This window comes from Sminthopsis crassicaudata, chromosome 3 (assembly GCF_048593235.1).
Source record: "Sminthopsis crassicaudata isolate SCR6 chromosome 3, ASM4859323v1, whole genome shotgun sequence".
Taxonomy (NCBI): domain Eukaryota; kingdom Metazoa; phylum Chordata; class Mammalia; order Dasyuromorphia; family Dasyuridae; genus Sminthopsis; species Sminthopsis crassicaudata.
In genome coordinates, this window is record NC_133619.1 from 69,374,931 (window position 1) to 69,447,019 (window position 72,089).

The 72,089-nt window shown below is 35.8% G+C and overlaps 1 protein-coding gene and 1 pseudogene across 1 annotated transcript in view; both read right to left on the minus strand.

The window, feature by feature from the left end:
- Nucleotides 1-8,985, minus strand: part of SPAG16 (sperm associated antigen 16) — a 1,297,727-nt gene extending 1,288,742 nt beyond the window's left edge. Inside the window, exon 1 of the mRNA XM_074298771.1 lies at nt 8,859-8,985. Coding sequence (XP_074154872.1) covers nt 8,859-8,973 — 115 coding nt within the window. The 5' untranslated portion in view covers nt 8,974-8,985. The remainder of the gene's footprint in view (nt 1-8,858) is intronic.
- A 13,709-nt stretch (nt 8,986-22,694) lies between these two features.
- LOC141561878 (phosphoribosyl pyrophosphate synthase-associated protein 1-like) lies at nt 22,695-48,935 on the minus strand (annotated as a pseudogene).
- Between the last annotated feature and the right edge of the window lie 23,154 nt (nt 48,936-72,089).

Consider the following 72,089-nt stretch of genomic DNA (forward strand, 5'->3'; position numbering starts at 1 on the left):
CAAATCTCTCCCAGGTTTAGGCCAGGATCCCCAAAAGTTTATGCTGTAGGTGCCACAGAAACTGTCCGAGGAGACCCCAGTCCCTGTCCTGAGTTCAAGCAGAAGGAACATGCCTTTCCACCATGACAATGAACACCAAGGGGTTGAACTGGCCCCTCCAGCATCCTGCTTTCTGGTAGGTCTGGCCCTGTTTTCCCCTTTTATCCACTAGGACAGCCCGAACACCTCGGGGGCCGGTAAGCCGGGGAGGCAGCGCTGCTACTTTGCACTCCCTCTGGACCCTTCCACCCCTCCCCCATAAAGAGTGGGGATAGTTGGGGAAGGCTCAGGATCTTTGTTTAGCCATTTTGGTGATATTTTTCTGGTGAGATTGAAGAACCAACTCTATTTTTTTTTTTTTTTTTTTTTTTTTTTTTAAGCAGCACAGTTAAGAGTTAAAACTGCATTCTTATCTTGATCCACAGCTCTGACAAGCAGGGACATGCCCATCCCTAGACCCTGCCTCACAAAAAGATCAGTGGTTTATTAAAACTAATAGATATCAAGGCCTCCTGCCCAGCCGGACTCTCTGAGTCCCCACCCTTAATCCTTGCCCACCTGACCCAACCCCAAGTAAAATTAGCTTTCCTGGAAATTGGAGTGAAAGGCCTAAATTTTTTGCTCCTAGCATTTTCTCTTATACTTTTCTTTAGCATTTGATATTGTTAGATGGGCCATCAGCATTCTTACAGGCAGCCCACAGAAGGGACCTGATGCATTTCCTGCTAAAGGCCCCATTCTCTAATGTCGCCATCTCAACCCTGGATGACACCCCACTTTAAATCTATTCCTGAGATGTTTTCTCTAGACTTCAAACTTTGGATTCTCAATTGCCCTTCAGCTGGGAGAACAAGGGGCAATTGACTGGGGATGACTGACTGGGACAAACAGCCCTGCTGCCATCTCAAAACCCCACACCTCACCTCTTGGCATGAACCCCCCCAAAATCTCTATGACCCTTGCCAGCTTGAAGCAATTAAGAAGAGAACGTCTCCCCTTTATCCCAAATGCATTTGGAGGTGACTGCTTAAGGAAGGAATAAAGAAGAGACCCCAAAACTCTGAACATCCTTGAAGGAGAAAATCTTCAACTCTGTCTCAGTGAGAGATCCTGCCCTGAAGGACAAACAATTTCATCTTTGTTGTCTGGGTAGGGACAGCTCAGTCCTGAAACTCATTGAATTCAACTCAAACTCTAGCCCTAGCTGAAACCCAGTGAGGAGCCCACTTGAGACTCCACCCACGGGCCTCCTTTAGCTAAATTTCTCATTATAAAAAGAGCCAAACTAAAATCCTCTCTTTGCAGAGGTTCCAAACATGTCAGCTTTACCATGCTTGGCATCCCAAGGAGCTCTGTCCACTGGAATACTCTTTCCAGTACCATTACCCTCACCTTTCCCCTAACCAGACTTTAACTTTATTCCAATCCCCATAATAAACCTCTTTATCAATCTAGGTTTTCAGATCTGTAAATTCCTTTATAGAGAACCTCTGCACTGCCAGAAGGGGGTTCCCCAAAATTCCCTACCCTTGCATCGAATCCCAAGGGGATGCAGGGAGCAAATCTCTCCTCCCTGAATCCCGAACCTGCCACTAGACTTTATCATTTAGCTCCCTGACCACCAGAAACCCTAATTTCATTTTTGGTTCCCCAAATCTAAACCTTATCACAACTGCTTTTCAGTCTCCTTGTATTGTTATCATCCTTTCAGATTAAGGGATCTGTTCTGCTGGTCAGATATCCAGCAGGTATTAGCAGGTGGCTCCCATAGCACTTAAGTAATTCTGCAAGTTGCTCTATTAACTAAATTCTATATAGCCTGTACAAAATATATTCTTCCCCTGTCCACTACTAGCATGTCCCTTGTCTACTTGTTCCCCAATTTGTTGCCCAGAATTACTGCTTGGGACAAACCATTTATTCATGGCTACCTCTTCCACGGTAGAGGTAATTTCCAGCCCTACTCAATTCAGCCCTTCCTCTTTCTCAGACTAACCCAGCCCATCTACTTTCCATTTAAGCCCTTCCATAGTACCTCATTCTATTATAAACAAACTCCTCCATATAATGGATGTATTAATAATTTGTTTTACTTCTTTAACATTAACTAAAATCTGGCTTTCCCCTGAGGATACCATATCCTCTCACTTTCCACTTCTCTTACTGTTATCAGGACATTAACTGGCATACCTTTTCCTCCCCATGACAGTTTCTAAAACATGCTGCTTCTTCAACCATGACAACAATTTCTCCTGCTTCAGGCTCTAGCATATTGCATTACAACTTCTCTTCTTTTAAAGTCCCTAAACCTGGCCAGGCCTTTATGGAAGAGTGGGGTCATGGACAGGGTCTACCAGGTGGGTAATCTGTCTTCTGTGATATCAGTGTATGAAGAGTAGTACAGGAGCATAGCAATAATACTAATAGAAACAAAGACTCCCTGAGACATAGGTTAAAACATCCCCTGGGAGGAGAAGCTAACAAAGGATGTGATCAATTCCTGAGAAGCATTTAAACTAGATTAGGTGTAGGTGTGAAAACTCAACAAAAAGAAGATACAAACTAGTCAAAAGGCAGAAATTGAAGAATTCAGGATTCTTTATTCCTAGGCTATACCATCTCTTAACCACCACATTTTGAGCTCCATTGTTTATAGTTGTTATCTACTGAACCCCAGGGCACATTCAGCCCTCAACAAATTCAACACCTGGCTCAGTCTGTAGTACTGAATTGAGAGGTAACACTTAGCTACTCCATAGCATCCCATCATCATTCTCAACAATTGAGTCCATGTTGATAACCATTCTAAAAGCCCAACCAGATAGTATTTCCCAGGACTCTGCTGACATCCACATCATTTCAGGCAGACTAGTTTGCCTTCAAGGTACTTATGATCTGTGGACTCATAACATTCAATTGGACTCATAACATTCAATTGTATCACTTTAGATTCAAAACTTTGAAATTCCTCTTATCTGACCAATCTCCTATGAAGAATACTAAACTTCTCTCCTTGTTATCCTTCTAGTTTATCCTCTAGGTTACACCCTATAACCACAGGTATCTCATAGGGGTTTCCCTTGGTCCAACTTTTCTTCTGTTCTCTCCCCAACCCCTCTTCACCTTGCAGCATTGTTAAACTTTATACTCCTCCCATATCTGACCCAGGGCCACTAGCCTCCTTACTTGTTCCTTGAATGTGAACAACTTCATACTCAGAGCATTTTTATTGACTGTTCCCCATGCTGGAATGCTCTCCTTCCTCATCTCTCTCTCCTGGCTTCTTGCAATTCCCAGCTAAAACTCAACTCTCTGTTAAGTAAGCCTTTCCCAACCCATCTTGATTCTAATGATTATTAAAGCTTGTTTGTACAAAATGGTTTGCATGCTGCCTACCAAACTCCCTGAGAACAAAGGCTGTCTCTTGTGTTACTCTTTATCACCAGAACTTAGCACATGGTAGGCCTATGTTTATTGACTTATCTACTCCCTAATGCTTATCATGACCTACTGTAAAGGGCTAGAACTGAGCAATGCACTTGGATAATGAAGCTAATTGCCAATTGGACAGTTTCCTATTAACTTGTTTGAAGGTTGACCCTTCCCAGTTGTTCTGTGCTGACTTGATTGGTGATTGATTGATTGATTGATTGACAAAGAGTGGGGAGTGACATGTGTGGGAGGAGTAGGAGGAAGAAGAGGAAGTGAGATGAAGAAGCTGTCTCAGTCTCTCCTGGCGTTTGAGGGAGCAAGGTGTGTGTGAGGCAACTAGGGTTAACCCCCTGAACTTGACTGTAAAAGATCTAGAATAAAGAACTTTAGTGATCCTGACTCCAGCTGATTTCTAGGAAGACAGAATTCCAGCAACCTACTCCATACTTCTAGCCTCAATTATCAAGCTAGTTCTAACTCACTCAAATTGCTTCCCTGACACACCTGACTTCTTGGTACTCCATACTGTATACACTCAATTATATTACTATTTTTGGCTTCTTCTTTCCTAACTTTCACACAGTCTACATACCCTTCTACTTGGCAAAACCAAATAATCAAATATTGGCCTGGAAAGCTATTACTGCATATGCAGAAAGTAAAGAGTATCAATGGTATCATATTAGAACTACAAAAAAAAAAAAAAAAAAAAAAAAAAAAAAAAAAAAAAAAAAAAAACAACCACAAAATGTGAGGGAGCTGATTTAATTGGCAGATATATGTTGCCTTATTAAGTTATGAAGTCGTGGAAATTGCATATACTACAAATTTTATAACTTATGGCCCTTTCTTACAGTTTACTTCATCTACTCCCCACGAAATTCCAGATGGCAGGCAACCCTATTGCCTCATTCTTCAAAAATGATCTATCCTGCTTTACTCTTAAGACATGATGAGTTCTCTCAATTCTCCTCCACACTTCTTTATCTTATCTTTTTATCATATAGTTTCTCCTATTGTATCTGAGGAAGAGATGAAGAAACAATTTTTCTTCCAAAGTTATTAAGCCCTCTATCTGTCTATCTGATCCCTTCTTACCATCACACCCCTCTCTCTCAAGTTCTAACAATCTCAAATTCCCTAGGACTTTTCTCTATTATTCAGATTTTTTTTTTCTTTAACCTCCAATCTCTTGTTTCTCTGATTATCAAAAGTCTCAAAATTAGGCACTGAAAGCCCATTTTGTCCAACTTACATTTGAAAAAGACTCCTCTATGCAAAGATAATAAATTTGTTAATACTAGTTTAAATTTAAAACACACTTATAAAAAAAGTATAACAGTATTAGTTGCAAGGCACCATAATAGGTACTAAGGATACAAATACAAAATACCTGGTTCTAGCTTTTAAGCAGCTTAAATTCTACTAGAATCCACATATTATGAATACAAACTAAATGTAAACTCACTTCAACTGTACTAACAGCTAGGAGATCAGAAAAGCTTTATGTAGAAAATAAGCTCTAAGTTTTTAAGAAAATTAGGGGTTCTTTAGAAGTGAAAAGAAAATTTACTCAAGCCAGGAAATCACTTTGACCATCCTGGCTATAATGGAAAGCTGATGAAGAATTGTAAAAAGACAAAAAAAGACAGATCAGTTAAATTGTAGAAAGACCTATACATGCTAGGGACCTGGAGATTATCTATTTTTTTTTTTCCCTAAATGCAACAACAAGCCCATTCAAAAAATTTTTTAATAAGAAGGGGTTATATCTGTAAGGGCCCTTTAAATGGGCGGACACAGTGCATCCGGAGATTGAGGCCCAGAAGTAATTTCTGTGGATATTAGGACTGCCCTTGGGCGGGATCCTGGCCATATTGAGATAGCTTCGTAATGGGTGACTCTCTCGCTGATTGGCTGTGTGTGTGACCTCACAGGCCCTATGTAAGCCCACTGCAGGCAGCAACTGCCCTCTTTAACCTCCTGCTGTTCACCCTGGCTCCCCAGCCTGGGTGGCCAAGCCGAGATGGATAGCCAAAAGAGGTAAGGGTTTTGGTAGTGAACACGTGGGTCTTCTGACCAGGTGTTCACCAGGGAACCAACAAGTCAGGGCATCAGTCAGGGCATTATGTGAGTAGGTATAATAAAGGCTTTTAAGATTACATGTGGTTGTTCTTGAGTGCGCTACCGGTTACTAAGCTATAGATTCAAGAGATTGTGGCCAGAGACCTTAGAAGGCCTCAGAGGAGGCGAGCCGGGTAGAGCTCACACTGCAAAGGACAGTGGTCAAAGGTGCTCTGGTGGGTCTAGGACAGACTAGTAATTGTAACTGCCAGGAGAGCACGTTACATATATCTGTTTTAAAATGTTGACGTGATTGCCATACAGATAGTAGTTTGGAGAAGGGAGAAAATGTAAGTACAGAGGCCACTTGGGACTGCAGGCAAGAGATGATGATGATGACATGAACTAGTATGAAGGCTGTGTCAGGGGAAAAAAAAAAAAAGGAGAGAATCCATTCAGGGTAATTTAAAGATTATGAGTCTGGGTGACTGGAATATAGTGATATCCTCAAGTGAAATGGGTAAACATGAAGGAGGAATGCATCCAGGGAAAATGAATTTTATTTTGAATATGTTGTGTTTGAGATGCCTATAGACTACGCATGCAGAATACTCAGCAAGCATTAATAACATAAGCCTGCAATTCAGGTGAGAGCATATAGCTTAATATTTGGATTTGGGAGTCATCTGAGTAGAAAAAAAAATGAATGCCATATTTGGTGGATAAAAAGAAGATAGTCACAAAGTTTGTGTGAAAGATAGGATTTGAACTCAGATCTTCCTGATTTCTCATGCAATGTTCCATATGCTATGCCATCTTTTCTTTTATGTAATACTTGACAATTTAAGTGCATTTAGGGAGAGTGATTAATAGACTTAATTGTTTTAATTAATGAACTGGACCAAAATTGGTTTAAATTAAATTACTTACTATAGTACTATCAATGGATCATTGAATAATAGGATTCAGAAATAGAAGGGATCACATCCAGCCCCTTCATTAGATAGATGAGATGACAGTCCAGAAAAATGAAATTATAAGGCTTTGAGAGTAAAACAAACGATTTATGGAGTAAATGCAGAATGTCAGTAAGTATAAATTAGTATAAATTTTAAGTATATGAGGAAAAATACAAGTTTATGAGAAAAATAATTCTATTGCTCTCTAATAAAAAACATCATTCTTTTGTGTTTTCAACTAAATTCTAAGTTCATTTAGGAGAATTTGTGTGTATAACTAATTTTCAAAGAACACAAAGTGAATCAATAGTGATTCAATCAACAAAAAGAAGTTTTAAAGTTGGAAGGATTATAGTTGGGGGGAAAATAAGCTGTGGAGTCTACATCTTTGGAGATTTATATGAAACTAGAAAAACTTTCTGTCTTGATTGGTAATCCATTTCTCTGCCTGAAAGCAAAGGATTTCTAATCTTAGCCTTTCCTTAGTTATCAATTCTAAAAAAAATCAACTCGTGCTCCACATCCTTGTCCAAAATAGTACAGAAAATATACAGTACTTCAGTTTTGTTATCTGCTTGTTGATTACCCACTATATAGGCTGTGCCCTGAAAATCTTTAATTCCCTTTTGGTTTCTTTCTTCTACTACAACACTAAACTTCTGTGCTATGGATAAGAATGCTCTCAAGTATGCAAACTAATTTTAGCATTAGCTTAAATCAGTGTTATCTGAAATTAATTCAGATGAAATACAATGACATGAGGCACTCCACAATCAAACAAGAACTACTATAACATGAATAATCAATCTAGTGGACTGCATTGAGTTTTAATTGTAATGGTAATTGAACCTGCATCTTGGGCTTCTGGGAAACCTACAGATATTCTTTCAAGAGAAAGAGTTTGCAAAGAGTTGGATAATCTGTTTAAGTAAATCGGGCTGGAAGTTGATAAAGAGAATTCATTCATTTTTGGGCAGGAAGGAAGAATGGAAGGAAGAGAGGGAAAGGAAAAAGGAGAAAGAAAGAGGAAGGGAAAGAAGGAGAAAAAGAGGAGGGAGAGAAGGGAAGAAAGGAGGAAGACAGGAAGAAAGGAAAGCAAGAAAGGAGGAGGAAAAAAGGAGGGAAGAAGAAAAGGAGGGAGAAAAGAGGGAGAGAGACAGAGGAGGAAGGGAGGAGAAGGAAAGAGGGAAAGAGGAACCTTCCTTCTTCCCTTTTGCCACATACTCCATTGCGGATACCCAGAGACAAAGCATACTAGACATTTAAGATTACAGCACTGCACTTCCCATCACTGGCAAAAGGAGGAGAAAAGTGACTCATTTGTTGGTGACAGGAGGGGCTCAGGAAGAAGATAGGAGAGTAAGAAGATCCGGGAGATGACTGGACAAGTCAGCTCCCAACTTAAAGCTATCGTCTCTGTTCCTAAAGGCCCTCTCTTACCCCGCAAATCTCATTCGTTGCCAGGCTCAGGCCCGCATCCCCTTCTCTTCATTTTCTGCTAACACCTTGGGGCAAGCCTTCATCATCTCATATCGACCATTCCCAATAGCAACAACCAGGGTCTCCCTTACTCTCTACATTCCTGTCCACCCTCTACTCTGTTGCAAAAGTATCTTCCTAAGGCTAACTTCTCTTCATGTCAGATAATCAATATATTACCAATACATTCTAGAACCAAATAGAAAATTCTCTGGCATCCCAAAGCATTTCTAACTTGCCCTCCCCTCCCACTCTTCCTGAGGTCTGCACCCCGGGGTTCTGATCTGGGGGCACTGCCCTTGATGTTTCTCCATCTCCAGGAATTTTCTCCGGCTTCGCCCAATGCCAGGAGCATTCTCCCTCATCCCGCCTCCAGACTTCCCAGCCAGAGTCTCACTTTTGACAGGAAGCCTTTCCTGACGCCTTTGAATTCTCTCAGGGGATTAGCTCCATTTCACCTGTCTCTTCCTAGCCCAAGGCGCTTTACTCGTGGTCTTCCCTAAGGGGCTAAGAGGTTCCTGACAGCAGGATTGTCCCTGCCTTGCTTTGGATACCCAACTGCACACAGTAGGCGCTTAATAGATGTTTTCTGGGTGAGTTTGCCCTTTGTCCCAGATAAGAGGACATTGCAGATTACAGCTCGCCAGGCACTCGCCCGCCCGAGAGAGCAGGAAAGGGAAGGAAAGGGACGTGCGGGTTAGTAAATCAAGGCGGGACCAGAAGGAAGGTGGGAGATGGGCGCCGCGCCCTCCCCCCGCCCCATTACACAGGAGGCGCAGAGATGTGACGCCACAGGTAGCTAGGTGGGGGGGGCTGGGGGAATTGAGTTCTGGGGTTGGGGGTAGGCCCCCGGCCCGGCCCCTCCCTCCTACGCGCCAAGGATACGCTCCAAATAATAGGCGCCCTCCGCGGCCACAGCCTCCGCGGTCTCCCCGGCTGCCATCAAGCCTGCCACGGCCGTCCCCTCCAGGGGCCTCGGACCCGACAGCGTTCGCTTCATGGTCGTCAGCTTGGCTCCGACTCTGTTGCCCGCCTCCGTCCCGGTGCGCACGGTCACTACGAGCCCGTACCCCGCACCCTCACCCCACTCCCACCGCCGTTCCCCAGGGCAACCCCCCGAGCCGCTAGGCCCCCCGCCCCCCTCCCACCCCCGCCCAAACCCTTCCCCCGACTCGGCTCTGCTCTCGCGAGAGGCGGGGGTGCCGCGCGGGCCGGAGGGCGGCTTTGGGCCCGGGCGAGAGCAGCAGAGTTCTGCATTTGCCTCGGTGGGGAAGAGGGTGCCTGAGAATTTGGAGAGGAGTGCCCCTCCACCCCGCCCAGCTCGCCCCACGCCTCTCCCCTCGCTCCCCACGTGGCCCAGGACGGGCGCCTCCCACTGGCTTCCTGCGTTGCCCGGACAACCGTCTCCTCGTTACCTAGTAACGGGAGGAGCGTGGGGGCGGGACTTAGGGACTCCCGCCCCCGAAATGGCGTGATGAATGGACAGGGAGCTCCAGGCAAAGTACGGACTCCGCGTCCTTCCCCACTCGGTTTCGGCACCCTCTGTTTTTCCGCCAGTCTTTCGTACCCCTGCCTCGGCATTCCTTCCTTCTCCCGCACTCTCACCTTGCCCCTTCACACACACCTGCCTTTTTTCTTGCCTCTTTCATGGTGCTCTGCAACTTTTTTTTTTTTTTTTTTTTTTTTTTTTTTTTTTTTTTTTAATTTTCACATGGGAATTTGTTTTTCTGAGCTATGCGTGTGTGGAAGACTTCGTTTTCAGTGTGTGTGTAGGGGGGGTCCCAAAGCCTGTTGTTATAGGACACTTTCCTTATTTGTCATACAGCTGGTGACCAGGCCCCGGGCTTGAACTCACTTCTAATGCCCCGGCCCGCATTCCTTCCACGCCACCTTCCTTACACAACTGAAAAGTCCTGCATCCTTCAAAGGCTGACAAGGTTAATCCCACTTAACCAGGATTCCTGAAATGCTTTCTCCGTGTCAAGCACAGATTTTATGAAGACAGCAATAAAGCATTCTCTGCCTTTGAGAACGTTACAGAGAATTAGAAGAAACATCAGCTACTTATACAAGTGCAAAGTCACGGTGTGGGGGAGCGGTGCAGTACCAGTAGCTGGGGAATCAGGAGAGAAGATTGCACTTGAAATGAATTTTAAAGGAAAATAGGGATCCTAAGAGGGAAACGGGAAGGCATGCATTTCAAGCATGAAGCGGAATCCATGCAAAGGCACCCGACCCGGGCAGATAAATTTTCAGGGTATTCAATTACACTTCAGAAATCTACAAACGCTACAAATGAGGGCTTTTTTGTTGTTGTTGTTGATTGTTTACACTTTAAAAAAAGAATAAAGTATTCCTGATGCAGATTAAGCTTAAGTGTGTTGTACATTTTTGGAAAGCCAGTTGTTAAATATTTACCTGAAATCCAGGATAGTATAACCTAGGGGTTCTCAAACGAGGCCCTCGGTCAGATGCAGCTGCTGAGGACGTTTATGGGGCCCACCACGTTATGGCAAATGGGCTGAGGGGCGGAGACAGAGTGTGAGGTTTTGCTTTTACTCTAGTCCGGCCTCCCACAGTCTGAGGGACAGGGAACCGGCCCCCTATTTAAAAAGTTTGAGGATGACTGGATAAACCATAGCTAGCAGACCTAATTGGCTGCAGTGTGGGAAACATGAATAAATAATGCAATGAACAACTGTCTGAAAAAGTAGGCTGGCATCATTATTTGAAGGGGTCTGAATGCTAGAGGAGTATGTACTTTACCCAAAGAGTAATAGGAAACCACTGGAGCTTCTTGAGGAGAGGAGTGACAGGATCAGCCTTGTAGTGTAGTAATATCAGTTATGTCAATGGAGACTCGGCAAGAGGAAAGCCTGGAGATGGAGAGATCAGATGTTAGTCATATCTAACTTTTCCTAATCCCATTTGGGGTTTTCTTGGCAAAGATACTGGATAGTTTGCCGTTTCCTTCTCCAGTTCATTTTACAGATGAGGAAACTGAGGCAAATAGTTTTAGGTGACTTACTTAAGATCACATAATTAGTAAGAGTCTGAGGACAGATTTGACCTGGGGAAGTTGTTTTCCTGACTCCAGAACTGTCAATTTATGTGCCTTTGAGGGCAATCACATCTGCTTAGGCTGTGCATAATTTGCAGGATTCCAGGTCATCCTGACCTGGCTCTGAACCCCCATTAAAATTAGCCCACAAGCCAGCTGAGGCTGAGCAATTTTGAGAACAGATATACTGGTATGGAGAGGAATGGATTTGTAGAAATGATATGATAAACAGGCTGGATTGGAGGAGGGACCGCTTTCTGAGATATTAGAACTCTAAATTCACATAGTCCCTTCATACCCTGACCAATTTATCTACTTTTTGTTTTCCTTTTGTTTCACTAGCAACTTTATGGTTAGAGAGCTTAAAAGAGTAGGTTAGTACAAATAAAGATGTCTTAGCTGAAAACCACCATTATTTCTCTTTTCTCGTTTTCATGATCTCTACTAGAGCCCTTGCAGCTGGCCTGTCATTGGCACAAATTTATACATCGTACCACTTATCTGCCATTAGAGAGTGGTTCAAAGGCTACTGCAATAATCCGAGAGAGAGGTATTGAAAGTGTAAAAAATAGTTTCAACAATGAAGTATTAAAAAGGATATGATTGTATAAGATGTCAAAGCAAAATCAACAAGATTTGACAACTGAAATGTCTGAAATCAGAAGGAATAGCCAAAATTCTGAAATTAGGTAATTAGAAAAATGGTCTTCTCTCCCCAGAAATATGTTTATAACTCAAGAAATAATTTTTGTGATGATTATATGGTTTTGTAAATGTTTGCATCTGGATATAAGCTTGTCTGTGTGAAGAATTTTTTTCTCCAAAAAAAGAGCCAAAGGAACCTGTTTAAACTATCCCTTATTCTGAATTTTGTTAAAGGAGTCTGTTTAATTTTATTAAATAGGGACTGAAAAGCTAGTTAAGAAATGACATCTGAGAAAGGAGTTTATACTTATGAACTAGAGCTAAAAATTTAAAACGGAAAGACTACTGGTCAAAGATGATGTGCACCAATCAAGGACCAATGAAAATGCTTTGTCTGAGGTTTTGCAGATCTAATCAACTGGGGGGAAAAAGAGAGAAAAATAATAAAGCAAATAGCTACATTGTATCATAGAAAATAGTCATAGGAATTTCCATTTACAAAAGGCAAAAATCAGTGAGACAACTAGCACATTCTCATGTATATCATGTATGTATGTATATATATGAATATGGACATAGGTCTAGTTATATGGAGATATAATTACACATACATAGAAATACACATGAGGGCCAAAAGATAAAGGTAAGGGGAAATTCTTTAAAGAACCTGATAGGACCTATCTAATTAAGTCAACAAATATTTAAAGATATGTGTGGAAATCCAGGAATCTAGATGGAAATATGTAGCTGAAAACAAAAGAAATATTGTCATTAGAAACCACCTAAAGGGAAAGAGAAAATAAAGAGGCTGGGAAAGAAATCAAAATCCTAGAATAAAGGTATGATATAATAGTGATGGGGTACTTCAATTATCCTGGCATAGCACTTTCTCTACCCAAAGCAGAATGGTTAGTGATTTTCTGACTTGTTTTAATGTTGGTTTTATTCTTTAAAAGATGTAGAAAAAAAGAATAGGAGTTCTTTTTAAAAATTTAATTCATCAATATAGAAAGGCTTATTGCTGAACTGAAAATAAGGGGGGAATTTTTGCAGGAAAGAAGCCATTTTAGCCTCTGAATTGGAGATTGAAAAGAAAAAGCTAGTGATATTGATGAGGGAACCCCAAAATTCTGAAAAATCCTTAAAGGAGAAAACCTCCTTCAACTCTGCCTCAGGGAGGGGACTCCACTCTAAACACAAACAGTTTCATCTTTGTTATCTGGATCAGTCCTGAAACCCATTGAATTCAATTCAAATTCTAACCCTGGCTGAAACCTATCCCAGAACCAACCTGTGAATCCACCTACAAGCCCCCTTCAGCTTGTAGCCAAAGCCCCCTCTTATAAAAGAGCCAAGCTGGAGTCCTCTCTGCAGAGGTCCCAAACATGGTAGCCTTACACCTGACATGTCAAAGGATTTCTACTCACTGAAACCCTGGTTCCAGTGCCTTTTATCTTTACCTTCAACTTACTAACTAGACTTTACTTCCAAACCCTATAATAAACCTCTTTTATCAATTTAGGTTTTCAGGTGTGTAAATTCCTTTACAGGAGACTCTTGCGCTGCTATTAGACTTCATTTAATTCTGTATCCTTGCACCGAATCCAAAGAGGTTGCAGGTGAGCTCTATTTGACTCTTTATACCCTGAACCTGCCACTAGACCTCAGTTAAACCTAATTTCATTTAAGTACCCCAATTTTAAACCTCATCAATATCCTGATAAGCATTACAGATCTGAGGACAACAGACTTTTTTAAAGGTAAATAACGATCAAATGAGATGATAACATATGTCAAGTGTTTTGCAAACTTTAAATTTCTGTAGAAATACTAACCATCATTACCATTCTTTCCAGACATCCCCAAAACTTCACCATTTGCTGAAACTGATGGTTCTACATATGGATGAAGTGGTGCTGGCTGAAACTTTAGAAATCATTCAACTTAGCCCTCCATTTTGAAGATAAGTAAATTAAGGCATAATACTAGAACCTGACTCCCAGTACATTGGATTGTTATGTAGATATACATAAATATACATGTATATGTATATATGCTTTACATATGTGTCTATACATATATATGCATGTACATTTGTAGGTATGCTTGGATAGATAAATATACTACACAGAGTTAAGCATCTAAGCTTTTTAAAATTTTTGAACATGGTGTATGTTTATGATAAATGTATATGGACACATATATGTAATATATGTTTCTCTGTATACATACTATTTAAAGAAAGGAAATATGCAGTATACTTTGTTTTTAAAAAGTGTTTTATTGATGCTTTTTGGCATGGTCATTTTCCCAAAAGGCTTCCCACTCTCCTACTACCCACCCCAACAGAATCCTCCTTTATATCAATAGAGTTATGCAAAATCAAGTATGTACATTTTAGGAAGAGTTACAATTGGGTGGTTAAAGTAATATTTATAAAGTTTGAAATTTAACTAGAAAACAACTATCTAGAAAACAAAGCAATCTCAAATAAAGTAAGTTATTTATTCCGCTCCTTATTACTCAAGAACAACAACAGCTGAAGATTTTAAATCATTATTTTGTTGTTCTCAAGCTAATTTTTTGTTATTTTAACTAAAATACATTATTAAAGCATTATTTAAAGAAAGGAAGGAAATGACCATGTAAGATCACATAGTGCTGCTTTCGAGTTAAAATGGATCCCCAGTCAGGATTCCCTATTTGTTCTTAAATGTCTTACACATTTTCAAATCAAAAAAAAAGAAAGTCTTTTGAATTTGTATGAATGAAGAGAGAAATGCTAGCTTCCTTTGACCATAATCTTGAAAAGGCCTGATAAAACTGCATGGAAAATCAGTAAAGATGACAAAAATTAACAGGCTAGAAAGGATAGATGTTATTTCCAACCAGTTTAAATGAATTGTTTTTATATTAATATTTGTTTTTCTTTTTTAATGCAAAATAGAGAATCCAACATTGAATTTACTGTTGGCATTTATAGTTCCAAAAAAGGAAATGATCTCCCAGTGGAAAAATACAATAAATCAGCAATCAGTTACTTGTGTGAAATTTCAAATGTCCAGAGAATCATGAGATGGTATAACTGAAAGGCATCTTTAAGTGAATCCAGTCCAGCTATTTCATATATGAGCAAACTATAGCATAGGAAGATAAATGACTTGCCTGAAGTAACATAATTTAGTAATGTGGAATGAACCATTTATGTTCATGTAGAATAAATCATTGATGTTCATGTGGAACATTATATGCATAGTAGATCTAGGACTGGATTTGGAGTCAAGAAAGTCTGAGCTCAAATCTTGCCTCTGACACAACCTCCTTGGGCCTCAGTTTCTCAAAATGTTAACTGAAGAAGCTAAAGCAAATGACCTTTGTGGTACATGCCAGCTATAGACCATATGCAAGTTTTTGCAAACTATTATTCTGTGAAAATGGCAACTTCTTACATTTGTCAAACTATCAAAAGAGTATTGCTTTAGTTAACAAAAGTAGTAGAAATATTGAAAGGTTTTATAGGGAATGAAAATTATTTGCTTGGATTATAATGAAGGGATTCCTAAGCATGTAAAATCTCAAGAAGCAACTTGTGTTTATTGCCTTGAATAATGGATCAGCCATTTAAAGGAGTGATCTGTTTGATACATGGTATACCAAATGCTTTCTTAGTTGCCTTTTCCATTGCCTCTTTAAAAATAAGGATGATAACAATAATAATTATAAGTTGTCAAAAAACTTACATTCATAAAATATGGATACTTGGTATCCATATTAAGCTGTATTCAAAGATCTGTGCATTTACGGGAAAATCAGACCAGGCCTGTCCAGGAGCAACAAAGATATTCTCTCTTTATTTATGTATGATAACTTGTAATCTTGAGCTTAAGTTGAATTTAATTCAATATGTTATATTCATCCCACATAGAATAATACTGAGTTCAGAACCTTGGATACAGTAGGGACTTACATATTAAGTATATGATATATGCATTACTTTAAGATGCATTACTAGATGAATAAATTAGTTTGCAAATAAACAAGAGATTTGCCTCAATTTTACTACTTAATTTCACTGATAAAGTTTCCCAGTAGATTGTAAGATGCGTGAGGGCACAGAAGTTTTATTTTTGTCTATTTCTCTCTAGTGCCCAGGATCATCCATGGCACTTATTAGATATTCAATAATGCTTGTCAAATTGAATTGAATTTCAGTAGTTTTACCATGTGGAAAAGGATAATTTCTGAAAATAAAAAGAATGCAGGAAACCTAGTTATTTTATTTTAAAATGATAGTCCATACTTTAGGTATCAAGTTAGTATTTTGACATTTGGCATTTTGTCTTTTACTTACAGTAATTCAATTAATCAGTTTAATAAGATCTATTGAACACTTACTCAGTTGTGGAAAGAGCCTGGAAAAGGAAACATTGCCAGAAAGGTTAACTTTTAAAAAATCATAGTGTTACTGAAATTTAAATGAACTTCTAGGTGTTCTCATGAATAAAAGGATAACAATGTGTGCATATGTGGATCTATATCTATATCTACATATACATACATACATATATCTATCTATCTACCTATCTATATAGTACTCACACTCAATAATTTAAAAATGATCAATTTTGACCTTTCCTTTCCATCTTCAGGAAATGGTGTCTTTGCCAAAATAAGGACATAATTAGTTTAGGATAATGAAGCAAAACTAAATGCCCTATTAAATTTCTATTTCTTCTGTGTTATCACTATTGGAAGGAAGCACTAAAAGTTATCTCTGATATGCTTATGAATTTTATATTTTATAAAAGATTTAAAATCTAATTAGCTTATTAAACAAATGTAATCATAGCTCTTAGTAAATTTCCTGCCCTAAAGTTTCCCTAAACTTAGTATTTCCAAGCTCCATCTCCAGTGCTCTTTCCTAAGCATATCTCAAAACATGTTCCCAAAACATGCCAGGAATCCAAAAATTGTGGTATTACTAAGGAGAATGAAGCATGGTAAATTAAGTCACTATCAGATTAAGCTTTCTCCATGAGTATGTAAAACTGGTCATGTGGGAAACCTAGAATGAGGTCTGGCCATAGGCCAAAGGTCTGGGGTTGGAAGTGACTTCAGAGGCCATCTCATCAGTGAGTGCTTACTGTGTGTTAAGTACAAGAACTAGCATAGCCCAGCTAACAGGCATCTCACAGAGACAAGGCATCAGGAAGAGAGACCATTTCCAGAAAAGCATCATCTGGCCAAGATGGTGGAAAGAAGACCCAATGGCCCCAGCCAGTGACATTCCTAGAAGATAGCAATATCTTCCATGTGTGTGTCCTGGTCTCATCAGTAACAAATGCCCTATCAAACGTGTTCCATTCAAACACATTCCCTACATGTATACAACTTATTCCTTAAAAGTGCTTGCATTTGTGGTAGAATATATTCCTGCTTTAAGGAATTTTTTTTTTTCTTACAATAGTATTATATGCCTTTTTTATAACTAATTGTGGGGGAGCTAGGTGGCGAGCAATAGGTCTGGAGTCAGGAGGACCTGAGTTCAAATGTGGCCTCAAACACTTGACACTTAGTAGCTGTGTAACCCTGGGCAAGTCACTTAATCCTGATTGATTCAATCCCTCCCCCAATTAAAAAAAAAACAAACAACCAATTGTGCTTTCTGTTCATTCACAGTAAACACATTTGTGTGAGTTTTAGCATATGTGAATTCAAAAGAGAATTGTTACCAAAGGACAGGTATCTTCTGGCATTCCACACCCCATTATTTGGGAGGCCTGAGGTGCTCTCAAATATTACATGTAAAATGAAAGGGTTGGTCTAAGTCTTTTTTATTGATCATTTCTCACACTAAAATTTGATGACTTTTTGGATTCTTCTACCAAATACTTGCTTTACTAGGGGAAAGGGAGGATATCTTACAGATCTTATCATTTTTCTTTTATGTCATTTTAATTGGATTCTAATAATGTACCTTCTCTGCTTTTAGCATTTTTCTAGTTTCTATTTTACTTAGCAAGAACCCCAGGCCATCTTCCTCCTAAGAAAATAAGAATATTGGAAATTTGAAAACAAAAACTTAAAAGATATTAGGTCCATTGATAAGAATACCTAAATATATATCAAATGTTCTTCAATCCATGGGCAATAAAGGTACTTAACATAAATTTCTACTTATTCTTAAGGAGTAAAAAAGTAGTATTAATATGAAGAACACTTCATCAATATCACATAAAAAGATGTTTTATATTCCTGATGATGAGAAAATTTACTATTTGTCTCCCAACCTTCTTCTCTTTCAAGTTGAAGTAATATGAAGAATCAAATGATAAAGTACATGAAATCTTGGACTTTAATTCATATCCTTCCTTGGACACTTACTTGCTGAATAATCATAAATGAAAGTTGCTTAGATTCTTAGATTTCCCCAGCATATTTCTAATATTGTGTTTTACCTGCGATGTGATCCACAAGGAAATCACAGGTTATTGTAACCTTAATGTAAGTTTTCCTTTGAAAAAAATTGGAGTACTATCAAGAGTGCTAGATATGGAATTAGGGGATTTGTGTTCAAATCCCAGATAAATGTGTGATCTTTATTTCGCAAGTCATTAAACATATGAAACTGTGTTTCATCATTTGTAAAAAGAGGTACTGGGAATAGATGGTCTCATATCTCTTCTAGCTCTTAGCTTGTGATACCATGACGCTTTGACATATTAGCACATCTTACATGCCCATTCTATTTCAATTCAGTGGAATAATTATGATGTTTTTTTTTCTTCTGAATAAATTTTCCATGATGGAATATTGGCTATCAACTACAATAGACTTGACTCTTTAAAAAGTATAAAACAGCTGACAATGGATAATTTTTCATTAACTAAGGCCTGTCACTTTAAGGTCAAGAAGAAATAGCTAATGATAGTGTGGGTTTAAAAGTGTTGATGGGCATGTGCAAAAAATGTGGCAACCCTTTTTGTAGTGGCAAGAAACTGGAAAATGAGTGGATGCCTATCAGTTGGAGAATGGCTGAATTAATTATGGTATATGAATGTTATGGAATATTATTGTTCTATAATCATATAAGGCTCATCAGTGTTTTGATATTGTTGTCGTCTTTTGAATTTGTGTCTTAGTCCTCCCTTTTACATAATGATCTATGTATGATCAGATTCTTTTTTTTTTTTTTTTTTTTTTGCTGATTTTTGGGGGGACCTTTTCTTTTTCTTTTAAATTTGAATTCTGCTTACAGGGTGGAAGGGGTACTATCTCAAGTTTCAGTGACTGTTAAGCCTTGGCTATTTACCTGGTGCTGCATGGATATTGCCCTGAGATTCTGGTATCTGATCCTAGGTAAGGCTTTCCAGGTCTGGAAGCTTACCTGGTGCTAAGCTAGAGTCCTAATGTTGAGGTCTGTCTTGTACTTTGACCAGGTGGGGTATTTCTGCATTTCCCTGGGGCTACACTGAACATGGCTGCCTGTTTGCTTAGGCACTGGTAGAATTGGGGTCTACCTTTTTGTCTAGGGCTGCGTTGCCCTATGGGGAGGTCTGGCCAGTGTAGGAGGCCTATTTTCCTGGGGCTTTACTGAAGCTTCTGGTGGTTCCCCTGGCTATGTTGAGACATGTGGTTTGTCAAAGTGGGACCTGCTACTGGATCACTGGTACATTTCCTGTCCTGGACTGTGCTTATTAGATTAGGACAGACCTTTCTTGCTGATTTTTTCAAGTTTTTCAACTGACCTAGAAAACAGATCCAGGAGAAACAATGTCAGAATTATTAGATTACCTGAAAGCCATAAAATCAAAAGGAAGACCTGGAAAGCATCTTTCAAGAAATTATCAAAGAAAAAAACAGAGAGCAAAATAGGATTGTTCTATAATAGGATTGAAAGAATCCACCAATCACCAAGAGAAAGAAATACACCCCCCCAAAAAAAATAACCCTCCAAGGAACATATTAGCCAAATTTCAGAATTATCAGGCCAAGAAATAAAAATACTGCAAATGACCAAAAAGAAACAATTCAAATTTCAGGGAGCCACAATCAGGATTACATAGGATTTAGCAGCTGCAACAGTTAAAAAATCAGAAGTCATGGGATATGATATTCCAGAAGGCAAAGGAACTAGTACTACAACTAAGAATTAAATTTAATACATCAAAAGAATAAATAATCATTCAATTAAATATAAGGAATTCAAGTTCTCAAAAAGAGAAAGACAGAATTGAACAAAAAATATCTTAATATCAAGATCCAAGAGAAGCCTTAAAGGAGAAAAGAAAACATAAATGATTCAATGGAGCTGAACTATTTAGATCCCTACTTGGAAAGATGATTCTTATAATTCTTTTTTTCTGTTTTTTTTTTTTTTTTTTTTTTTTTTGAGGCTAGGGTTGAGTGACTTCCCCAGGGTCACACAGCTAGGAAGTGTTAAGTGTCTGAGACCAGATTTGAACTCCAATCCTCCTGAATTCAAGGCTGGTGCTCTATCCACTGCGCCATCTAGCTGCCCCATGATTCTTATAATTCTTAAAAATTGTACCACTAATAGTACAACTAGAAGGAATATACATAGAGGTTACAGGTATAAGGTGAATTTGAAGGAATGACACAAAAAGGGATGAGAAAGAAGAATACACTGGTGCAAAAGGAAAAGAGAGGCAGAATGGGATAAATTACTTCACATGAAGAGACATGAAAGACTTATTAAGTGGGAGAGAAGGTAGGAAGGTGAGCAATGGACATCAGTAGAATCTTACTCTCATCAGTTTTGACTCCAAGAGCAAATAACATGCACAGTCAACTGAATATAGAAATCTATCTAACCTGACAAGAAAGTAGGAGGAGAAGAGATTAAGCAAAGGAGGATAAGACTGACAGAAAAACATTGTTGAGGAGGGAAATGGTGAGGGGAGAAGACAGACAGAAGGAAAAATAGAATGGAGGGAAATATACAGTATTCATAACTGTGAATGTGAATGGGATGAAATATCCCATAAAAAAAAATGGATAGGAGACTGGGGTAAAAAAAACAAAAAAGGCAACAAAACTTAACACTTAAAAGCAGAGACACACAGAATAAAGGCAAGGGGCTGGAGCAGAAGTTTAAAACAAAAAAAGCAGGGATAACAATTCTGACCTTAGACAAAGCAAAAGCAATAATAGATCTAATTAAAACAGACAAAGAAGGAAACTACATCTTGCTAAAAGCTACCATAGGCAATGAAGTAATATTAATACTAAATATATATGTACCAAGTGATACTGCAATTAAAGTCTTTTATTTCCATTGCCATTTTATTTTAACTTAAAAAAATCCCACCCATCTGCATCCTAGCAAGTTCCTATGGCATCAAAGAAGACAAAACTACCTCTTTCATCTTGAGTTAACCCTTGGAGAACTATGATTAATTTTTCTCCAGACTGACTGAAATCAGCCTTCCAAACACCAAACTTTGACAAAAGACAAAAGTGAAGAAATAATATATTTTGGTCACAAGGAAACTTTGTACTCTAATAAAGAACATATTTACTATATGGTATTAAAAATCAAATGCAAAATTTTGTTGTGTTAAACCAGGCCAATAGATTCTAGAAGCTGAAGAGACCTCAATCCATACCGTTATGGCTTATAGTGAAGGAAATGAATCTATTCAGAGTGGCAAAATAATGTTCTCAACGCTACACAGTAGTTGATCTCTAGAGTCTTACCTGATCTAGGTACTCTATCCTAGAAACTATACTGTCTTTCCAAACAAAATTTACCTATTTACCTATTTACCTATTCAAGACAGTATCAAATTTCAGTAGTAAGGCAGCTCTGAAAGAAGGAAATTAAACTGGCTAAAAAGTTTTATCTGGAGTCTAGGATCTTATTGCTGGGAGAAATGTGACTGCACTCTATTCCATTTATGCTTTTTAACCTTCAAATATGAATGAAAATGGAATGAGTTCTAGGTCACTGCAGAGAAGTAAGACTACACCCTCATTTCTAACAGATGATTGGCCCTTGATTAGAAGGAATGAGATTAGTTAGTACAAGCAAAAGCATGAATCTATTCATCTCACACACCATCCAGTCATTTTGAGCTAATAAAGAGGGATTTAAATCTCATATTGTTATCTAATTTGAAATACTATAATTTATTATTTTAATTCCCAAATATTAATCATTCACAGTATATGAATATACTATTCCTATAGTAGAATGGGAAAGGACATGGGATGGTTGAGCTTGTGTAAGAGAGGAGAGAGGGCCTTACTTCTGCAGGTCAGAATGGGATTAGATAAAGATAAAGTTATTTAATTTGAAATTTAAGAAAAGTCTGCATATACATACATACACACATACATACATATATATATATATATACATACATACATATACATATATATGTGACTAGATTCATAGGCTAGACTGCTCAATCTTGATATCACTGTACTATTTCTCATCCCATGTATAAATTGCAATTAATACCATGAAATATCATATTCTTGCTATATTTATGCAGACTACTTAGTTCCTTTCTTAAGGAAACAGATACATGATTCATAAACACTATAGGTAAGTATTCCGTTCATAGAAGCAGTTTCAATGTAACAAATCCATTTTCTAAGAAACAAACCAATTAGTTGAGTTATGAAACCATCCCAGATAAGTCTTTGAAATAGATTCATTTTAAACATGAGATTTAATAGCTTTTAATAAAAAATAATTTGATTGGTAGGAGATCCTTTAGCCTAATGACTCATTCTTTTTTCATCATCTCTGTCACAATGCTTTTCCACGTGGCAAAAGAAAGTTTCTCATTTTAATTTCTCAATTTAATTTTCTTTTATTTCTCCACCATCTAAGAAACCTTCAGCATTCTCCTCCCCAAAGAAACATTTGATGTACTTAAAAAGGTCATTCCTTTTTTCCTCAAATGCCATAGAACGAAATCAAATCTAGGTTCGTGTGTGTGTGTGTGTGTGTGTGTGTGTGTGTATAAACGTACATGAATAATTTATAATAATTTATCTACAGTAATGTTTTTAAATAAGTGAGCCATGAGATTCCCCATTGTGGATTCTCCTCATTGCTTCTGAAAGAACCAAACTGATATCAACAATCTTTATCTTGGGATATTGCAGCTTCTATACTTCATGAGGAACAGTTTTAGTCCCCACCACTTCTTCAATGGATAATTCCTCGATGAGACTGGAGTGTCTGCAGACAAGATACCATGAGTGGCCATGACATCGATCTTGTAGGCACTCGCTCTTTGAGTATTTCAGCAACAGCAACAAAACTTTCCACATCATCAGTGATGTCTTCCACTATGATGGTTATCTGCCCTCCAAGATCTCCCACTATAGTGATTGGTGGTTTTTCTTTGGCCATCATCAAAGGCAACTTGAGACCAGAGATATTTTTGACCATTGGAGGACGACATCCATCATCCATGTCAAACTCTGTACCCTGAGCTTCTCCATGTAATACATCTAAACCCAAGTGAAGTCTCTCAGCATATGATTGGGCCCTTTCTGCAGCTTCAAGAGACTTGGCTACAGTGACTGTATTTCTATGATTTGGAATTTCTTCTTGGATATACTGAAGTAGGAAAGGAGATGCTCTAAGATGCTCCATGGGAAAGCTGAAAAAGCCTTGTATTTATTTCCTTCCGATGGAGCTCCGTAGGGATAATGTGTTAAACCTTCTTTGCCTAATATAGATCCTAGGAATTTGACACAATGGAACCTCTCCTCCTCATTTTGCTTTGTTTGCTATAGGGAAAGTAAGGGATGACTTTAATAATATTTTTGACACAGGCAGTCTTCAGTACATAGCCATGATTGATAACTCTATAACAGCCATGTTCACATCTCTTGGTATTGTCTGTAGAATGAAAATATCTTGACCTTGAACAGATTCTTTTATTTCAACTCTTGTTATTCCATTTGTCTCCTGCTATACAATAGACTTTCCCAACTTAGCATCAAGATCCTTGGGGATGAGCTTGGCTAACTTGGTATAGGAAGCCATAGAATTGGTCATGTTTCTATTTGGAAAGATGGCGGGTCAGGCTGGAAAGATATGAAAGATCGAGGATATGGACAGTGAGGGCAGCAGCAGTAGCTTCTTGAGCATCCAATGACCAGCGCTGGCTGTGTGGGGAGGTGGGAAGAATGACATGCATCTAAATTATTTCTTTTCTTTTTTTTTTTAAAGGTTTTTTTGTTTTCAAAACATATGCACAGATAATTTTTTTTAACATTGACCCTTACATAGCCTTGTGTTTCAGATTTTCACTTCTTTCCCTTACCCACTCCCCAGATGGCAAGCAATCCCATATATGTTATACAAGTTAAAATATATATTAAATCTAATATGTGTAAACATATTTATACAATTCTCTTGCTGCACAAGAAAAATCAGATCAAAAAGGGGAGAAAAAATGAATAAGAAAATAAAATGTAAGTGAACAACATCAAAAAGAGTGAAAATGCTATGTTGTGATCCACACTGAGTCCCCACACTCCTCTCTCTGGGTGTAGATGGCTCTCTTCATTTCAAGAAATTGGAAACGGCCTCAATCATCTCATTGATGGAAAAAGTCACATCCATCAGAATTGATCATCGAATAATTTTGTTGACATGTATAATGATCTCCTGGTTCGGCTCACTTCACTTAGCATCAGTTCATGTAAGTCTCTCCAGACCTCTCTGAAATCATCCTGCTTATTATTTCTTATAGAACAACAATATTACATGACATTCATATGCTGTAACTTAATCAGCCACTGATGAACATCCACTCAATTTCCAGTTTCTTGCCACTACTAAAAGGGCTGCCACAAACATTTTTGCACATGTGGGTCCTTTTCCTTCCTTTAAGATCTCTTTGAGATATAATCCTAGTAGAAACAGTGTTGGATCAAAGATATGCACAGTTTGATAATTTTTTGAGCAGAGTTCCAAATCTGTATCTAAATTCTTAAAGGAGAAAATTAAATCAAGAGATAAAGAGCATTACAAAATGGAAAATAGATGAGTTTGGTATATTAAATAAAAAAGTTTTTGCATAAAGAAAATGAAGCCAATGTAAGAAGGAAAGCAGAAAGCTGGGAAATAATATTTAGAACACATATCTCTGATAAAGGCTTCCTTTTTCAAACATATAAAGAACTAAATCAAGAACATCCACTCAATTTCCAGTTTCTTGCCACTACTAAAAGGGCTGCCACAAACATTTTTGCACATGTGGGTCTTTTCCTTCCTTTAAGATCTCTTTGAGATATAATCCTAGTAGAAACAGTGTTGGATCAAAGATATGTACAGTTTGATAACTTTTTGAGCAGAGTTCCAAATCTGTATCTAAATTCTTAAAGGAGAAAAAGTAAGTCAAGAGATAAAGAGCATTACAAAATGGAAAATAGATGAGTTTGGTATATTAAATAAAAAAGTTTTTGCACAAAGAAAATTAATGCAGCCAATGTAAGAAGGAAAGCAGAAAGCTGGGAAATAATATTTAGAACACATATCTCTGATAAAGGCTTCCTTTTTCAAACATATAAAGAACTAAATCAAATTTGTAAGAATACAAGCCATACCCCAATTGATAAATGCTCAAAGGATATGAGCAGTCAAATTTCAGATGAAGAAATCAAAGTATATATAGGCAGATTGTAATATTCTCTAAAATGTAATGTTTTCTGGGAGCAGCCTTTGTTGTGCAGCCAGGGATTAAAGTCCAAACCCTTTATTGTCTCCTTCAAAGTCTTGTTTCCTTCACTTGGGGCTCAGCTAGTTTTCCTGGAGGCCTATCTCTCTCCTTGGATCTGAGAGGCCTGCCTTCTCTGGCTTCTGAATCTCCTGGATTTCCAAGGGTTTGTGCTTCAGCCTCTAACCACTACAAAGGTGGATGATGGAATGAATCTGTCTCAGCCTCTGAGAGCTTCTACTATGCTTGTCCTTTCTGGCCCTGAGAGCTCCTCCTTATGTGTTCCACACTGAGCATACACCAATCATTATATCACTAGGAAACCATTATTTGTTGTACGATTAAATCAATGCTAAACTAGACTTAACCACTGTCTCCTCAATTCCACTTAGCACCTTGTTTCAAGTTTTGGCCCATGATAGCATATGAAGAAAGGATTTCAATCATTTTTTTTTTTTTTTTTTTTTGCTGAGATAATTAGAATTAAGACTTGCCCAGGGTTACACAGCTAGGAAGTGTTAAGTGTGTGAGACCAGATTTGAATTCAGGTTCTCTTGACTTCAGGACTGGTGTTCTTATCCACTATGCCACCTAGCTGCCCCTAAATCACTTTTGATTAGAGAAATGCAAATAAAAACAACTCAGAGGTACCCTGGATACCTATCAAATTGACTAATATAAAAAAATTATAAATGTTGGAGATATGTGGGAAAATTGGGACATTAATGCATTGTTGGTGGAGTTGTGAAATGATCTACCCATTTTGGAGAGAAGTTTGGAACTGTTCCTAAAGGGCAACCAAACTGCTTACCCTTTGCTCTAGCAATATTACTACTAGGTCTATATCCCTAAAGAGATCACAAAAAAAGGAAAAAGGACTTACTGAACAAAAATGTTGGTAACAAACTTTTTTTGTTGTGGCAAAATATTGGAAATTGAGGAAATATCCATCAATAAGGGAATGGCTGAATAAGTTGTGGTATATGAATATAACAGAATACTCCTGTGTGATAATAAATGATAAGTAGACAGATTTCCGAAAAAGCTGGAAATTAATGTAAAGTGAATTGATCAGAATCAAGAAAACATTATACACAGTATAAACAGCATTGTATGATGACCTACTATGAATGACTCAGCCTTTTTCAAAGAAGTCAAAGGACTCACAAAGGAAAATGGGATACACATCCAGATAAAGAATGATGGACTCAATGCATATCAAAGCATGCTTTATTCTTTTTTTTTTTTAAATCTATTTCCTTCACAACTATAACTAATATGGAAATATGTTTACATGCATAAACTATATCAAATTACCTACTATTTTAGGAAAAAGAGAGCGGAGAAGAAGGAAAGAAAAATTTGGAATTCAAATCTTATAAAATTAATGCTAAAAATTGTTTTGACGTGTAATTGGAAAAATGAAAAAAATTAAATATTTTTTAAAAGTTTAAATGAGAAAGAGTTTTGTTGTTTTTCTTTCTTAAGGGAAGAATGGACAAGTAATAGAGCCTAAATCAAGTGTGTCTGTCTCTGTATATGGGGGGGGGAGGTACTTTTTTTTTTGGGAGGGCTGTCCAGACCACAGTTTAAGAAATCATTTGCTAAGCCAATCAAAGCAATGATGAGTTGAAAGCTAGGTATAGCAAGCTCTCATTGCTTTAGTTCTATAGGTTAATAATTTTGAATGACACATGAATGATGTTATAAATATCCAAATGGCCCTTGGAAGAAAAAAAGTTTTAAAAGTTATTAAGGTACACTTTCTCCCTGTTTCAGTAATAAAATATCTGTGGGAGGGAAATGGTATCCTCCTTTTAAGACATAATTGCATAAATAAGGCCTCACAAAGATCCAAAAAGCTGCATTAAGGAGTTTTAATGACTAAAAACAGCACTAAGGTTTTGGGAATGTCCTGTATTATTGAAACTTGAATTGAAACCTGAATTACTGAAACAAGATAGAAACTTTTGGGATAGAATTTCCATGATACCTCATAACACTATCTAATACTTAACACAAAAAGTTTATATCTGTTAAGGATTGGAAAAGTATGTTACATACTCTAGAATGATTTATGTTTATGGCCTTAAACTTGTCTTATTCTTGATTCCATTTTAATTTTGCAAATCAAAGAAGTAGAAGGGACTCCTGTTCAGCTATAGATTGGACTAGATAGCTTTTGATGTCCTTAACTTTTTTATTTTTTTTATTTTTTTTGCTGAGGCAGTTTGTGGTTAAGTGACTTGTCCAGGGTCACACAGCTAGGAAGTATATGAGGCCAGATTTGAACTCAGGTCCTCCTGACTTCAAGGCTGGTGCTCTATCCACTGCGCCACCTAGCCACCCTTGTCCTTAACTTTGTAATTATATAATTTTGTGATTTTCAAAGCCAAAAGTTGGAACCAAACTTAGAATAACACAGAAAACAATAATAAGGGTGTACAAATAGTCAAGTGCAAAGTTTAGCCTTAAACTCAGGTTTCCTAACCTGCAGTTTGATAGTACTTTTAGTATCTGACTTTGCTTCTTTTTTAGTAGACATACAAGAGGAATTGTGGAAAAGGAGAAATAAAATTATACAATATGGGAATGGAAATTTTAAACAGCATAAGGGAAAATAATTCAAAACAAATATAATATAGTATTTATTATCTGTGAATAGATACTTCTGTAAAAAATGGACCTATTGATGAGGGCGATAGCTCCTTTGAAATTCCTTGTCTGATCTCCAACTTCCTTTGGGACTGATCTTTGATTACAAGATCTGGTCAAGCCAGTTTGGGCTGTACCCAGCCCCCACTGGATCTGAGCTGGCTTGGATTTTCTCAATCCCCAATTATCTGCTCAGGTTTCCCCAAAACAGTTTCTTCCTTATCTGAAAAGCCTGCCAAGAATCTGGCCTTCCAGGAATCAACCCAGGCTCCACCCATATGTCCCTTCAAGCAGATTAAAAGAGCCTGGGTGGAATCATCCCTTGGCAGAGAGTTGAAAGATGCCAGCAAACATGCTTTGCATCAGAGACCTTCTGTCCCACCGCTTTCGGTGTCTTCCTCTATCTAATGCTTTTTACTAACCTGACTTTAACCTTGCTTCCAAACCTTGCACTTGGTTCATACCAGCCTAGTACCCACCAAATGGCGTCCCCTTGCCAGGCAGCTTGGCCTTCCTGGAGGCCAAATGCCTGTCTATCCCTTTACTATCAATAAAGACTTTGTTTCCATACAGCATTGAGTAGCTAATTCATTTGCTACGGAACCCACCTGGTGGTTACTTTGGGAAGGAGAGAGATAATCAGACCCAGGAGGAAAGGAACTGAACTATCTCAGTTTAGAACCTCAGTTTACTCCTCATCACTATCATTGAAGTCTGATTTTGCTATCTTACAGAGAGAGTCTATGAATTCTTCCATACTATTTTAGATATGCTCATCTTTTTATTTTGTTTATAATTTTTCTAACCCCATTTAAAAAAAATGTACCTTTTACTTATTGTTTTGTTTTTCTCCTAATTCTGAAACTAACTACATATATATATATATACATATATATATATATATGTAACTATTTCAACATATTTCATTTCTTTTGTAATTCTATCTACATATTTTAAAATGTTATTCTGAAAAGGGATCTGATTTTCCGGATTGCCTATGGGCTCTACCACACATAAAAAGTAAAGAATCTTTGAGTTATATTATCTCTAAGATTCAATATAATAGTTGCAGTTGCAATTAAAATTGAAATCTTTAAATGCCAATTTATTTAATTCTTGGGATGTGAGGAGCAGGGAGGAATTAGAGTTTCTAGACAAGTAATATCTTTGGATTACAGAACCCCTGCTGTGATAACGCCCGACTCATCTGTAACTTATTGTCTTAGGAATTGCTTTTACCTGGGACTTCAAGAGGCTAAATAACTTGCCTATGGTCAGACAGTATGTGCCAGAGGCAAGACTTCAACCCAGACTCCAAGGCCCGCTATCCATCCTGCATCATAGACATGCTTCCCACCCCTTAAATTAACCAAACCCTGAAGTTGTAGTAGAATGTATTTCCATTTACTAGTGTACATGCAAGTATAATTAGGAATTGCCTTGCTATAAAAGATGCCTAGAACTGTTAAACAGAGAAAAAAACATCTTAGAATTTTGTGAGCTGATGAAAAGCCCTTGAGTCTGTTCACACCCACTCACTCAGGACGTCTGGGATGCCTGGCAGTTGTTGGGCACCTCTATAACTCTGCTTAGGCCTTGTAAATCTAGGCTAAGTAGCCCTGGGTAATCCTGCTTAGTCTCTCCTCTCTTTGTTCCCAAAGATGCTCCCAGCTGACAACCCTGCCAGGAAATGTCACTTTAATTGCCAGCACTGCAGGAGTCAGATGGCTCTGCTGCCAGATAGAAACAACAGTGACATTACCTCCATCCCCAAAGTGGTTATTATTTACAGTGTCCTGCGAACATATGTGAGAGGAAAGAGCTGCATTGAGAAAAGTCTTCAGAAAAGACTGCCGCCCATCAATGCACCTAAAGATATAATCCATCATTGTACCTAAAGAAATCATCACTGGAGCAAGACAAGCTGAAGTAACTCATGGACTGCTGACCCTATGCTGATGGAAAGATTCATGATGGCATTATGAGCTCATCAAAACTCTTTCATTCACTGTCCATCCAAAGGTTTTTCAGTTAAAATAATCCCTCTAAACAATAGAAATTTGTTTTGCTCATTTTAAATAGCAGTTGAATGACAAATTTCTACTAACCCAGGCCATCAGATTATTTTTGATGCTGGGACTGATAGTGTCTTTATGTTTCCTGCCAGAGTGGAAGAGAGAGACAGAGGCATGTGAAATGCTAGGAAAACTACATTCATATAATAGCTCCTAGTAGCAGAATCCCATCCAAAGGAGCAAAGGCCCCAGACTGATGGTTCTAGAGAAAAGACTATTATTAATTCTTGGTAGCTCTTAAGGGAGAAGGCCTAGAATCTCTGGTTTTATTTATTTATATGCCCTTTGACACTTAGAATGGAATTTGCACAAATCCTGATTCCCCAGCTCCAAGTGCTCTTTCCCTCCAAAACTGTGTTTATTCTATGTATGAATATGTTGGTTCTTCTAGTAGAACATAAGCTTCTAAGGGTAGGACTGCTTCATGATTGTATCTCTAGCTAGAGCCCTGGTACTTCCTTAATATTTAATACATGTGCTTCTTCATTGATAAATTTGTTTAAGCAACGAGAGCTTATCATATTCCTCCTAGAAACCTCTCCTAAAAGTCCCTTTTATAGAAACAGAATGCAAGGGGAAGTCAATACTTTATTTTATTTATCTTCTGAATGAACAGAGCCAATTGGAACAGGTGGTATAATAAAAGGAGTGCCTAAATAGTGTAATTATTAAAAAAAAAAAAAAAGCTTGGCATAAAAAAGTTATAAAAATGGATTTGTTTTCTTTCTTTGTGGAGGTGGGGGATCTAGGTGTGGAATATTGCAGATGGCATATAATTATTGTTAGACTCTATTGCATTGCTAATTGTTATCATTAAATTTCTTTTGTTCTCATTTTGAAAGGGTTTGTTTTGGGTTTTTTGGGTTTTTTTGTTTTGTTTTGTTTTCTCATTTATCACAAGGAATGGCTCATTGGATAGGGGAAGGAAGACAGATACACTCAGAAACGAAGAAGATGTAAAAAAAAATTGATTTTTTTAAGGCATGCTGAAACTGAGATTTGAACCTACTTATTATTAGGTATCCCTTACTTTATGGAAGCAATACATCAAGCTATAAAGCTAACTGTAAATTGAATTTTATTTACTAAATAATTTTCATCTTCAAATCAAATCACACCTTTTTATCAGGAAAATAAGAATCAATTAAAATTTTTGGCGATGTAAACAGTTTCCAGTGTGAAAACGTTAGAACAATTTAACAAAGCAATATTGCTTTGTTAGAAATTTATTGCTTACAAAGTGTTTGAAAATGCTTTAATTTTTCTATTTTGGTAGCTATGACTAGTTCAAGTCCTTATTTTGTCATATTCCACATGCATCTACAATTACCTCAGGGTAAAGAAACTTTTCCCAAAAATTTCCCCAAAATTAATTTTAATTCACTTGAATTTTCAAAATATTTTTTAAAAATTTTTTGCTTTATTCATTTTTATGTCTATGATACCAACTAAATCATAAGATCTCACAACTATAAGATTAGACTTTTCAAGAGCAAAAATATATTTCTTTTTTTCCTTAATTTTTTTTGTTGTTGTTGGTAGTTTTGTTAAAGTAGTCACTGAGAAATTGTGTTCATATGAACACAGACCATTGTTATTACTCATATTGGAGAGCACATTTAATAATATTATAGATTATAAATAATAAATCACTACTCAAATCATTGTTAATTGAAGTGGACCAGCCACAAAATAAATCAGCAGCATGTCAGGACTACATGCATTTTATTTCAAGCTGACACATTTTTACTTTGGATACAACCTTCAGTTTTGTGTTGTGAAATTATCTCTTTACCCCAGAAAAGAATTTCCTTACTTCCTGACCCATCTCTGCCACCATCTTTATTTTGGTGGTTTGATATTTTCCTTCATCTTTATACAATTGTTTATTCTGCTAGTGCTAGTGAAACCAATAAAAACATTTGACATTGAATCTAACTTGTAAAAAATGTTATGTAAACTCACTAATTATGTCAAACAAGTCATGACAGCTTAGCAAACAAAACTACTCTGAAGAAACAACTTTAATCTGATCTTCTGATCACAATCCAAAGACTGAAAATTTTCCAAAGGAATTTTTATCTCATCAATATGGAGTTCCTCCTCAACAATTCAGATCGCAGTTCATCCATCCCATACTTCTTTTGTGATTCTGGTTCAATCAATCAATCTATCACTAAGCATACATTAAAAACTCTACTATAGATACATGGTGCAGTGGAAAGAGTTTAAGGACTTACTGTGTGTCTTTGGGTAAGTAATATAATCTTTCCAGGAAAGAAGGGTTTAGAATGAACTCTGAGGATCATTGCAACTGTTTGACCAGGCTCATTCTAGGAAATGGGGATAGACAAAAATAAAACATTTCCTGTCTTCACAGAATTTATTTTCTGTAGGGGAGACAGTATGTAGATATATAAACATATATAAAATACTAAAAAATACTAGAAATTTTGCATATGGTGGAAGATAGGCACTACTAGATGAGAAGATGAGGAAAGCCCTCAATGTTAAAGATAATGATTGAGCTGAGGTTTGAAGTAGGGATTCTAAGAGGCAGAAGTCATTGTATAAGTATTCTTCATAGGATCTCTTTGAGGTGATGATCAGTGAATTTTCTCTATTTCTGTTTCAACTTTCCCCTCTTGTTCTAACACTTCTGTACAATTTAATTTTTTCTTGTATTGTTTTATCAAAAAAAATGTTAATCACACCTTTTAAGTAATCCAATTATTCTCTTGTTTTCTTTTCTTGATCTGTTCTCCAGATTTGTTGCTTTTCTTATGAGATATCTCATATTGCCTTTTATTTTTTCATTCTTTAATTTTGTTTTATTATTTCTTTGTTCTTATAATTTCACTAACTTTCCCTTACCCAATTCTAGTTTTCAGAGTCATTTTATTCCTTAAAGTTTGCATCTCCTTTTCTAGTCACTTGACTTTCTTTTTATAACTTCTTGCTATTCTTGGATTATTCTTATTAATTTTTTCAATCTCTTTCATTTGATTTTTAAAATCTTTTTTGAGTACTTCTACAAATTCTTTATGGGCAGGTGACCATTTGACATTACTTTTTGGGGTAGGAAAGACTTTTTCTTACTTCAGTATCCTCCTCTGAAGATGAAACCCAGCCTTCCCTATTCCCACAGTAACTTTCTATAATTTGGCTCTTTCTCTTTTGCTGGCTTACTTTTTTTTTGTTTTGTTTTGTTTTGTTTTGTTTTTTGTTTTGTTTTGTTTTGTATTGTTTTGTTTTGTTTTTAATAAGAGCTTATTAGTTTAATAACCACTAGTCCTGGGGTGTTGGGGATGGTACAAAATTCTTTTTGTGACACAGATATGATACTGATACCTAAACCAGGTAGGGTGAAAACAGAGAAAGAAAATTATAGGTCAATTTCCCTAATGAATATTGTTGCAAAAATCTTAAATAAAATATTAGCAAAATGATTACAGAAAGTCATCCCTAGGACAATACACCTTGACCAAGTAGGATTTATACCAGAAATGCAGGGCTGGTTCAATATTAGGAAAAGTATTAGCATTATTGACTATATCAATAAACAAAGTAACAAAAATCATATGATTATATGATGTAGAAATAGATGTAGAAAAAGTCTTTGACAAAATCTAACACTCATTCTCATTCCTATTAAAAACACTAAAGAATATAGGAATAGAGTTTTCCTTAAAATGATCAGTAGCATCTATTTAAAACCATCAGCAAGTATCATATGTAATGAGAATAAACTAAAACCATTCCTAATTGGATCAAAGGTGAAACAAGGTTGACCACTATCACCATTACTAGCCAATATTGTATTCAAAAGGTTAGCTTTGGCAATAAGAGAAGAAAAAGAGATTAAAGGAATTAGAGTAGGTAAGGAGGAAACCAAATTATCATTCTTTGCAGATGATATAATGGTATACTTAGAGAATTGTAGAGAATCAACTAAAAAAACTACTAGAAACAATTCACTAGAAACTGAATCATAGTTGCAGGATTCAAAACAAGTCCACATAAGTTGTCAACATTTTTATATATTACCAACAAAATCCAACAGCAAGAAAGAGAAACTCCATTTAAAATAATTGGAGATAATATAAAATATTTGGGAGTCTACCTGCCTAGGCAAAGCCAGGCATATGAACACTATTATAAAAACAATTTTCACACAAATAAAGTCATATCTAATCAACTGGAAAAATATCAAGTGCTCATGGATAAGTTGAGTTAATACAATAAAAATGACAATACTACCCAAATTAATCTACTTATTCAGTGCCATACCAATCAAACTCCCAATAAATTATTTTACAGAACTAGAAAAAATAATAACAAAGTTCATCTGGAAAAACAAAATGTCAAGAATTTCGAGGGAATTAAAGAAAAAAATGCAAAAGGAGGTAGCCTAGTTGTACTAGATCTAAAAGTATATTATAAAACATCGGTCATCACTGGTACTGGCTAAGAAATAGAGTAGTTGATCATTGGTATGTTGGGTTCACAGGACAAAATACTCAATGATTAAAGAAATTGAGTGTTTGACAAACCCAAAGACTCCAGCTTTTGGAATAAGAACTCACTGTTGACAAAAACTTCTGGGAAGATTGGAAAGGAGTATGGCAGAAACTAGGTATTGACCCACACCTAACATCCTATATCAAGATAAGGTCGAAATGGGTGCATGATTTCCACATAATAATTGATATTATAAGCAAATTAGAAGAACAAAGGATAGTTTACCTTTCGAGAAGGAAGGAATTTGTGGCCAAAGAAGAACTGGAATGCATTATTGAATACAAAATAAATCATTTTGATTATATTAAATTTAAAAAAATCTGTACAAACAAAACCAATGCAGACAAAATTAGAAGGGAAACAATAAACTGGCGAAAATTTTACATTCAAGAGCTGAAAAAGGCCTCCTTTCTCAAATATATAGAGAATAGACTCAAATTTATAATAGTTCAAGCCATTCTCCAATTGATAAATAATCAAAGTATATGAACAGACAATTTTTAGATAAAGAAATTGAAACTATTTCTAGTCATAGAAAAGGTGCTATAAATCATTATCGATAAGAGAAATGCAAATTAAAACAACTCTGAGGTACTACTACACACATTTCAGATTGCTTAAGATGACAGCAGAAGATAATGATGAATGTTGGAGGGGATGTGGGAAAACTGGGACACTAATACAATGTTGGTGGAACTGTGAATTGATCCAACCATTCAGGAGAGAAATTTGGAACTATGCTCAAAAAGTTATCAAACTGTGCATACTCTTTGATCCAGCAATGTTTCTACGGGCTTATATCCTAAAGAGATCTTAAAGGAGGGAAAGGGACCCAAATGTAGCAGCCCTTTTTGTAGTGGCAAGAAACTGGAAACTGAATGGATGCCCATTAGTTGGAGAATGGTTGAATAAATTATGGTATATGAATGCTATGGAATACTATTCTGTAAGAAATGACCATCAGGATGATTTCAGAGAGGTATGTAGAGACTTACACAAAATGAGCAGAACCTTAAGATCATCATACATGACAACAAGAAGATTATATGAAGATCAGTTCTGATGAACCTGGTTCTTTTCATCAATGAGATGATTCAAACCAGTTCTAATGATCTTTGATGAAGAGAGTCATCTACCCCAGAGAGAGGACTATGGGTACTGAGTGTGGATCATAACAGAATTTTCACTTTTTGTTGTTTGCTTGCATTTTAATTTTGCTTCTCTTTCAAAAAAATTTTTTTGTACTGGTTTGATTTGATTTTTCTTGTATGTCACAATAATAGCATAAATATGTATGTATATGTTGGATTTAACAAATATTTCTACCATGTTTAACATGTATTGGACTACTTGCCATCTAGGGGAAAGTTTTCAGGAAGGGGAGGAAAATCAGAATGCAAAGTTTTGCAAGGGCTAATGTTGAAGAATTGTCCACACATATGTTTTGAAAAATACAAAGCTTTAATATAGAAAAAAATAAATCTGTTCCTGGAGATTTTTTCTTTGGGAGTTCATATATGCCTTATTTAATTTGTTTTTCAAAATTGGGGTTATTTGCACAATTTGTTTATTTTTCTCTTAATCTGGGCAATTTATGTTTTTTGTAAATATTCAACATTTCATTTTGGATTGTCAGATTTGTGGCATACAGTTGAATAAAATGGCTCTTAATTATTGCTTTATAAAAGAAATTGAAACCATTTCTAATCATATGAAAAGGTGATTTAAATCATCATTAATCAAAGAAATGCAAATTAAAACAATTCTGAGGTACCATTACATACCTCTCAGATTGGCTAAGATGACAGGAAAAGACAGGACAGATATTGAAGGGAATGTGGGAAAACTCAGACATTAATACATTGTTGGTGGAATTGTGAACTGATTCAACCATTCTGGAGAGCAATTTGGAACTAGGTCCAAAAAGTAGTAGATGGGGAGAAGGGAGGTAAAAATTTAGAACACAAGATTTTGCAAGGGTGAATGTTGAAAATTATCCAGGCATCTATTTTGAAAATTAAAAAAAGAACTTTAATAATAATTTAAAAAGAATACCAATTTGGAGGCTCTTCCCCTAGTGAAGACAGACAGGGAAAAGTAATGAGGACCTGAATGAGAGTGACTGATCTAAGAATATATAGAGGGGATAAGATACAAGAAATGTTGCAGCATTAGAATTGACAAGACATAGCATTGCCTATTGCATATGCAGGGCAAGGAAGAATAAGGAGCAAGCAATCACTCTCAAAGTTGTGAACCTACATGTCTGGGAGGATAGAGCACCTTGAAGTAATAGGCAAATCCAAGAGAGAAATATTCTCATAAACTCACCGCATAGGAGCCACCTAACCTGCAGAGAAGCTTTCCATATTCAACAAGACATTGGCAATATTTTTTAGCAAATTCATAGGATGACTCAAGATAGCCAATTAATCTAGAGCAAGGATTCTTAAGAGTGTGTGTGTGTGTGTGTGTGTGTTTGTGTGTGTGTGTGTGTATTGGATCCCTTTTGGGAGTCTAGTAAAACCAATGGACCCTTTCTCAGAATAATAAAATTAAATGCACAGGACAAAAGTCAGTGAAGATAAAAAAAATTATTTTTTCCAACTAAGTTTACAAACTCAGCAAAATCTGTCCTTTAGGGATTTGTAGACTCCATTTTAAAATGTCTCCAAATAGAGACTTTGACCTAGATCTTATTTAAAAGTAATGACATTTTTAGTTGAAAAAGATATATCAGTTGAATTCATTTCCACACCAAAAATAGATTAAATCACAGGTATATTTTTTTTCTACTTTAGATGAAGTCTTTCCTCATGGATTCATATGAGAGATTCTACAGAAGCATTTGAAAAAGTGATTTTTGAAAGGAAAATTATAAGTTAAATATGAAATCAATGAAGGGACTAAAAGTAAAAGATTAATCATAATCCAAGTCTAAGTATAAAGATGTTGATTTTTCTCATGCAGTTAAAGGGGAAAATACATATGTATTGATAAATATTCATAAGCTAGAGTTTAATACAAAATTAAGAAGAATTAAAAGCCTAACTGAAATTGGGGAATTTTCAGAAAATAGTTCAGAATTTTAAGGACGGTAAAAACTATCTAGAACCTTTGAGGCCTAAATCATACTGCACAATCTGTTTTTCCATATTCCTGAGCACTCTTCACATATAAAAATCTTTATTTTAAATATTTTACTGAAAAATTTGGTAAAATGTTTGCCTTCATGTTTTCTTACACTGAAGATACAAAATATAACTTCACCTTTTCTTAATAACTCTAATAGTCATTATGAATTGTGATTGTTATATTATTTATTTGTTCGGATGCAGGCTATGCTCAAATTTCATTGATGTCTGCATGATCATAATAATAGGTTCCAAAATGCTTTTCTTTTTGAGTCCTCCTCTCTGACTTTTGTAGTTCTATTTCTTTTCCCTTGCTGTCAGATCTTACTGTATCAAGTAAGTCTTCTTTAAATATCCTTTATTAGTTTTAATTTATTGTGGACTTAGGAACTAAGATAACTAAACTTGATCCAGTTTTATAGATACTAAGAGTAAACAGATATGGAGAAAAGTTTTGGTGGGCTTTCCTACAGTTAAAAGATATAAATTTCAGTGTATGAAATCTGTGACATTTTGGTCACTCAGAGATTTTCTTTGTTGTTTAATTCTTGTTTCTAAATTTATTCCAAACAAGTAGGTAAGGTTGTTAAATATTTAGGAATTATTGACAGAGTACTGACATCAACACCAGTAAAATTTTCTCAAATTAATAATATCTTAAAACTCTCTTACTAGTATGTTAGCCAAAAGATGCCTTGATTTTATTATAAAATATTTCCTGAATTTTGAAAGAAGTCACTCATTCTTTTCCCATTCTTTGTATGTAAATTCATGTCAGATACAAAAGGGTACTAGATTTTATATTTTGTTATATACATGAGGATCTACACAAAAGAATCAATGAGAGAAAAAAGAAAAAAATCACAAGATAAAAAGGATTGAGTGGGTTGTGATAGGCATTGATTAAGAAAATACACAAATTAATGAGTTGACTGTGTATATGGAAATGTTCTTTTTTTGGTCTTTTTAAATTTAAATTTAAAAATGAATACAATTTTAAAAACCCAAATTAATGAGGTGCAGATTCATGGACATATTGGTATAGTGAAGAAATATGCTTTCTATTAGGGAGAATGACTTTTGATGGGATTTAAAATTTTAGAATCACAGAATTCTTAGTGATGAAAGACATTGCATGATTTGACCATAGTCACATAGTTAATTAGTGATAAAAACTAGTACTAGAAACCAAGTCTTGTGGTAATTAGAAATATGGTGATCAAAGAGTACATAAATGAGAAGCTGTTTCTTCTTGTAGTAGTTTATTTCCTGGATATTTGTTTAATAAAAAGCAAATCACAGATTGTCAGAGTTGGAAGTAACCTCAGGGGCCATCTAGTTCAACCTGTACTTGAATTAAAATCTTCTCTATAATACAGCAGGCATGTTATCCAGAACCCTACACCCTTCAATATAAAATCCAATTTTTTATTTTCTTTTCTTTTACCAAGATAGCCCATTTCACTTTTGGACAGTTCCAGTTGTTTGAAACTTCCTGATAAATAAAAAAAAATTATTATGTGCTTTCCCCTCATCCATTGCTCTAGTTTCACTCCCTGTAGCCAAACAGAGCAAGTCCTTCACACTTGAGGACAGATATCATAGAACAGGAACTGGTTCTGTGATTTTGTTGGCTTAGAAAACTCTGAGAAATTCCTCCTATGAATTCAGGGCAACAAAATATTAATTTATCATCTCGGAGAATTCAGAGCACTGAAAGATTAAGTGATTTGCCCCCGGAATACATAAGGGACAGGACACCTATCATATCTCTCTACTGTCACCAGTATTTTTTTTCTTCTGGCTAAATCAATCATCAAATCAATTTATCAATTGATCTCTACCAGTAAATGGAATATATCAGGTAGCAGATTATTTAAAGGATTACTATCCCAAAGAAAGCTGCTTCATGACAAAAAGAATAGAAACAATTTGGACTTTAAAGTATTTTATGTGCATTTACAGGACCTAAAATCTTAGATACATAAAATTTTAGATGGAAGACTATTACAAATTAAGCATTTGTTATGTGCCAAGTGCTATGCTAAGCAATGTCAAAAGGGAAATAGTCTCTGTCATCAAGGAGCTTGATGGAAGAAGCATTTGCATATACAAATATAGAATACATACAAAATAAATGAGGGGTAGTTTTAGGATCCCTAGCTTGGTGGGAGGAGAGGGAGAAATGAAGAAAGACTTAAAGGTTAAAGGTGGGTTTGAGCTGAATCCTGAAGGAAATCAGGAATTCCAAAGAGCAGAGATGAGGAGGGAAGAAGCCAGGTTGTAATAAGCTTTAAATGCCAACCAGAGGAGTGTGTAGTTGGTCCCCAAGCTCCTTCGACTAATTAATCTCTCCAAAGCCCAGGTTTGTTTGTTTTTTTTTTTCTTCAATAAAATGAAGCTACTAACCTCAGAAACTTATGAAGAAGTAAAACACCAGTCTTTGGAAGAAATAATCTTCAATTCAGCTTTCTGGTGACTTCAGTAAAAGAATTGAGAAGTTCCTGATACATCACATATTGCTAAATTAGAATAGCTCTCCCAACACTAACATTCTAGGATGCCTCAATCTGACCCTGGGTTCTCCAAGGCAGAAGACAAGCTCAGGCAGGGTCTTCCAAAATTGGAAATTTTCAAGTATAACCTGGTAATGTTGTATGTGCAATGTTGAAAGAACAGCTCAGCTGTGTTCGGAGAAGGTCCTTACCAGAAGGTTGGTCACCTGTTGTCTGGAAAGAAATGCAAATTGGGATGCAGACACAGATCTTTTATCTAAGAACCCATGGGAAAGGCAGTAGTTGGATCTCTTTTCTCAGAGTCAGGAAGACCTAGATTCAAGGCTTCCTGGCTTTTCTGACCCTGGACAAGTCAATCTCCTCAAGGTTCCCACACAACTCTACAAGTTGAAGAAAAGATGCTAATCTTCATTGCTAGAGGAAGTTCCTCTTTGAGATCTTCCTGTAATGAAAAAATAACAGTTCTATTTTTTTAAACATCTAAAGGGGCATTTGTAAAAATATTGTAATACTAAGGTCAGCTGGGATCTCAGTTGAAATGGGATATTTTCCACTTATGCCAAAAAGTGGCATTTTCCATGAATCAAATTCTGACCTGTTAGAATTTCAATCTAAGAACACTTATTGACATCAGTACTATCAAAAAGTCTATAAAATACTCAGATCTTCATTTAGCATGTGATTATTAATTTGCTGAAGTGCTAAAATGTACCAAATAAATCTATCAGGTTATAACTAATATTTGAGTTCTTCTGAGTTCATATAATTTTATCTTTGGGTTAAAACAGCCTCAGAGCAGATGGAGACAACCTCCTGATTATTCAAATAGTCTCCAAAGAGCTATCACCGTTCAGGTTATCTTTCCTTGTTCCTATACAAGCTTACAACTGCTATTTCCAAACTACAATGTTCTTTGTTCCCATGTGAATACACTAAGCTTCTGGTATAACTTCTCAGAACAGAACAGATGTGTGCTGGGGGAGCTTTCATACACAAAATAGCTATTTAAAATTACATTATCCCTATTAATAATGCAAATCATAACAAAGGAAATGCTATTTCTAATCTGTTTTTTTTTTTTTTTTAAGTCAGTGCTGGAGGGCTTTTAAATCAAGGTCCAAAATGCCAGATCCGAAGGTGTTGAAATACTAAATGTGCTTATCAGTCTTCACTGGAGTGTCTCAGAATTTAGAGTTGGAATGGACCTCAACTACATTCTAGTCAAGCCCACTTGTTCTGTCGTGTTGGACTCTTCATGATAATGTACACAGTTTTCTTGGCAAAAATAATAAGTGGTTTGCCATTTCCTTCTCCAATGGCTTACAGACTTTCCCAGAGTCACATAATTAATGAGTGTCTGAGGCTGGATTTGAACTAATTTCTTCCTGACTTTAGACACAATGGTTTGCCCATAGAGCTAACTGTCGAACCCATCCCTGAAAAAAATACTCATCACAACATATTTGACAACTCCTCCTCCAGCCACTGCTGGACTTCCAACAAGGGGGAACCTGTCATATCTTAAGGCAATCCACCCCTCCCCATTCCACTGCTTAGCTTTCATTGTTAGAAAGTTTTCCTGCTATCAAGCCTAATAGTGCTTCTTGGATACCTCTTACTCTTTGCTCCTGGTTCTGTCCTCTGGGTCAAACAGGACGCAATAGCCTTTCAAATCTTGTTCCCCAAGTCTTATATTTAAACTATAAACATCCCCAGTTCCTTCAGCCAATGTACTCATGGTTGTGACGTAAAAAGAATAAAATATTATAGGATCTATGGAAAAAACAGGTTTGGTTTGTTGTGTTTATTTTTTCTGTGGGGGCATTCCTGAAAATGATAACCACTTTAATTTAGTTCTTAGTACTAATGATAAACCATGCTATCCATCCCATGAAAGAAATGTACTGGACAAATTGTACTTCTGGACATGACCAAAATGGTAATTTATTTGCTCAACTACACATATTTGTTACAAGGATTCTATTTTACTTCCTCACACCTTGGCAGAGAGGTATTACATAGATAAAACACACTTTTATTCATATGAAAAATTAAAATTTAAAAGTAAAGAGAAAAGATGTAAAATAGTGTTTAAAAAGATGAATCTTTATTTCAGAATGGAATTTATAATCATTAAAAGTGCTAACTTTTTTTTCCCAAATACTATTCTCTATTTTCTCCTCTTCTATTCAATTCTGGACCCAGGTTGCTGTCTTTCTCCAAAAGCCTATCCAAGGTACATATAAAGATGAGCCAGCTCCATGAATTAGCCATCCAACTTCCTATCAGTCTGGCAGTAGACATTCTTTATCTCTCTGCATTCCCCCCCTGTAAATAGTTAGGCCAAACTCTTTTAAGTAATTATGGCTCTCATTTAGGAGATTCTTCCATGTTCCAATATTTGATGCTATCAACCCAATGTCATCTCCAAACAGAAGCATTATCTGGAAGACCTTAACATTTATATAAAATCTATTTTCCATATGGACTCTACATTCTATACCTGCCAGTGGCAAATCCCTTTAGTGAGCCTCTCCTGATATCGGTATTGATACACTTTATCAGATATTGATAGTATATTGGCAAAGTTATCTTACTAATTGTATGGTAATTGTTCAGATATGTTAGTCACATCTGAATCTTCATGATCCTATTTGTGGTTTTCTTGGCAAAGCTACTAAGAGTGATTTGCCAATTCCTTCTCTAGCTCATTTTGCAGATGAGGAAAACTGGGTTAAGTGACTTGCATATATACATACACATATACACACATACATGCATATGCATCTATACATATATGTAGAAGAGAAGGTTTTCTATGTAAATATGTATTTATGTGTATCTCTACACACACTTTTCTAGTGTCAAGTAATACTTCTTCCATGAAAACTTCCTTGATTTTTTACTTTCTTCCCCTGGCAAAAAGTAGTCTTCTTCCTTAATTTCTCATCCTTCCCTATTTCATCTCCTGTCTGTACTTTTCACTATATATTTTATATTATAGCAATATGCCAAAATCTTCTTATCATACTATATTTTAAGCTTCTTGAGGGCAAAGATTTTTCATACTAGCCCTACCAGTGACTAAAATAGTTGCTGTTTAGTCATCTTTCAGGTGTGTCTGACTCTTAATGACCCCTTTTGGGGTTTTCTTGACAAAAATAATGGAAGAAACTCAGGTAAACAAGGTAAAGTGACTTACCCATGGTCACATAGCTAGTAAAAGCCTGAGGCTAGATTTGAACCCAAGAAGATGAGTCTTCCTGACTCCAGCCCTGGTCCTCTATCCACTGGGCTACCTGACTGCCTCAAGATAGAGAAGTACCCTACCCATAGTGGGCACTTAATAAAAAATTGCTGACTTGAAATTATCTGAACTCAGTTGCCTACATGATCCACTGTAGGACTGGTTTTCCTCACACATTTCACAAGTAGAGTCTTCGGAGTCCTTCCAAATCTCCAATTTCCTGATATCAGTTATGACAGAAAGAAATCTTTCCTAGTCATAGTTTGTCTAAGGCCTTTCTTCCTTGAATGTTACAATCCAAAACTGGTGTCCAAATGAGGAAATTTATAAGTTTCTGCATGTGAAATTTAAATAATTAATGTCTAACTAAGTGCTTTTCTACCTAAAATATTTCAGAAGATGATTACTATTTTATAAGGTTATTACAAAAACCTATTTCTTTACCACTGGTATTTCTGCAGCACAGCTACAAATCATGGAATTTGGTCATCTTAGAAGAATTAAAATTACAAATTACTGACAGAAAAATGGAAAAACAGGTAGCCTACACAAGACATTTCTGAATGTTCCCACTGATAACTTTGTACACAAAAAGTCAGATAAATTATATTATTTAGAATACAGTATGAATAGAAATGACATTGGGGCAATCACATACAACAATTGGATGAAAGAGTTAGAGCTGAAAGGTCATTTAAAGGTTATTCATTTAGTATTTTTAGTCAGATGAGGACACTGAAGTCCAGGGAGACTATCTTGCCCATGATCAATCAGGGTTAGGATTTGAACTGAAAGCCTATGATTTGTTGTTCAGCACTTTCCACTGGACTCTTAATAAGGCCTGTATTGGACAGAGTATCAGGCCCGGAATCAGGAAGACTCATTTCCCTGTGATCAATTGGGGCCTCGGACACTCACTAGTTGTGTCACCCCAGGCAAGTCACTCAACCCTTTTACTTCATTTCCTCATCTGTAAAATGAGCTGGAGAAAGGTAATGGCACACCACTCCATTATCTTTGCCAAGAAAACCCCAAATGGCATCCTGAAGAGTTAAATGCAACTGAAACACATTACCTAATGTAATAAGGATGAAAAACAATTTACAGACAACTAGAGTGTTTTTTACTTTCCCCTCTTTCTCACTTATATCCAATCAGCTACAGAACTGGGGGAAATTATATTGGGGAATACAGGGAAATCCTAAGTGTAAGCCCTACCTAATCTTTGTTATAAAAATGTCTCTGGAGTTTTATTTTAGATGAGGTAAAGCCGGAGAAAGAATTGAACCTTCTTGGAGTCAGACCCCAAGGATCAAACTTTAGTCTATATGATCCCAGACTGCCAAGGCTTGGGAGATAGGTAAATTTGGATACCAATCTCTGACACAACACTTAATAAAGCTTGTTGATGGATTTTTCTTGTTGACTTGTCCTAAAGTCTCTGACTACAAATGGAGCATCCATTTCCCCAAAATGCCTTTTCTCCATGAAACTCATTTGCTTCTTCACTGTTAGGTCATTAGCAATACCCCATGTCAGGAGCAGAAAAAAAGAGGCTCAAGCTTCTACTCTCCTACTAGATTCTCCTAGCACAGCTGACAGGAGCTAATTTAGTTCTGTCTGGCAAGTTCAAAGGAGAGAGCCCTTGGCTAATATCTGCACTTTAGGATACTGCCTGTGACATATGAAATGAAGTACCTACTGTACACAGTTCCAGGCACAGATCCCAAAGAACAATGGTTCCTTTTCCTGGAATTTACAAGTCTCCTCTCTGACCCACACAAATGATCAGGCTAAAACACAAATCTCCTACTCCATTCCTAAACACTGCGGGGTGGTGAATTCAATGCAGGTAATTACCAGAAGTGGGATTTGAATGGAGACCCTTTGACTCTAAATTAGTCACAACATACATGAAATTACATGATTTTTTAAATCAACTAATTTTTATTATAATTTTATAAGCATTCTTATCCACTTGAATCTGAGCACCCGAAATCCATAATTAGTGTTCAACTTTTTTAAAAAAATAAATACTCTGCATTTATATATGTATTTTACATTCACATCTTATTTGGTCCCTCTAAGAACCAGCCATGGTTGATTTTACTGATGTTATTATCACCATTTGACAAAAGCTATAGAAAACAGAATGAATAAATACAAACTCAGGATAATATAGTAAATTTATGATTAAAACATAATATCTTCAAATCCAGCCTTTTTGTCATTGAATATCATAGAATGTTGAGTAAAGCTTGAATGAACCTTAGAAATTATATACCGTGTTTCCCCGATAATAAGACACTGTCTTATTATTTTTTTGGGACTAAAAAACACCAGAGGGCTTATTTTCAGGGGAGGGCTTATTTTATCCTCCATCATGCCCCTTTTATCCTCCATCATGCCCATTTTAGCCTCCATCATGCCCCTTTTATCCTCCATCATGCCCATTTTAGCCTCCATCATGCCCCTTTTAGCCTCCATCATGCCCCCTGAGTGCTTATTTTATTCTCCATCGCTTACTGAACTTACCGAGTTTTTAGATGGTCCTGTCTCAGCTCTACTCCGCGGCGCTGCTCTCAGTAGCGCCAGCAAGCAAATCACCAGGGAAGAAGAGGATGACGCGCTCACTGCTGCAGCTCTGATTGGATGCAGCTCGGAGCGCGACGTGCGTTTCACCCGGGAGGGGAGGGCGGCACTGCTTACTGAAGGTACCGCTACGCAGCATATAGCGCAGGGGATCACCATGATGACCGTTTTCATAGTAAGTTCGATAGGGCTTATTTTCGGGGGAGGGCTTATTTTAGCGGAATATTAAAGAGTATGTGGGTGTCTTATTTTCAGGATAGGTCTTATTATCGGGGAAACACGGTACTATCTCTTCCTTTGATAAAGAATCCTAGTGAGGATGAGTGATTTGTCAAATATCAAACAGCTAGATAGTCCCAAAGATAAGGTTAGAATCTAGGATACATATTCCTAGAGGCAATGTAAGACCATTGTCCAAGGTAATGGGTACCACTTTGATGCAGTCCCTCATCACCTCACAAGTTTAGGACTGCTCTAGCCTGCTGGGAGTGGGGGGGGGATGTCTTTCTCAGGTCTTTTCCTAGTGTAACCCATTCAGCCACTGAAGTGATTTTCCTAAAATGCAAGTCTGATCATATCACATCCCTATTCAACAAACTGTTTCCAGGAACAATATTAAATGCTCTTTTTAGCATTCAAATCCCTTCATAACCTAAACCCTCCTCCATTTCCAGTTTTATTACACCTTATTCTTCAACATATTCTCATCAATCCAATAACCCTGGCCTCCTGGTTGTGACAAGACACTCTATCTCTTGGATAAGGGAATTTTCTCTGGCTGTTTCCCATGCCTGAAATTCTCTCTTCTCCGCTTCAACTACTGACCTCCTGGGCTTCCTTTAAGTCCTAACTAAAATCCCACATCTTATAGGAAATCTTCCCCAGTCCCTCTTAAATCCAGTGCCTTCCCTCTGTTAATAATTTTCTATTTATCTTTGCTTTGCATACAGCATGCTTGATTGCATGTTGTCTCCTCCATTAGACTGTAAGTTCCTTGAGGGCAAGAACATTTTGCCTCTTTTTATATCCCCAGTGCTTAATAGCATCCAGCACATAGAAGACAATTAATAAATGTTCTTTGAATTGAATTCCACAACTAGGCATATATCTTAAGGATATAAATGGCAAAAGAAAGGTTTCATATTTACCAAAAATTTTATAGAAGTACCATTTTGTAGTAGCAAAGAACTGGAAACAAAGTACATGCCCAATAGTTGGGGAATGGCTAAACAGATTAACATTACTAGGCTATAAAAAATGATTCATATCATTAATACATGAGAAATCTTCAGCAAATGAAAGGGAAAATGGCAGATAGTCATTGAGAAATGAACAACAGGAGATAGCAATAATTTTTTAAATAGAATTTTGAATGAGATGATTTTTAATATCATTTCCAGCTTTGGCATACAATTATTACCTCTGTATGAAAATGAAGTATGGAAATTAGTCCAATGTGAAAAAAACAATGATCAAGTAAAATATTAGAAGTCCATTTTATAGAAAATTAGAAGTTAGATCTCTAGGGAAAGCTCACATTAAGAGAGTTTTTCTTTTTTATTCTTCCTACCACTAGGTAGTAGTTGTACCACATGCTTGTAAAACCTTTAGTAACTAGATAAACCAAGACTATTAAGCATAATAAACTATTGTCTTAACTTTTCTATAAGATAACTCACCCAAAATGTTCAGATACCACTGTATTAGTTGTCATTAGAGAAGTCATTTTGCATTATTTGCATATGGGTAACTGGGCCCTTCTTAAATTTATAAGATAATGCCAGACTGAATTATTTCAAACAATAATTATATTTATTGCTTTCCCAAAATTCAACTGTACTGTTGATTTTTATTCATGTGTCTGGGCTTTTATTTTTTTTTATGGATTAGCAATAAGTTTGCAAAATAACTGGGTGCCATCTTTTGATTTTAGGAGAATCATGCTGAAGTTCACTTAGAAACCTTATAATCTCTTGCTTACAAATAAGTAACCTCTTTCCAGAAAATGATGCAGAAAAAAAAGGATACAAATCACAGAGGCTCATGGATTCATAGAGTTAGACCTGGCATGAATATTAGAAATTCACATTTTGCAGATGATGCCTAAGATTTGTTTCTGGGTTTTAGGGGAGTTTTTTTGAAACAATTGGGTTTAAGTGACTTGCCCAGGGTCACACAGCTAGGAAATGTTAAGTGTTTGAGACCAGATTTGAACTCCGGTCCTCCTGACTTCAGTGCTGGTGCTCTATCCACTGTATTCACCTAGCTGCCCTTGATGTCCAAAGTTAAGTGGCTTAGGGCTCACATTTCAGGTGAGATTCGAAACCAGCTCTCCCTTCCTTTAAGTCAAGTTCTCTGTTCAGGCTGCCACTTCTATAGGATTTTCTCTCTTTTTTTGATATGATCTTTCCCCACTCTCATTATTTTGACTGATTTTCAGATTAGAACTTCCCCTGTGTGTTCAGTTGGATCATAAACCCATGGAGGTTAAGAACCTGTGTTAGGATGGAGTTCCCTTCCCCAACACAGTTGGGAAAAAGCAATAATAATAGATCTTGATGAACCTGGCCCCAGGGTATGGGCAAAACCATACCAGAGGACCAGGGCGTGTTGGTGGACTTTGGCTGTGTGGCTGTAGCTCTGTGGTCACCTTCAGGTATAAAAGGTCCCATGCCCTTGAGATCAGGTTTTTCCTGGCTTGGTGAATGTTTGAAAACCACTTGAGTTGCCATATCCTGCCCTGCAGACTGAAGAATTTCAGAGGAAGAGGAAGATGACTGAGTCTTAAAAGCCAAGTGCCTCATTTCATCCCAGAATTGAACAGCGGGAAGCATAAGGTCTGACCCTAATGTTTCACAGAATCACAGTTTAGAATCAAAAAGAATCAAGGAAGCATCTAGTCCAACTAATTTCTTTTTTTTATTATTATAGCTTTTTTATTTACCAGATAAATGCATAGGTAATTTTTCAGCATTGACAATTGCAAAACCTTCTGTTCCAACTTTTCCCCTCCTTCCCCCCACCCCTTCCCCCGATGGCAGATTGACCAATACATGTTAAATATGTTAAAGTATATGTTAAATACAATATATGTATACATGTCCAAATAGTTATTTTGCTGCACAAGAAGAATCGGACTTTGAAATAATGTACAATTAACCTGAGAAGGAAATCAAAAATGCAAGCAGACAAAAACAGAGGGATTGGAAATGCTATGTAGTAGTTCACACTCATTTCCCAGAGTTCTTTCACTGGATGTAGCTGGTTCTATTCATTATTGAACAAATGAAACTGATTTGGTTCATCTCATTGTTGAAGAGGGCCACGTCATCAGAACTGATCATCATATATTATTGGTTCAACTAATTTCTTAATTGAATAGCAAGAGGACTCCAAGGTAGAGGTGAACATATGTATGCATATATTATATGTGAAAATATATATACATACCTATGCATGTGTATATGTGCATGCACACATGTGTATAAGTGTACAAATGCAAATATGTGCATGTATGCATGTTAGTGTTTACATGTAAAAGTATATGCATATATATGTGTGCATGTATATGCACATATATATGAATTTAGGCACAGACATTTTATTTTGGTTTGGCAAATGTAAACTTTTTCCACTATTCAACTAATATGAAAATAGGAGACTTTTGGTGCAATAATTGGATATTTCAAGAACACTAGCTCTAGATAAAGAGGCTATGTATTCAAATCCTACATTTCATCCTGATACCCTGTGTGATATTGGATGAGTGTGCTAACCTCTCTGGATTTGATTTTCCTCATCTATAAAATGAGGGGTTGAACTAAATAACACCTGAGGTCCCTTCCGGCTAGAGGTCTATACTATCAAATTCTATGGAGCAGGAATACTCTTATATGGGACAGCGACCCTTACCCATTTAAAATCAGATACTTTCAAGGTAAAAAAGCAAAAAAAGGATTTATTACCATCTTCCCAGAAAGGGCAACTCCCAACAGTGAGGGGTGTAAAGCACAAATTGCAGAACACAAAATTATATGGACCCTAATACTGAATCAGCCCCCACCCCCTTCTGACATTTTCTCCCATTGATTAGGGGAGTCCAGGCTACATAATGGGGAAATCTACCTCAGAGATAAAGAATGCAAGTCAATAATACACTCTTTACTATATAAGGTACCTAAATGCTAATGAAAAGGTCAGGGAGGGACAGGAGAGGAATGTAAGTTTATCTAAGATAATTGAATGCCTACAGTTTTTAGTTATGGCTCAATTTGTTATTGCAAAGTCTCAAGTCACAATTAGGACCTAGGTCAAAGCCATATTCTTATGAGAGCTCTTCACTCAGTTTATCCCATTCACCCTATGAAATATTCTAAGCATGATACACAGAGCAGGCTATCCAGAAACACTTGTGGGAGAACCGTGTACAAATTGAGAAGAAATGGAATTCTTCTCTGCTAATTCTGGTAAACTCAAGGTCAAGTGCCATCGTTTGGGGGTAGATAACAGCTTGGAGAAAGAGACATGATTAGGATTATTAGCTAGAAATTAAAAACCTTCATTACCAGACCATCCCCCTCTACTTACTATTCTTTTCTCCTTTTCCTAGGTCAACACCTTGGTGAACCATTCTCATTATCTATTTACTTTTCTCTTACTTAATTGGGGCTGGTTGGAGCTAGAGAAAAAAAAAATGACACTCAAAAATCCACACAACCGGACTGATTAGGTCCATTACAAATTTGTGTTATATAATCTCATCTGGGTCTTCCCTGCATCAAGGCAAACATTTCACAACAGCTAATCTTTCCATCCTTCCTCAAACTTACCTCAATTCATTCATAAAGGGCCCTCTGTAACGCTTTGTAAGACCCTTTGTAATACTTCACAAAACAGTCAAAGCCATTTGGCTCTCCTATCTTAATACTCTTCAATCTCCTTTGCTGTCCCTTTAGCCATCTCATGCCTTAACCCTGGGTGTCCTCTCAGGAAATATCTTGGTCCCTCTTTTCCCTCTGTGATATCTCACACTTTGATCCTACAGGTGCCATAGATCAATTAGTGTCCCTATGCAGATGATTCCCAGATCTATAAATCCAGGCCTTGCCTTTCCCCTGAACTATAGTTTTGTACATCTCAAACTGGATAAAGGTGGTTCAAACTCAGCTCATCAATCTTGACTCTTTAAGCCTTCCCTTCTTCCCAGCTTTCCTGTTACTGTTGTGGGAATCATCCTGCCAACCTCACAATCTGTATCATCCTCAGCGTTTCATGACTTCCCACCTGATTTATCCAATCAGTTGCCAAATCTTATCCATTCTAATTTGATAACATCTCTACTTAATGTGTCCAGGCCCTCATCACCTAGTTCTTTGATTTTTGTAGTAACCATCTCCCTGCTTCAAGCTCCATTCTAGTCCATCCAAAGTGATTTTCTTAAAGTATAGGTCTAACCATATCATTCTCCTGTTGCCCCTCTCAATAAACTTATGTCTCCTATTAACTTTAAGAGCAAGTAAAATCCCATTTCTCAATTAAATCATTCACAATGTGAATTTAAATCAGTGCCCATCCTTCTTTTTCCGTTTTCTTATACATTACTCCTCTCCACATACTTCAAGGTCCAAGCTTATCGGTCTATTTGCTATTCCTCATATATCCTGTACCAGTTCTGCATGCCTTTGAGTGCTTTAAATTATCTTTCTTTTCATCTCCATTTCTCAGAATCCCTGGCTTCTTTCAATCAGCAATACAAATTGCTTCTTTATTCAGGACTCCTTTCCTTTAAGAGTTTATTTGAGTGGTATGGTGCTACGTCTGGGAGCAGACTACATAGGATTTCATCTGTATGGTATGTGACCCAAGAGTACTCCAGCACTGAATTTTCCTTGTTAAATACTGTACACAGTAACAGTATATTTATTTTCTATTATAGTTGATAAAATGTTAAGCATTGGAGTAGTTTGTTAATAAAATCATCAAATCATTGTTCAAAGTTTTAAAAATGAAATATACCTCTTAAAAGTAAGAAATTTGTCTCTTTGAGTACATTGCCAAGAACATAGAGACATTTATTATACTTTTTTTTGGAGGAAAATAGAGGTCAAAACCTTGAAACAGATTAAATGCTAAATTAAAATAGAGGTTAGAGATAATTTTATCTTAGTCTCTCTAATTAATAACCAGTCTGTTACATTCAGGACCATCTGCAGCCTATTCCATCTTCAATAGCAAAACCCAATATAAGGAATAACAATAAATTAGCTCCTGTTATACAGAAACACTTGTAGAGTGCTATATTTGAATGAATTCAGACCCATATATACAGCAAATTAAATATGTTATTAAATTAAAACATTATAAAATATATTATTAAATTAAATACCATTATTTGGCTATTTTCAACAATAAGGTGATTCAAGCCAATTCCAGTGGTCTTGTGATGGATAAAGCTATCTGCATCTAGAAAGAGGACCCCTGTATTTTCATCTTTGTTGTTGTTGTGTTGTTCTTTGCTTGATGTTTATTTTCTTTCTCATTTCTTCTTTTTTGATCTTATTTTTCTTGTGCAGCATGACAAATGTGGAAATTTCACATGTTTAACCTATATTGAATTACTTGCTGTCTAGGGGAGGGAGGTGGGGAAAAGAAGGGAGAAAAATTTGGCACACAAGATTTTGTAAGGTGAATGTTGAAAACTATCTTTGCATGTATTTTGAAAATAAAAAGCTATTATTAATTTTTTAAAAAATAAATTAAATACAGTCCCTTACAAGGGTCACTTTGGCATTTGTTCTCTTTATATATTATGAAATTAAATAGTCCTGTCCTCATGCACTATATATGAAAGTATTATATGTCTACTTAATACTTAACCAATTTTTCCTCTGCTGGATTTATGTCCCCAAGAGGCCAATGATAAAAAATAAATTGTGTGTGTGTGTGTGTGTGTGTATATGTGTGTGTGTGTGTGTGTGTGTGTGTGATAGCAAAGAATGGGAAATAAATGACTTGTTCAGAGCCACACAACTAAGTGTAGGGTAGAATTTGAATACGGATCCTCTGGACTACAAATCCGATAGTGCCACCTAGTGGCCTGATATCTTCACACTCATTCTAGTCTCAATATTTTGGTCTATGTAGAATATTAATTAGGTTAGGAATACAAAAGCAGTGAACTGTGGGCAGATCATACAAACTGTAAAGTTCAATATACCTAGGTAATGGCTTTTGGGATTAGCTGAGGGGGCCCACTAGGAAAGAATCCCCAAAACATGCTGGGGAGTTGAAATACAAGTAAGTGGCCCATTCATTTCCCACTAGGATGTACTCTGACCTTCTTTATTAAGCTTAAAAAACCTCTTCATCAGCTTATATGAACTGATACTGAGTGAAATGAGCAGAAACAGGAGATCATTATACACGGCAATCACAAGACTACAAGATGATCAATTCTGATGGACTTGGCTCTTTTCAACAATGAGATGATTGCGGGCAGTTCCAATGATCCAGAGAGAGAACTGTGGTAATTGTGTGGAACACAACGTAGCATTTTCACTCTTTCTCTTGCTGTTCACTTGCATTTTGTTTTTCTTTCTCATTTTTTTCTTTTTGATTTGATTTTTCTTGTACAGCAAGATAATTGTATAAATATGTATGCATATATTGGATTTAACATATATTTTTAACGTGTTTAACATATTGGATTACTTGGCATCTAAGGGAGGAGATGGGGGAGGAAAATTTGAAAAACAAGGTTTTGTAAGGGTCAGTGTTGAAAAATTATCCATGCATATTTTTGAAAATATAAATCTTAAAAGAAAAGAAAGAAAGAAACCTCTTCATCCTGGAAGATCACTTCAGCTGTGGAGCTCACTCCTCAGAAGGAACCTCTGCCATAGAGCCCTACTTTCTAACCAGGGGACACCTTCCAGACAGGTGCTGGCCAGGTGCGGCCTGCTGAGGACGTTTATGTGGCCCTCCGGGTTATGGCAAATGGGCTGAGGGGCGGAGACAGAGTGTGAGCTTTTGTTTTTACCATAGTCCGGCCTCCCACAGTCTGAGGGACAGGGAACTGGCTCTCTATTTAAAAAGTTTGAGGACCACTGTCAGAATCTCCACATAAGGAAATACACTGGCTTGCTATCAATCTCTTTATTTTTCAACAGCCTATATACTATCCATCAAATCTTTCCCACCCCTACCCCCATCTCCTGCCTGTACAGCTTCCTTTTATGTATTGTGTCACCCATTAACATGTCAGCTGTTAAGAGCAAAGACCATTTTTCTTTTTTTTGATCACATCTGTATTCCCAGCTTTTAGCTCGGGATCTGGCATACTACTATAGGAGCCTAATAAATGCTTGTTGATTGACTGCGGAATAAAGTTTATTGACAAACTAATAAAACCCAGTTGAAGATAATTCTATTCTTTCTTTTCGTTGTTATATAAAACATAACAATAATGACAAAAGAATAAGGAGGATGAAACTAACAAAATATTAATTTCTTGAAGAAATCTAGCAATGACAGAAGCAGAATCACAGAAAAATCATTTTTAAGCAGTCATTAGAATCTATCAATGAATCAAAAAGATGGGTTTTGAACAGTTTATGGTATCAATTGTGTGAAGCTTAAGTGTCATCTTGGATCCAAAATGGGTGAGAGAAGAGTTCTCCTAAGATTCCATTCCTGTCCCCTTTTTTTCCAATATTGAGGTCCCTATTTAAAGGATGCATTCACTGACACTGTAGAACTAGAAAAATGACAAGAGTGACATCTGCTGTCCTAGTTGCAGCATTGCACTTTTTAAAAAAAATCATGAATTATTGAATTGATTTTAGTAGGTTAACAGGCACTGAAATAAGCCAGCAATTCAAGCATTACATGATAAGAAATGGAAAGAATTTCAGTAATGCTATTAATTTTCCAAAAGACAGATAGAAACAGATTATTTTCTTGCATCTAATTTTCTTCCATATCTGGTTCTAGCTCCATTCCATCATTAAGTATTTTTTACATATTTGTATGTTAATTAGAAATACTATGTCTACTAGACATTATGAGGAACTTAACAATACCATCTCCAATGGCAGCAGCATAGATTTCATGAGCAGTTTTGGACTAATTGTTGTTTTCTTAAGTGTATTTCTTCATTAGCTTTTACATTCTTCTCTAAATCTAATTAGCAATGAAATTGTACTTGTTAGATTTAGATAATTCACACACACACACACACACACACACACACACACACACACTACACAAAACAAGATTATAAATGGAGACTTCAGATGTTTGCGACTTTACTATGCTATTTCTAAACATTTCCAATAATGGGATTCGAGTAATGGGTCTGAGTGTCACTGTGTATTTTACATTAACACTCTTATAAATGGATAAAATTTGATGTCACTGAAGAAATGGAACATTGTTTTGGTTACATTTACTATGCAAATTAGTGCTAGCTCTTACAACTAACTAGATCTTTAAGAGAACCAGTCTTCAATGAAGATGTAAGATGTAATAATTTTAATAAAACAGGAAATATGACATGAAGCAGTTAATTTGTTCCTGTATCAGGCAGTCAACACTAATGACCATCAGATCTGTTATAACAAGGAGGTTTGTAATATTAAAAATGTAGGTGGAGGGGACATGACAAATCTGGGAGAGATGTTTTAATTAAAATAAGCTACTTAGAAGACTAGTCAAATCATGCCATTCATATTTCTAGTTACGGTTTACACCTTAGTGAAATATGAGGTGGTAGTGGGGAGGGCAGAAAGTTTCCTGTGTTCACTATACTTATTGTCAGCTATTACCACCCAAGGGATTTATACTTCAGACCTGGGAATGCAACCTTTAATCCCTTTATTTCCTCTTTCTTTATCCAAAAGTCATCATTACCATTACATTTAGTTAATCCTGTAGAATGGGAGACTAAGGAATGCTGAGGATAAAACTTTTTCAAAATGAGTCCAGTCCTAGCTCTGACTCTCATCAGCCTGTTCTTACTTTTAAATTTTAAGTTAAAGTTTTGCTTTTTTTGGATCCATTAGAATCTCGAGAACACAATTTCATTTTTGTCTGGGATTTCCAGCTCCATCCTTATTTACCATTTAATCTCAGTAAAATCTGTTTGAAATAATTTTCTCCTAAGTTAATTACTTCATGAATATTATTCCTCACTTCTTCATTTTGGGAGAATTCTTTATTTATTCTTCCTTATTTATCACTATCCTCAAGACCAGCTCCTTTTTTTCTCTTTTTGCTCTGTTTCTTGACTATTTGTTTACCCATTATTAATTTACATATACAAAAACCTGCTTTTGCATTGGACAAATGAGATAACTAATGTCTACAATAAAAAAAAAAAGTGCACACAAACTTCACATAATTAGGGAATAGGCTATCACACATGCAAATAAAGAAAAACTTATTTCAATAATTTATGAGATCTTTCATTTTCAGGAAAACAAAGAGAGAAAATTATTCTTTCTACTCTTAATCTCTCCATTTCTTGTCCTCTCCCAATGGAGAAGTTCCAATTCAATTATTACCTCTACATAGTTGTCAAATCTATTTGTCTATTGAATATTAGACCTACCAGAATCTTAAACTTAATATATGGAAAACAGGAAAAAAAAACTTGTTATTTTGCCATATTTCCCCATTTCTATTAAAATGCTCACCATAAACCTTACTGCTATATCCTAAGAACTTTTCCGTACAATCTATAGGGAAATGTGTTATCTGCTCAATTAAATGCAATTAAATGCAAACTCCTTGAAGGCAAGAACTGACTGGTTTGTCTACTTGTGTCTCTAGCATTTAGTAGTATTTTATTAGTTACTCAGTCTTGCTGGACTCTTTAGGACTCCACTGACCATTGTCAGGCCCTACTATATCCTCCACTATCTTTTTAAGTCTGTCATATTCATTGTTTCCATTACACTATCGATTTCATTCTTTGCCATCTTTTTTTGCCTTCAATCTTTCCAAATATTAGGGTCTTTTGCAAGGACTCTTTTCTTATTACATGACCAAAGTATTTAAGTTTCAACTTCAATATTTGTTCTTCTAATGAATAGTCAGAGTTGATTTCTTTAAATATTGATTGATTTGATCTCCTTGCTGTCCAAGGTACTCTCAAAATTTTTATTCAATACCATAATTCAAAAATATCGATTCTGCAGTGATTAGTATTATATACATAATAACACTTAATGTTCCTTCTATAGTTCATTCATTCATTCTTTTATTCATCCATTCTCAAAAATTTGTCATCATCTTAGACTCTTCCCTCTTCTTCACTTCTCTCCATCAACAAAATAATTATTGTATTTATTTCTTCTTTCTTTTCCATTCCTACTACCTCCACTCTATTTCAGGATATTTTCACCTGTCATATGGACAATCATCATAATCTTCTAATCAATTTCCATTCTCCCTTCTCTTTCTTTCCCTCCCAAATCATTCTGCTCAAGAGGTTAATTTTTTTTTTTTTTCATGTGCAGGTCTTATCCCAATGCTTTTCAATTTCAGTGTTTTTTTCCATTACCTTTAAGAGAAAATCCATATTCCTTTTCTTGGTTCTCCCCAAAGTTTTCCATAACCTACTTTTCTGATCTTTTGTAATAATACTTCACTTCACATATCCCTTGCTTTGGGCAAATCAGTTCTTTTGCTAATCCATATATGTTCTTTGTTTTATTGGTCTTTTGCTTTTTTCTCATACAACCTGTTCTCTCTCCCTGGAATGTTCAACCACAATAGTTCTACTTAACATTTTTCAGTCAGCCCATATAGAACTCGGAGAGCTATGACCAAGGCAGGGAAAAGAGAGCTTTGCCCCAATTTAAAAAGTGCTGAAAGCACTTATATTTCTAAAGCAACAACAATTTTCCATAAGATGTGGTTATTAAGAATGATTAGTAAAAGCAGGAAGCTTCCAGGTAGCATACTTCCTACCCTGGAGGTCCTACCTCAGATAAGCTCCTTTTTGCTCAGTAGTAGTCTCTTGGTATTCTTCCTTGTTTCTACCCAAAGCAACTAGTGTCTGGGAGTATCTATAGTTCCACCATGAAGTGATGCCATGGGTTCTTTACTCTCACGCAACTCTTTGTGGCCCAAGATCTGAAGTCTCTTCCCTAAGATTATCTTACTGGGGTGGAACCAAGATGACAGAGAAAAGGAAAGAACTTACCTGAGCTCTCCCATATTCTCCAAATAACTTTAAATAATGCCTCAAAATGAATTCTTGAGCAGCAGAATCCTCAAAAAGATGGGGTCAAACAATTTTCTTGCTCAAAATAAATTAGAAAGTTGGCTGGAAAGGTCAGTTGCACTAGGATGAGAATGGAGTGCAATTCAGTGCAGGTAATTCTTCAGTAGAACAGTACCTCATGGTACCTTGGCAAGCTTTGGGGACAATACACTTTCAGTGAAAGAGCTGATAAATAGAAATACAGCATGCTTTTTATACACATGCACATGTACATATTATATATATATATATGTGTGTGTGTGTATATATACATAAACACACATGCAGAAATATACATATTTGTGTCTAATTATGGTCTTCTCTAGTATAGGGTTGAGAGAGAGGAGAAAAAAATCAAAATTGCATGGTAGAGTGTAGTGTTCTCGCCAAAATGTAATGTTCTCTTCTGTTTTCTTGGGGTCTCTGAGAGCAGCCTTCGTTTCAGTTCAGTAATCACCACAAGAGTCTCCAGAGGTTAAAGTCCAAATCCTTTATTATCTCTTTCAAAGTCTTGTCTCCTTTCCTGGGGCCTGGTTAGCTTTCTTAGAGATCTATCTCTCTCCTTGGTTCAGAGGCTCTGCCCTCTGAATCTCTCTGAATAAATCCTGGCTAAGGCTCCTAGTTTATATGCTGTACATTGAGTATAAACCAATCATTATATCACTAGGAAACCATTATTTGTTGTAGGATTAAATCAATGCTACACTAGATTTAATCATTGTCTCCTTAATTCCACATTAGTACCTTATTTCAAGTTCTGGCCAATAATAGTAGAGCACAAAAGAAAATTCAGAAGGAAGCACAGAAAAGCAGAGTAGTTTTGAAAATTACATCTATATACATTTTTTCCCAAAAAGTAAATAGTGTGACATGGAGATTCACAGTTTCATATTAAGTCATGTTTTGTATGTATGTTGTGCTGTGTACATGGAGATTATTTTTTATCTTTTTGTATTTAAGTTCAAAGTGAATAAATTTTTTAAAAGAAATTATCAAAGAAAACTGTTCTGACAATCTAAACCAGAGGTTAAAATAGAAATTAAAGGAATTCGCCCATCACCTCTTGAAAAGAGGTCCCCAAAATAAAAATTCCCAGGATTATTTTAAGAAAATTTCAGAATTCCAAGGTTAAGGAAAAAATATTATAAGTAGTTAGAAAGAAACAAATCAAATATCATGGAGCCTCAGTCAGCATAATACATCTAGTAGCTTGTACATTAAAGGATCAGAGGACTTGGAATATGATATTCCAGAGGACAAGAATATAAAACCAAGAATCACCTAACCTGCAAAACTGAGTATAATCCTTCAGGAGAGAAATAAATGTTCAATGAAATAGAGGACTTTCAAACATTCCTGATGAAAAGGCCAAATCTAAATAGAGCTAAACAGAAAATTTGATTCTTAAATACAAGACTCCAGAGAAACAAAAAAGTAAAGTAAAACATGAAAGAGAAATCATGATGCATATAATCAAGTGAAATTATTACATTTTTTACATATGAAGATGAGATTTGTAACTCCTAAGACTTTATCATTATTAAAGAGGTTAGGAGTGCACATAGACAGAAGGCATAGATGTGAATTGAAAATGATTTGATGTCTTCAAAAAATATAAAACTAAGGGATGAAAAGCAGGAAAACAAGCAAAGTAATCAAAGTTATCTAGTCATATGAAAAATTACTATAATCACTATTTTTGAGAAAAATACAAATTAAAATATTCTGAGGTACTACCTACACCTATTAGATTGACCAAATGACAGAAAAGGAAAATGACAAATATTGGAGGGGACGTGAGGAAATTGAAACATTAATGTACTGTTAGTGAAATTGTGAAGTGATTTAATCTTTCAGGAGAGTAATTTGAAACTATGCCCAAAGGGCTATAAAATTCTGCATACAATTTTGAGTCAACAATACCTCTAATTGGTTAGCACCCTAAAGAGATAAAAAACAAAAAGGTAAAGGATCCATATAGACAAAAAATATTTATAGCAGCTCTTTTTGTGGTAGCAAACAATTGAAAATTGAACCAGTTGTGGAATATACTTGTAATGCACTACTATTATACTATAAATAATGACTAGAAGAATATTCACAGAAAAATCTGGACTTATGTGAAATGTATGCATTACATGATGCAAAGTGAAGTGTGCAGGATCAGGGGAAAGTTATATACCGTAACAACAATATCATATGAAAATTAACTGTTAATGATTTAGCTAATCTCAGTGACATAATGATTCAAAACAATTCTAAAAGACTTATGATAAAAAAAAATGCTATCCACCTCTAGAGAAAGAACTGATTGAAGTCCAAATGTAGATTAAAGCAATTTTTTTAAACTTTATTTTTCCTGAGATGTCTATTTTCACAATATGACTAATATGGAAATTTGTTGCGCATTACTACACATGAATAACTTATCACATTGCTTGCTTTCTCATTGAGGAGAGAGAAAGAGAATTGGAAACTCAGGGTTTTTTAAAATGTTAAAATTATTTTTATATATTATTAGGAAAAAATGGGGTGTGTGTGTGTGTGTGTTTAAAAGACAATTTTAACCTTTTAACTATATTTGCATTAAATAATTAATTTGAAGCATCTTCTCATGGTGCTTTCCCTGGGAACATTTTTGTGGTTCTTATTCCAGGTTCCAGAATTACTAGTTATGATAATGCTTCTTTTCCCAGGTAATTTTTTTTTAGCCCTCCCTACTCTAGCATACCTACTCATTAGTGTCAAGTATGCTTGTGTTCCTCCTACTTTAAAGAAAGGTGAACTAATAAATAATGAATATTAAGTTAATGTATTACCTCTCCCAAGTATTCACATCCTACAAAAGAACTACACAGAAAACAGAGGAATAAATTTATAATGGCAAAATTTCAAATACAATAGTTTGTAAGTGGGATAAGATAGAGATGTATTTTTTAAATGGAAAACCCTTCCTCAAAATGTACTGGTTAGGTAGCTACCTACTCTGACTATAAAACTATATCTGGATATGATTAATCTACTCAAAAGTTTAGAACACAATATAAACTTTGAGTGACACTCACAAATATATGTGTACACAAAGATAAAGCTCACGTAAATCAAGCAAAAGGCTTCAAAACAGTATATTTCTAAATTACATGTTATAAAACCCAGTAAAAGATAACAATTTTTGTTCAATATTTCATATTCCATAGCAAAAATATAAAAATATATTAATAGGATACTTATATTATAATATATAGTTTTCTCTAATACTATACATAATGAAATTTAATTTAAACATTATAGCAATTATGTTGTTTCATATATTCCAAAACTCTTGGCCAAAATTTAACCACACTAGATGGCCTAACACTGAAGATCCAGATATAATAGTTCTGACTGGAAAATAGGAATTCTAAATATCACAAAACATTCAAGGTTTTGTTTTATTTTGTTTTTTTCCCTAATTCAAAAGAAGTAAGTCTAAAAAAGTTATTAATTTATAAGCACTAAAGCTATTTCAAGCTAAAAAACCCATGTGTGTGATCTGGACAGCTAGAGGCCAAAATCCTTAGGAAGAGGGCCCTAGTCAGAATTGAGAAACTGGGCAAATAGCCGAAGAAAATAGATATGAGGCTCTAGCCACAGGAAGATCTTGATGGGAGCAACCTTCTTCTCCAGGCAAGGGAGTTTCTTGTTGGGAATCTTTTCAAATGTTTCCTGCCATATTCCTGGGTGGAGAGTATGAATGTAAGGGCAAATTCTGATTGGCCAAAATATAGGGAACATGTAATTCCCATAGGTGCTTGAGATAATAAGCAATAGGAACTATTATAGATTTTCAAACAATGGGATTACATAATGAAAGCTATGTTAAGAAAACTTACTCTGGCTATGATATGCATGTTAGGTAAGTTGAGACCAGGATCTGGGAGTCCATTTAGGACATTATTATAGGAAATTAACAAAAATGTTCCCTGGAGAAAAAATTGTTTTGGTATTAGTGAACCCCACATGTTATCCAATGAAGCCTATAGATCCATTCTCAGAAAAACATTGTTAAATGTATTTTAAAAAACATACAATTAAAAAGAAACCAATTATACTGAAAGTCACTAACATTTAAAAATTTTTTTCATCTTAATAGTATTTATTTTTTCCAATTACATGTAAAGATAGTTTTCAACATTTACTTTTATAAGATTTTGAATTGCAAATTTTTTTCTCCCTCCCTTTTTCCCAAGACAGAGAGCAATCTGATATAGATCATAAGTATATTTCCACATTAGTCATGTTGTGAAAGAAAAATCAAAACAAAAATGAAAAACCACAAGAAAGAAAAAACAACAAACAAAACAAACAAAAAAGTGAAAGTAGTATGCTTTGATCTATATTTGGACTCCACAACTCTTTTTGTGGATGTGGATAGCATTTCCATCATGAGTCTTTTGGAATTGTCCTAGATTATTGTATTGCTGAGAAGAGCCAACATTAACATATTTTAAAAAACAGATGATACAGAAATATAGCTAACCATAAATCTAATAACTATAGTAATTGCAAAATAGTGATCATAAATATTTCAAGATTAATTGTAATAACCATTAGGTAATATGAAAAATCTGTGATCCTGCTGTGGATTGTTACCAATTTCATTCATATTTGAAGAAAATGCTAAATATCAATTAGAGGTTAGTGAAAATAAACATGTATTTTTCTCACCCAAGATCACAGACCCCCTAAAATCTATTCATGAACCCTTTGAAGGTCTGTGGATCTCAAGTTTAGAATCTTTGTCCTACTAATTGAGAATTGAATTATTAGGTGAAGATATTTTTCTTTTCCCTTCCATTGTTGCCCATATAAACACTTTCGCCATGGGAATTCACTGGGAGCCATAAAATAAACATATCTCTCACTATATAGACAAATTTTTCCAGAGAAAACTATAAGACCAAAAATAATAACAAAACCTCCTATCTTCCTCTATATATGTATCAAAACTCATGCCTGCTATAATAGAAATTTCTTGATAAAAAGTAGGATCATCTCTTCCTTCAAGTTCTACCTGAAAGTCCAGCTTCTACAAGAAATCTAAACTGAGTGCTATTGATGTGGTGACTTACCTCTATTGACCTCCACTTAATCCTTATTTTGGTTGTCTATAATTGTTTATATATTGTCTCCCCCATTGGACTGAGCCCATTAAGAGCAGGGATTATTGTATTTTTGTTTTATCCTCAGCATTTAGCACAGTGCCTGCCATATAACAGACACTTAAAGCTTAAAATTAATTGACTAAAGATGGAAAGGACTTCAGAGGTACATCCTTCAGTTTGCAGGTGAGTATGCTGAGATTCAGAAGAATTCATAAATTCAGAGTCAGGAGAGATCTTAGAGAGACCTCATTCTCTGGGTAAAGATACTGAGGACAAGAGATTAATTGATTTGTCAAAGTCAAACATGTAAGTGATTTGAACTCAAGTATTTTAGCTCCAAATCTATGACCTTTTCCATTTCTTCATGGTTCACAGAGAGAAAAATAGGTATACATTTCTATTGCCTTTTAAAATAAAAATTCCTAACTATAACCAAATGGCTATCACAATGTGCATTCCCTTTGATCCAGCAGTGTCTCTACTGGGTCTCTACCCAAAGAGATCACTAAAAAGGGAAAAGGACTTATATGTACAGAAATATTAGTAACAGCCCTTTTTATACTGGATGCCCATCAGATGGAGAATGGCTGAATAAATTGTGGTATATGAATGTTATGGAATGTTATTGTTTTGTAAGCAACGACCCACAGGATGATTTCAGAGAAGCCTGGAGAGACTTACATGAACTTAAGCTAAGTGGAATGAGAAGAACTAAGAGATCATTGTTTGCAGCAACAAGAGGAATATTTGATGATCAACTGTTATAAACATGGCTCTTTTCAATAATTGGGTTGATTAGCAATAGTTGGGTGATTCTGGTCAATTCCAATAAACATGATGTATCCAGAGATCTGTATCCAAAGAGAGAATAATGAGGGCTGAAAATGGATCACAACATAACATTTCCACCTTTTTATTGTTGGTTTTTGTTTGCTTTTCTCTTTTTTCCCATTTTGATCTGATTTTTCTTGTGCAGCATGACAAATATAAAACTTTATTTAGAAGAATTGAACATGTTTAACCTATATTGAATAGGTTGCTGTCTTAGGAAGGAGGTAGGGAGGAGAGAGGGAGAAAAATTGGAACATAAGATTTTGCAAAGGTGAATGCTGAAAATTATCTTTGCATGTATTTGGAAAAATTAAATACTACTGAGAAAAAAAATGAAATGGAATGAAAATCCCCAAAGTAAATATCTATAAAGAGAAGGGATGCAAAATAATTGTTAAGTGTTTACTTACTATATGCGAGGCACTGTTTAAGCACTTTATAAATATCATCATGTTTGATTCTCAAAATAGCTGTGGGAAGTAGGCAAATGTTATTTTATCTCTATTTTACAGTTGAGTAAACTGAAGAAGTGAGGGTCATTAACTAGTACAGGGACTAGATTTGAACTCCTGCCTGCCAATTCCTAGCCCAATATTCTATCCACCTTGCCACCTAACTGCCTCTAAAGATTTATTATACTTTTAAAAACCATTTTCTGTGTCTTTACAACCTTAGTCCTCAAATATTCTCCAAAAAGATTAATTTAATCTTGTTATTAATCAGACATGCAAACCTCCTGGACACACATATTTATTTTAATTTGTCTACACACATTGACATTATGTAAAGAATTGTTCCTTTCAATGAAATTATAAAATATGGCAAAATTTCTATCACTATAGTATTAGAGAACACGATTAAAATCTGCCTTGTTTGTTAAATGTATTATCTTATTTATGACCTTTCATGTCTAAAAATAATAATAGCTAGTATTTATATATTACATTGAGGTCTATAAAATGCTTGTCCCATAATAACCTTCCAGGATAGTTTGTACATATATTTATCCCTACTTGCCATATGAGGAAACCAGAACAATTTGTTCATGGTCACAAAGTTAGTGAGTATCAGAGTTGGATTGGAATCTAGGTCTTTCAGTTCCACCCATGTTATTTCAATACATTATTCTCTCACCATATGTATTAATGAGCCTAAGCATGTTCTGTTTGAAATGCCTCCTCATCCCAAAATTACTCTCCCCAAAATATACGAATAATTTGAGAAACATTGAGTCTTTTGCCTGTCATTATATTGTTTTTTTTTGAAATTGCCATATTTTGAAAACTGTTCCTTTTGTAAGGCTTTTAAATCTTTCTGCTAAGATCAATAATAGTCCTCAAATGATGATCAACTCATATACAGTAGAGCAGGTCATTAAGTGAAAAAATCTGGAATTTGAAACTCAGGAGGCTTCAAAGCACAGCTCATGAAACGCTGGATCTCATATGAAAACCTGTCCTTTGCTTAGTTCAGCTGTCCTGTCATTGGTTAACATCTCTAACCAGTTTCCATCACAGCCAATTCATTGATCCTCTGAAGAAATGTAGAGCAGGGTAGGCCAGAAAAGAGAGAAACTCTCTCCACTTCCAGCACATATGTTCTGATATATGGGAAGAGCTACCTTAAAACATAGAACTTTGACCATTAGAAGGGTTCAATATTTAACTTTCGTTATACTATTAAAGTTATCAAAGAGTGATTCTATTATTTCCACTCTTGAGAAACCCAGCATTTTCATATTTCAAAATACAGTTCAGAGAGTGATACAAAAACAAAAAAGAATTAGAAATAAAAGGCATATTCATTTTAAATGCAAAATTATAAAAACAACATTGTTTTATTTTTGTATAATTAATAAATTAGCATTTTAATTGAAAAACAAGAAGATAAAAAGATAATGTAAAAATCAAATTTTCTCTGTTGAAAAAATAATTTCCTTTTTTCCTTGGATTATATGTTGGGAATAGTTTGTCATTAGACAGTGAACAAGTGGTTCTCTCAGAAGGCTTTAGGTGCATGTACATAGGAAGATACTTTCTAAAAAGTTGAATCAAAGCTTTTTAATTGTTTTCTCTCCCAGTTCAAAATGCAGAAAACCATTTATATGTTATTGTCTTTTTTTCCTTTTTTATTATAGTTTTTAATATATAAAACATATGCATGAGTAATTTTTAAACACTGACCCTTGCAAAATCTTCTGTTTCAATTTTTCCCCTCCTTCCCTCCACCCTCTCCCCTAGAGGATAGGTAGTCCAATACATGTTAAATATGTTAAAGTATATGTTAAATACAATATATGTATTATATGATATTGTCTTTAAAAGTCACAGCATTTGCCTCCTTAACATAAAGTTTGTTCTAAACAAGGATATTCCAAACATAAAAATCATTTCAATTATTGTTTTTAATTTGAAGTGTCAGAAAATTGATTTTAAAAATCCACAATTACATTCACAGGTCATTAGCACCCTCTAGTGGAAATGTATGAGTAGTTTTAATTCAAGAGGTTAGTGTTTCAGATTGACCCTTAAACTAAAGTTTGACATTCTTTCCTTATAATTTCACTTTATCCATTTAACCATAATAAAATATACCAAAATACTTCGAGGAAAAGCCATGGTATTTACAAATGATTTTCAAAAATCAGCAGATTTGTAAAAATTCCATTTAAGCCAACAAAATTTGCAGAGGTTCCAGGCACACTTAACCAAGGGCATCTCCTTTACAGTTGAATTGTCTTTATTTCCTTAGATTGCTTCTCACAGGAAAGCACTTTTACTACCCAGTAGAACCTTCATCTGAGAGGCAGAGACTGGGCTGACTTTATAGAGTGGCATTCTTTTTTGATATTGTTGACTTGAAAGGCTAGGTGATTACAGGAGGTCCCCAGAACCTCCTAATACTCTGCAAAGTGTCTGTGCTCTCATCAGAAAGTCAGTGTCCAATGTCCACCCTTCAACACTTCCTGATTCCACAAACAAAGTGTCATCTGGGAGTGTTTTACGATTAAGAGAACATTTGTTTGTAAATCCCAATCTCATTTCCTTTTGTCCCACTCTTTCCCACTTATGACCTAGGCAAAAAGAACAGGAAACACCTTCCACAAACACATCAAAATTTCTTATAAAAATTAAAACAAGATAAATAGTAAAAAAAAAAAAAAAGCAGAGAGTGATTGGAAGAACATGCAATATTTTATGATTGGGAAAAAAAATCGCTTCCTGATTTTTAACTAAGACTGCTCCTTGATTTTAATTAGACCTGGGTGTATAACCAGGTGCTTATTTCCATGGATGTTACATAAGTATTTGCAGTTTAAAATTCATTAAAATAATCAACTTACACATCTTCAGTTCTTAAAGTGTTGTATGAACCTGTAGGCCAAGTGCGAGTGCCAAGCATTTTATGAAAAGGTTCTTTAAAAACCCTGCAGCTTATATTATTAAGGCTGAATGTAATTGGATGTCAGAAGATATTGTGATTTATAAAGTACTCCTTTCCTAGTATGTAATAAAAACCCTTGGCACTAAGTTCTAATATTTGGTGAAACATGATAGTAACTTTATTTCCCAAAGACAACTTGACCTAGAACCTTTTATCATTTTCTGACAGTATACCACTCCTTCAAGTCTTGTTTCTACCTGTGCCTTATACTTTCATTTGAAATGAAGGGAGTTCAGCATGCTATTTTTTTCTTAGCAAAATTTGTTTTACTTTCTTTGGATACTTTATTCATGTAGAAATTGTGTGGAAAATGTTTCATGTCTGATATTTTGGCAAGCATATAATAATTTAGATATCTAAATGAATGGTGTACCCTTCAAAGTAATCAGGCATCTTAGAAAGTTATACATTCTAATTGCTTAAAGTCTCTCTTTTGAAATTGCTTTCAGAGCCTGTAATGCTTTAAAAAAATGTTGCCTCATTGCTGGCAAATCTTCACTCTGAGTGTGGATATGATTTTTGGAAACAGCAAGAGGTTTTCATAGTCAGTAATGATGATGCCATTTTGAGTCAAAAACATTGAGACTACAAAGAAACTAGATGGATTTTCTTTCAAGGGCTAATAAACTGACTCTCAAGGCATTTCCAAGTATCATATTTTCCCCAAATTCAAAACAATGGCAAAATCTTTGGGATATATTTCTAGCCTCCTAAGGTGACTATTTTATAGGTCAATATTCATATACTCTAGTATGTTTGTTTTAAAAATCATTCATATTGCTTTATAATCACATCTTGTACTAAGAAAAATGCCATGGAAGAAAAATGAAATCAAATTATAGAACTAGTGAGAAAACAATTTCAGCCAAAACCAGGAAAAAATTCACTCTCTTTTCTAAATCTTTTCAACTTGATAATTAAATTAAATTTTTTTAAGCTTTAAAAAAATGAAATTTCAACTTAGAAAAATAAGATTTTAAACCATTCATAGAACTTTAAATGGTATAATCTAAAATTTATAATAAAAATCTCACACTAATGTGTTAACATATCCATGTTTGTAATATAGAATGTGTAATGTTTTATAATTATTTCTTCCCCCCCAGTGGATTTCATTATAATCAAAGCTGAATAAAGATATTATCCTTCATTTCAGGAATGTTTCCAGCTTCTTTCAGCTGCCAGTTACTAGGGTCCCCTGACTTCTGACACAAGCACACCTGGGAGGACAGGGAAGAACTCAAAAGGATGCCAGGTATTATTGACTTTGTGATAGAGTCATCAGTGCCCAGCCCTTTGGTGTGTTCTGTGCCCAAGCCCTCAGGCATCTTGCCACACAATCCAATGGAGAAGACTTTCCCAGAAATATACACAACAAAGGAAAAGCCACCTAGGCAACCAAATTCCCCAGAGTTATAGGGCTCTACCCAACAAGGCCTCTCTTGATTTTCTTGTTCTTCCTATCATCTTATTTAGTTCTATAGATATAAAATAGGAGGAGGGATGAAGAGAGGGAGAAAGAAAAGGAGGGAAGGAGAGAGAGAGGGAAGGAAGGAAAAGAGGGAGAAAGGAAGTAAAGGAAGAAGGGAATGAAGGAGAGAGGGAAGAATGAAAGAATAAAAGAGGGAAGGAGAGAAAGAGAGAAGGAGAGGAAGGGAGGAAGGAATGAGGGAAGAGAAGTAAGGAATAAGAAGGGAGGGAGGGAGGGAGGAAGAGAGGAAGGGAAGAAATGAGTGAAAAAGGGAAAAAGGAAGGAAAGGAGAAAGGGAGGGAAGGAGGAAGAAAGTAAAAAGGAAATGAAGAAAGGAGGATAGGAAGAAAGAACAAAGGAAAGAAAGAAGGGAGAGAGGAAGAGAGGGAGGAAGGAAGGGAGGGAGGAAGAAAGGAAGGAAGAAAGAAAGGAGGGAGGAAGAAAAGAAAGGAAGAAAGAAAGAAAGAGAAAGGAAGGAAGGAAGGAAGGAAGGAAAGAAGGAAGGAAGAAGGGAAGGAAACAGGGAGGGAAGGAGGGAGGGAGGGAAGGAGGAATGGAGGGAGGAAGGAAAGAAGAAAAGAAGGAAGAAGGGCAGGAGGAAAGGAGGGAGGAAGAGAAAAAGAAAGAGAAAAGAATAATGAGAGAGGGAAAGAGGGAAGGAGGGAAATCATGTTCATTTATATAATAATCAATGGTGTTATATAGGACTTCTCTTAGTTTTGATATTTTATAAGTTAAATTATCTCATGCCAATAGTATATATATATATATATATATATATATATATATATATATATATATATATATATATATATATATATATATATATACAGAGAGAGAGAGAGAGAGAGAAAGAGAGAGACTCTAAAATTTTTAGGCACAACAATGAGTTCTGGAATCACTGAAACTTCAAGACCAAGGTTATCATTTCCCAATTTTTACCAAATACATATAAGGTTCCATAGGACATCAAGACATAAGGAAAAGAGCAAAACACAGATTTAGTTTCAAAGTCCAGTCCTTCTCTGCAACCCCAGACTTGTGTTAAGCCTTTTTTAGATGTCTGTTTTCCCATTTGTCCAAGATCTTGCTCAGAGCCTGTCTAGAACTTGGCCTTGTGATGATCATTCCTCCAGATTATAGTGAAAAAAAAAAAAAAAAGGAGGCAGTTTTTAGCCTTTTTTGGGCCTGATCTTGACCTTTTGAAATTATCCTATAACAAAAGATTATAAAAGAATTGCACTTTTTTCAAATAAGAAAAATTACAGATCACCTTTGGACACTTGTTAAAACCCAACAGCAATACTCCTTCCTCCACACCTACTGACATAATCAGGTGTCCCGGAATATGACTTTGCTTATGCACCAGGAGTCTACATCAAATTGCTATGAAACTCACAGGCATTTATGAAATTCAGAGTATCGGGACAAACTAATATAAGCCTGACTGAAAATATTAGGTGCTAGACATGGAAGAGAATCCTGAGAGTGACAGGCTGAAGAGACTGTACTGACAAGTCCAACAGGTAAGGTGGAAGGCATCAGAGGAGTGGAGCATGCCTTTGAGTGTATTGCATCACTACTATTAAGCATTTTCTTTAGTAAATGTAATGGTCATGAAAGGGAGCAGATTAACACAACCAATTTAGCTTGGACAATTCCCTTGCTGATCCGTCAGTCCTGACACCAAGGTGAAGAAGGGAAGTTTATTTTCCATAGTTCCTTCATTGCAGTTTCTCTGTTAAGGACCAGAAGGAAGCCCTTCAAGCTGGTTTTTTCTCATAAAAACAAAAACAGAAACAAACAAACAAACAAACAAAATCCCCACACACACATACAACAAAACTACAATATGAAGTACATGACAACTCATGGTATAGAAAAGAATCCAGAACTGACAATTCAGGCTCCATCTTCAGAGACTGCAAATTCAAATTATTACCTACTAGCATTTCCTACACACGCACACACACACACACACACACATACACACACACACACACCCCATAGCTTTAATTTTTATAGAAACAAAAACCAAGGTACACCAAAAAAGTTTGATAAGTTTAGTTGAGCAAATGACAAGCTTAATAACACCAATAATCATCCAACTATTTTTTTTTTTTGCACTGCTTTTGCTGGTTGTTTTTAACATACATCTCCACTGGTGTTAATATCAAATAAATACCGAATTATTTCTCTTTCTGCATTCAATTACATGTCAGAGACATGTAAGGCATAAAGGCATATAAAATGAGATCTATGATAAAAGCAGGATAGATTTCAGGTAATTTATCATAATTTACATTTATACGGCAAGGTATAATAGAACATATGTTGCTATCCCCATTCAATAATCATTTAATCAACTTCTATGAAATCCAAGGACAAAAATATATGACATAATCCTTTTAGATACAATTCCTATACTGCCTAGGCAGCATGGCATTATGGGTAAAGTTTTGCATTTGGATTCAGAAAGATCTAGGTTCAAATCTACATGCATCTGTGTGTCCATGGACAAATTAAAACTATTTGAGTTTCAGTTTTTTTATTCATATAGTAGAGATGAGAAGACATACAATAGTTACTTATAGACCAAAGGCACAAATGAGATAACATGTAAATAACTACAAACATACATATTAGTTATATGTTAGTTACATATATACATGTTAGTATGCATGCAATACACCAGTCTTGCACACTATATATTTGTCTATTACATTATTATTTAAGAAAATATAAACTAATTTGTGACACATGATAGATAAAGGGCAAAAGAAATCTCAAGGAAATTAGA